Raw genomic sequence first — 72089 nt, forward strand, 5'->3', positions numbered from 1 at the left:
GTTGTTTATCAAACACTTCAGACAGTTAAATCTTGTCCTCCCAGTGAAACAGAACTTGTTTAATAATTCGAGCTAATAGTTACTGTTTTTTATTTTGATAATAATTGTTTCTAAAAATATAAATATTTTTGCAAACCTTGCCCCTATGTTATTTTTGTCGACTTTTAACCTTTTCCCATTAAATACCGGTCTAGTATATTTTCTAGAGAAGTAAAAGTTCTCCTTTTGATACAATGCTTTTTAAAATTTTTTCTGATGCCCTTTTAACTTTATAATTTATCTGTGGCCGTTTGGTCTTTGTTTATAAGTATTTGTAGAGAAAAATGATTTTGATTTTTGGTCGTAACTAACGTTTATTTTTGTTGATAATAGTTTGTTATATTTGTTGATCTAATTGTTGAATTAATTTATTTAATGATCTCTGTGCCCATTTCGGTTCCCTATTCTCATAGTCAGCAGGTCAAAACGGCTCTCAAGTGCGGCATTAACTATTTAATCGTCTGAATAATGACGGGTCTCATTGTTTCCCAAGGAGTCATATAAGAACCTATTTAAAATTTTGTTCCTTTTTGTTGATTTTTAACCAAGTCTCCTTAAAGAGACGTTCAATCTGCTTTGAAAAAGAGTACAAGCTAATTAATTTAGTTTAGGCATTATCTCGATCTTTTTAAGTTCGTCAGCGTTCTTTTTGAGTTTGACTGTATTCAATGTTTTTGTTGTTATGTTTTGGTGTTTGTCTTGTTTTGTTGTCTTATTAATGGCGGTTATCATTGGTTTTCCACTGCGGCCCTATTTAGTTCATTTAAGTATTTGCGCCAAAAATTATTTTTTAGTCATTTACAATTTTTTTCAAACAGTATGTTTTTTTTTATGTTTTCTCTCTTTCCCTCATTTCGTAGACATAAAAGGCTAAAATGTGGATGAGCGGAACGGAACATTTTTTTTGCAAACGCATATAACCGAGCCTCATTATCACAAGAAATAACCAACATTACTCAATTCTCAACGAATTTTTTGAAGCAGTTTTCAGCAGATTTTTGAAGAACGCAAAGCAAAGTGGAGCAGAGTTGACGACATTGAAAAACGGATTTTTTCACAAAAAAGTAATTATTTTCACAAATAAAAATTTTCAGAGATAATTATCCGGTTGTGTCTGCACAATTGTTAGATCCGACGAGCTAAAATTTTAAAAGTTGATTTTGATCGTTTTCTGATAAGCAAAATTTAAAAAAAGTTTATCAATAATCTTTATTTTTCTCAATCGCTTTCTTAAACTAATTATTAAGTATTTTTAATCTTGTGTATCTACCTGTGAGTACTGCTCAGTAATTTGTTATCACCGTTTATAGTAAGAAAATTGAAAAAAAATGCAATGATTGGGTTTATATTGCCGAGTTATTTTTTTTCTGTTTCGTCAGAAAAGTTGTTGACCAGTCAATCTGATGGTTAACAGTGTAAAACTGGCAGTTTGGCTTTCATTATTATTATATCATAATATTGTTCACTGCTCGTTTAGAACAATAATATCCAAAAAAAATCAACTGCTGTCAAATCTTTTACCGAGGCTAGGGTTCATCCAGCTATGTTCTCTTAGCTCAACATTATAACAAGCGATGTAAGATGGTATACGTTTTCTATGATGTAAACTTCTTTCTCTTGGTGAAATTATCCCCGTAAAAAACTAGATCCGCAGTCGTAACTGAAAAACTCAGCGATTCAAAAATGGCTTTACTTTAAAAACGCTGCACAATACAAAGAGAAGAGGAGAAGAGAATAATGAGAAAACTAAGATATGTGATAACAAAAGTCTTTAAATGCGATAGAAAAAAAACAGACAAAAGAAAATGGTCAGATAATATTGGGAAGTAAGTCCAATGCAAGTCAACTAGCGGGAAACTTTTGCCTTGAAAAAAAATTACGTTTTTGTACTTTATTAAACTAAATGTTTATTAAATATAAACTGAACCAAACTTGCAAAAATCATCTAATTTATGACTTCTCAGATGTGTTATGTACATTTTCTTTCTTTCTGTGAACAGTTTTTCCGAAATGTCGTATTTAAAAAGCGTTAAAGTCACTGATTGAAAAACTACTATCTCCCCTATGCTCAAGTTATTTCCTCAATCTTTCAATTAAAAAACTAGAAAATCGAAATCGAAAAATTCATCTTTTATATTGAAACAAAAATCCGGCGTATTTAAACTCAAGGAGATCTTGCGGTTGGGTTCTTCTATGATAAATAGGGAAACTTTTTCTTTTTTTTTACAAAAAGAGCAATTTTTACTTGTATCTAGTCTATTGGCGACAAAATTTTTCGAAAAAACCAAAAATTTAGATATTAAATAGAATTTAAAAAAAATGATTAAAACATAAATTTTTCTCTAAACTTAATTTTCTCTAATTTAAGTGACTGTCAAATTTTTTAGAATTAAATGTTAACAGGTGAAATTGTTTTAAAGCCGTTCACTGATTGCTTTAACGAACTCCAACGGTTCTGTTACAAGACGCTAAAATCGCCAAAAATGTAAGAATTGCGATGAATGTGGTGAAAATATGTAAGAATTGCAATCTTTAGCGTTGAATGCTGTGAAAAAAATTCACCGCTGAAAATTGCAAATTTTTCAAAAATTCACCGCAAAAAACGGCAACGAATCTTACAAAAAATCACCGCTTTCACTACTCTCATCGCTAAAAGTTGCTAGCTCTTTGCGGTGAAAAATAATATTTTTCACCACAATTCTTACATTTTTTTCGACAAAACTTCGACCGGGAAATAATCATCCGTTTATGACTGCCCCGCTCCCCTCCCCTTCCCGGAGACCAGACCTCTAAAGTCTTTTCAAAATTCGAAGTTTAGAAAAGAGTTTGTATAATAATGCTAGTAATTAGTAAATTGGTTTTCAATCGTAACGGACACATCTGTCAACCCAAATACAAACACATCATCGCCTTGTCGAGTGATGTCTAGTTTTTATTTGCTGAGAGGCTTTAAAGAAACCTCTATCTATTTAAAATTTTAGTTTAAATTTGGCTGAATAGAAAAAGTAATACTTACTACTGAGTGAGACTTTGGCAATGTGTGATTTCTTGCTGCCATGTTTATTGTTTGCGATACAGAAGAAAGAGCCCCAGCTGTCTCTATTGGAGCGGGTCACTTTGGGTATTAGCAGGGTCTCCTGTGCCTCTGTCGCTCCCCCTGACCCCCCAGAGGACCCTCCCCCGGAAGAGGGATCGAGGCCTCCATTAGTGGTACTGCTCACTCGGTAGAAGTCATTCGGGAACGTAACTATAAACAGCCAGGGTATAATTTTGAACTCAATGCAGTCGAACGAAATTCGGTACACCTCCCCAGTTCGAGGAACGAGACCAAAACGCCATCTGATCAGACCAATGTCCAGCGTACATACGCGTTTTGTGCGCTAGATTTCCAACCTCTGATCAGAGGTCAGTTAGGCTTAAGATGCAATCTTAAGCTCTCGAACTTGGGCATCTTTTCTAACCCATTTTCTTTTTCTTTCTTGCTCCTCGGGGCTTCTTTTCTCTAGCTAATTATAAGTTGAACAAGTAGAGCTTCTTGTCGAGCTAGTTCTAGGGAACGTTATGCAAAATTTACATTAGTTTGTTCTGTCTCAACCTTCTCGCATCAGTTTCGCACTTTTTATTAATATCAATACATATATATATATATATATATATATATATATATATATATATATATATATATATATAGATGTCAGAAATAATATAGATTATAACTTACTTCTCTGTTCGTTTCTGAACCAGATGAGGGTTGGAGTCGGTGACCCTTTGGCCTCACAATCCAACGACACCTGACTTCCCTCAAAGGCACTGATGTTTTGAGGCTCTCGCAGAAACTGCGGTTCAATTCCCAAAGAAGACTCTAAACAAAATATTTCTGATCAACAACTGGTTACGTATGAGTATCGACTGGTTACATATGAGTTGGATGGAAATAATAATGTTTGATCTTTTGACTTGGGAAGGACTGCTGTACGGGAAAAATAGAGGTGTTTATAGACCATAACATCAAAACTATAAATCTGATTTCAGTTGCAAATTTCCGTCCAATAGTATAAAAAAAATGTTATAACAATTTAAATTGATATAAAACCGTCATCTTTTTTTTCTTTGTAGAGAAAGAAAGAATATGTTTTGAAAGCGAAACCATGCTTTTGCAATTTTTCTACTTTCACAAAAATTTGTTGACACCTAGATCTTTTTGTCATTTTGTGACTTTATTTTTGTATATCCAGTGACCGCTTTTACCTCCTTTCAATTGTATTCATGATCATGCATTGGTATTCCAGAGGTTATAACGGATGAATGTTACTAACTGCATATAATCCTATCAAAAGTCATAGCTTCATTAGAAAATTGTGAGGTGAGCAATGAAAATTTAGAAGGCTTAGGAAAACTAATGTGACTTATTTACACACAAAAATATCTTGACAAAAAGAAATCAACATGTGAGTTTTGTCTGAATAAAAGAATTCATTTCGTCATTAAAATTAAGATTTTGAAACATGTTGAGTTGCAATTGCGTTTTCACGAGCAATTTATTCAATTTGATTCTATTTAGCTTCGCTAAAGCACAACAGTGCACGTAAAATTTTAATTGACAGAATTTGTTGAATCAATTAAAAAAACTGATTTAATTATAGAACTGTATCATGGGCCCTCATTGTATCATAAGCGATCGATTACAATTGAGTTGATGAAGTTCATGTACATAAAAATTCACAAATGTGATTTCTGTTCTTCCTTGCTTCCCTTGTTAAAAAAACAAACACTAGTTTCTTTTTATTTTTGTTTTTATTTTAATTTTATCTTTTCGCCTTTTTTGGAACATTTTGATATCATTTCCTCGAAAAAAATATGATACTTATCTCACAAGGATTTTTTAAGCCAATTAATTCATGTGGCTATTAAAAGTGAACCTTCTATAAAGCAATAAGCTTGTGCGGCGTCTATAAGAATGCGTTACTTAAAGCAATTGATATTTTTAAAAATTTAATTGCTAAATTTTCTATGTGTATTTTGTTAAGCAATGCTATGATACCGAAGTCACAAACTCTTGATTAGCTCTTCTTCTATTATTTCATTTAAGTCTAAGATTAGTGTTGTAGTTTAATAATGACCTAATATTTAAAATGCCACAATCATTTTTAAGTTGACTTCCTTATTTGAGTTTTTTAAAATTTGATTTTTCTTTTTTCGCACTGTTTTCACATATCATGCTCTACAAAAACTTTCGCGTTCTACTTCAATCATTGAAATTGATTGCATTGCATGTCTTTTTGTTCAAAGCTTGTTCAGAGATTGTTCAAAGATGGAGTCAAAAGAAACATGATAGATTGCTCAAACACGAGTTGTTTAATTTCCAGTGTAGTTGATAAGCTGGTAAAGCTGATTGCATGCAGTTTTACTTTCAAACTTTTTTGATATGAATTACCTGATTTTTATTTGAAGAGAAAGCAATTTTTCACACTCAAAAATTCTATTGACTTTGTCATTTTTTAAAACTTCGTATAATGGTTTTTGTAGGTTTTCAATTTCAAGAACAAGAGAATTTTTTTAAGCTTGCAGATCTGGTATTACATAGCCTTAGTCTACAGAACGTTGGCTTTGTAATAAAAAAGAACGTTTCTGTTAATATTTGGTACTTTTTTCGAAATTTGTAGCGATTTTCCACTGTTTGCTTTTCAGGAGTTTACCAATTTATTTTTACAATTGCTCACAGGTTTGCAAAACTTAAATTTTGCCATACAAATTTTGGCCTCAAACTCATTAACATTTATTTTGGCAGCCCGTCATAAACTTCATCAGACTATTTGTTAATGATTGCTGCAGATCAAAATGAACAGTTTGTTATTATTGTTGTTGTTGTAAAGTTTTAGTTTAAGAAATTTTAATCTCCTAGAAATTTACGTATTGAAAATTCAACAAATGAAAAGTTAGCTTTATTGTTCCGACCCCTCTTGAGGGGGAAGGAACTATATACACAAATGGGTTTTTTTTTGTTCAGTCAATTTTGGTCGATCGATATATTCACCGTAGAGAGCTGAGACTGGTATCATTAGAAAGCTTTTCCAGCGCAGAATATGGAATTAAAAAGATTTTTTTAACTTTCGTTTTTTACAGGGAGTTATCGAGGTTTAAATTTTGAGAAAATAGAGTGAATTCCGAAGAGATTTTATTCACATTTTCCAAAATTTTTGAATAAAACTTCGCCAATTTTGCTAAAATTTGTTAATTGTTTTTAGAAAGTGTTGCTGATTTTTATTTGTAAACACAAAAAACTTTACTGTAGGCTATTTTTTTAAAATTTTTTTGTCAAAAATTCTGGCTAAATATTTCAAAATTAAGATTTTTCATCAAAATCAGCACGAAATAAGTTTCTTTAGTCCAGTTTGATTAAATTTAAAGGAAGCACAGACCCAAACAACAATAACACAATCTTTTTAGACTCAAAATGGGGCTTTTTCTACTTCAAATTCCGTTGAGAGTGCTCTGTAATTAAAACTTTGCCCTTTTTTGCTAAATTTATTCGTTGATTATCAAAAACCCAGCATCTATTTTTGAGTTTTTAAAAGAGAAAATACCAATATCTAGAACATTCAAATAATTAAGTGTTCCTAGTAGACAAACAGCAATCGCAGGGCTAGTTTTGGACAAGTATTGGACTGGTATAATTCAAAAATGATTCGGATTGTAATCAGTCGGTCTTTTTTATAAAAAAAGTATATCTTTTCTACATTAATTAAATAACAGAACATTTCAAACCAAAGCTCACTAATGATAGGTCCAATCGGATTCCAAATAGCTCTACATTGTTGTATCTAGTTGATTACTTGAAAGCTTATGGTTGTTTTGACTTTTAAAATTATTTGATTATTAAATAAAAACTGACTTATTGAACTTTGCCTCTATTTTTCTCTTAATTTGGTCAATTTGTAGCTTATTGTCAGCAATTAAAGAATGCTTCTTCTTTCCTTTGAAATAAAATTCAATCTTTATTGCGGTTTTCAGCCTTAATTTATGTTTTTCTGGCTTTGATATTACTAGATTTCACATTTTTTGAAATTTTTTATGTATTAGCCCATTTTCACGTTTTCTAGTTTTGTCACTTTATCACGTTATTGACAGTTCGTATGTCACATTATTGGCTTTCAAAATAATGCATACTTGATAATATTAAAATCTTTGAAGATATAGTTTATGATTTAAACGGCTTCGACACTACTTTCTCGAAGAATTTATTTGAATTTTTTAAATTTTGTCTTTAACTGTTCTTTTCACTTTGTCTTTTTAGTCGTATGGAAACTCCAGTACAATGAACCGGTTTCATTGGCTTTTCATGAATCAAGCGATGATCCGGTATTTTGATATTAGTGGCTGGCTGAAGGCTTTCATGACTTGAAAACAAATGTTTTATAAACTAAAAAGAGACACTTCGCAATTTTGCTAATTTTGTTGACTGTTTGTTATCTAATCTCGTTAATTACAAGCCAAATATGACATTATTGTTGTCAAAAGAAAGTTTCAAGAGGGATTGGTGTCACACAATCTAACGTTTTTAAAGAATTCGTTGCATATACTGGCTTCGACACCGAAAAAAAAATAATTAATTTTTAATTTTTGCCATGTTTGACGTTCCTTTTGTAGACGTAAGACATAATCTCGATAATTTCAATTCTCAAAAGCTTGCTTTAGAACAACAAACGTACCTTATAAATTATTTCATTCTGTAATTAATGGCGTTAATGTCTTTGGAAATATTTTTTTCGAAAAAAAATTAAAGTGTGAACTAATTTTGCATTTTTTTCATTTTTTTCTACTTGTTATTCAGCTTCATTAATGAGAGATTTTATAATACATTATTGGTGCTCGCAGAAAGTGCAATCGAACATATTTTGATGGCCATAGTACGCTTTACGGTTTCGAAAGCGTTTCCTGCCAAGTTTTAATTGATTTTTTGTTGTCTATTTGTTGTTCTTTTTGTAACCGCATGAAAAATTGAGTACCTGCAGTTTTTAATTCCTCCTATAGAAGAATTGGTAATCGTACAATTTTGAGATATTTTAGTTGACTTCGAATTGTTTTCATTACTTTGAATTTATTTGTTTTAAAAAAGTAAGCGAAATATACAACTTCACTGTTTTTGTTCTTTATTGTCTAATATTTCCCAAGCCTTTTTATTGAGTAGTCCCATATTTGTTCCGGGGAATTAAAAGTTTTTTCGTTTAATATCAGTTTTCTCTGAAGCTATTTTGATTTTTTTAATGAGTTTTGTTCTTTAAAACGGACTTGAAGTTTTTGATGTAATTAGTTTTTGTTGTTGTTGTTTGATTTTGGCGTTCGTTTTGACTCGCTTTCTTAATATTTGCATATCTAATCAATCTAATGCACCATTATTCGCTCCACCAATGAGTTGTTTGCTTTAGAGGCTATCTTTTCGTTCATACACTAATTTTTTTAAAAAAAAATACTTGAATTTTTGGGTTTTTCTATGTTCCTCATTTGGTAGACAATCATGCCAAAATTGTGGATGAGCGGGGTCGGAACCTTATGTGCAATTGCACAATACTGGGTAGCCTTGTTGTTTATCAACTTCTTTCGAAAATTGTGATATTGATTTTTGTTTCATTTCAAAACAGGTCACGGAAAGTTACAATAATCATTAGGGTTTGTTATTGTACATTTTTGTTTTGTAACTGTTATCATTGTTTGCCTAAAAAGAGAAGAACCTATTTTTTGGAAATTTTCAATACGGTTCTTTCTGTTCGGTTTTTGTCTGTCTTCATTCCTTCTCTTTTCGTTCTGATATTAATTGGTTCGAATAGAGATATTGCTTCGTTTCTGTTCTCGGATTTTTCCAAGCCCACCCCACACTACCAAGCCCTCTTGTCTTCAGTGCTCAATTTTGAAACCCCAATTTATCAGAACTTGTTGAAATAGATTTTTTTCTCGAGTTTTTAAGACATTTCTTTCGCAGTTCTCTTAGTAGTAGTAGCTGAAACAAAATTTTTGCCGCTAATTTTGGCACAACTGCACATTAAATAAAACATATAACTAACTTCTACTGAGCTGTAGAAAAAATGAATTTCATATTTTTCTCGGTATAAGAAAAAAAAAACCTCACAATTTGGTGCATGATATAAACTTAAGACCACTAATATCAAAATTGAAAAATGGCTGGTTTCATATAGAACACAAAGATAGCAGCTAAAAACGAAATAGTAAAATATAATGTAGTAAATTTGTTGTAATTGGTGTGTGTTGTTCAATCCCGACCATATAACACCGACTTTTACACAGACGGGGAAATGTTTCAAACTTGTTTGCTGCAAAGAGGACCATTAGTGTCCAAATTAGAGCTAGTCACTTTAACATTACATTACCACAGGTAAAATTTGCACAAAAATGGGCTGCCATTCAGTTTTTATTCCCGTATGGAACCGTTTAACTTTGTTAATTTCCCAATTCAAATTGTCGAGACAGTGTCTATTAGTGAATGTTGTTAAGACAGCTTGCCCAGGTGGTAATAAACAAATGGTGCACGCTCTATCGCGTCAAGGAATCTACCCCCTGCCTTAAATTATTACACCACCACTGGGGGGACTGTAAGAGAGAGTGAGAATATTAGGGTCAAAATATGACCCTATTAATTGGCAGGCTAGCTTGTCTCGTAATCCTTAGTGTAAACAAGGGATACGGTTTAAGTAATTCTGACGCCTCGCTAACGAAGTCATAAACCCAAGTTAGCATTAAGAGTGTCTGGTTTCAGTGAACCGTGCTTTCTGGGTGCGGGGGGGGGGGGGGGGGTGAGGGACATTAAAGGGGATTGAAAAGAACAGGTACAAAAGAGAGCAGACAGATGGCTATTAACATTAGCTTAGAAAACCTCACTCTTCTCATAGAGTAAGTTTGCTTAATATGGGACGGCCCATTGGGTAGAGCATAAACAGTTATGGTAATGAAACTGCGCGGGCGCACTGGACCATGAAATTTATTAGTGTGAAACTGCCCCAACGCCCCAGGCCTACATCCAGTCATTTCTACAAATACTACCAACACGACACAAGCCACCTCCGCCGGAGCTGCCAGAGACCAAATCCCCGGAATCCATAATGGAACGCCTTTGAGCCCATTCTGCCGAAAGTCCACTTAACATCACTTCAGATCAAAATTAGGGAAAATTAAGAACAACCATTATTTCTATTTTTATAAACCAGATCGGTTTGTTAGGTTATCAAGCTACCAAAATTTTATTCATGAATCATTGAGAAATTTGAACCCAATCTTCCGAAAGCTGGCTTAACATCAGTTTTGTCTAAAATTAGGGAAATTTAGGGTAAGCCAAATTTCTATTTCGATTCTAGTTTTTCAACCTAACAAAATTTTATGCATGAATCATTTAGAAAATTGGTATCATTATGTCGAAAGCTCACTTAGCATCACTTACGCCTAAAATTGGGGAAAATGAAAAAGGGATATTTACATTTCGATTCTTGTTTCTCAAACTAGCATATTTTCCTCCATGAATCATATTAATCGATCATTACTGGCCGTGAAAAGCTTCAATAACTACTTTTGGTTTTGTTTCTAACTTTTAGACCCTTGGGCCGTTTGTTTCCTTGACAAGGAAAATGTGACATAAATTATACTTATTTTCCACTTGAAAATGTTGTCAATCGGTGACTTAGTGAGCGGATTGATTTTGCTGATTTAATTTTCCGACCAATTGGTCACCAACATTTACTAACTTAGTTATAATAACATTGCTAAATGCGCAAAATGCTTGACCACTACTTACAGCGTTTAGCACCAATCGAGCGAAACAGCTGCAGACATGACGTCATTCAGGACTTCAAATGATAAAAAAAAGTTCACTTCGGGAATCCAAAATACAATTTTTGCTTAACTATTTTTAAATCTCATCGGATTTATACAGTTTTTGTTCCAAATCCACTTGTAATGATTTAATAATTTGTAAACTTGTAATAATTTGTTCCGAATCGAAACATTCATCGCAGAGAAATGTGAGTGGTATCATGAAAATGCTGGTCCAGCTTAGAATTCAAAATAAAAAAAGATTTTTTTATTTTCGTTTTTTTCGAGGAGTTATCGAGGATTGAAGTTTTGTGTGAACACGGGATATTTGTTCACGTTTAGTGTAACTTTTCTTCCAATTAAGATATCTTCTATACAAAATAGTATTTCAAAATTAAATTTCAAGCCAAAAAAATGAATTAAAAAAACGAATTCTATTAGAGAGCTTTTTTTATAAAAAAAAGTCTTTTGCTTTTTTAAGTCACCTAGAGACAAGTCACTTTTCATATTGAGGTTCAGTTAATGCCAAACCTCCTTTGAATCAAATGAAGCCTAATGAACAAAAAAATCGTTTTCAAGGAATTGCTCATAATTTTTTTGGCTTTGACTCTGAGTTTTCGTAATTTTAATCGCATATTATAACTCAGTGGCTAACAGTACAATTTGTTCCGTAATGAGCATTAAGTGAACATATCTAGTGCTTTGAGTGGACAGGTAATGGCTGTTAAGACTTTAAAAATCATTTTTCAAAAACTTTTTCGAACATTCACCAATCATAAACTTAGTATCGCGAACTGTAAGTCAGTCTCTGCGTTGACAGCACCCTCTTGCGTCCTAATGTAACCAAATTTGATTTAACTGGCGGTTTTATCTTCTAATTTTTAGTAATATGACTTCAATGACACAAGATTTCAAAAAGATTTAATTTTTTTTTGGATATTTCCGTATTATTGGTTACTTTTGAAATCTTATCACATTATCCTAAAATTGATAGCTCCTATTGAATTAAAAAAGCGCTCAGTCGATCAGCAATAAAATTTTCAGAGAAAAACTTACGGTTCAAATTGCTTCGACACTTTCTTCTCGCACTTTTCTGCTCATCTTTTTTTTGGTTGAATTTGTTGTTGTTTTCATAGTCAATGACTTGTTGTAATGTCTTATTGATGACCTATGAATGATATACATCCTTGTTGCTTCATCGAGGCATAATTTAGCGTATTTTTTGGCTTCCGTTGAAAACTATTGAATTTAATGGCGTTGATGCTACGGGTTTTCTCAAAAATTTCGTGGTTTTTTTGCATTTGTTCATATTTGTTGAATTTTTTTGAAATCATGTTGTTAAAAAAACAAAAACCCCATTGCTTTTAAACAATAACTGTACATAGAAAAGTTTTTACTGAAAAGTTCACTTTCTAATGGCTTTGACACTTTTCTAGCTCAGTTATTTTTTTGAATTTGCTGTTTTTGCCTCTTTTTGTTTTTAAGGTAGCCGTAAATTGCTGACAAGTCTCTTAAACTTGTAATTGAGAATTGAATGAAGAATGTTACCCGAATCAGTCAGTTTAAAGCGAAATGTCTTAAGATTTATGATAAACATTTTCAAATATTTCTCAAACTTTTCAGTTTTTGTTGTTCTTTTCGTCAAATTGTAACTTGTTTTCATCAATGAGAGGTCCCATTAAATTTTTTAGATTTCAAAGATTAACGTATCTACTCAGTATAGTGAAAATTATGCAACTGTATGCACAATTGAAACAAAATTCGATTGATGAATCTTACCACACGGTTTTCACTGTCATCGAGAACTTCTCAAACCACGAAGCAAAGCCGAGATGTTGAAAAACTTTGCGAAGGCAAAAAACTGTGCAAGGTTTAAAATTAACTCTCATTGGGATTACAACAGTTGCATAACTTCAAAATATACACCACACTGCGATAGATTAGACTGATTTTTCCTGTCAATCTCTCCTCGCCACTCTTCATATATCAAAAGTGGAAAAAAAAGAGAGAATCTAATATCAAAGCAGAGCTTCGATATTGTCCCACAATTTTGTAGTAATGATCGTGCGCTAACAAATTAATTCATCGGTAATTTATGCAATTTTTTCTATCGCAACGAGAGTAGATTGTAGACATTACCACACGATTATTTTTACCAAATTCAGCTTTCTTTGTTGGAAACTTCCTGATGGCCATAACAACTGTGTGATAATATATTCTTTAAACAATTATAAGTCGAAAACTAAAGCCACGCCTATTTCGTACCTCTAAACCGCTGGATTTGTTGAACTCTGAACATCGCAAGCTGAGTTTTTTGCAATTTGTTTAGAATTTTCAATAACTGTTCCGACAAAGGCAATTTATTGAGTTGTCTTTTGTAGCCTAAGTTTTTGGTAAAATCATTTCTTTAATTATCTTCTTTGAGTAACTTGGTTGATTATTGTTTTCAAGTTTTTACTCAACTTTCGAAAGCACTTTTAAATCAAATTTAAGTGTCAACTTAACTATTAACTCTTGTTGGCAATTGATTTGGTAGAGATTTATAGCAATAGAAACAAAACAAAACCAATAGAAAAAATAGCAATTGGAAAATTGAAATGTTCCTGCTGTTATAAACTCCTAGATTGTGATCCTCCGACAACTAAAATTTTGATTTTTAGAGCAAAAAACTTTATGTCTATGTTAATATTTAAAAATTTTCTTTTTTTTCTTTTTATTTTTGTCGGAGAAGACTTTAATCCTCGGACTGCACAATAATGGCGAAATAAGTCACATTTTTGTTTTTTCGACAACGAAGCACTGTGATATTACAAAAACAAAATCCCGCTTAAATTTATTTCTGCTATCCAAGCATTTTTTAATTTTATATTACAACCAGTCATTAATGAGGTTAAGTGATAAGACAGCAATAAATTCAGTACATACTTTCAAAACCCAGAAATTCACCAATAGTTTTTTAAAAACGGGCAGCTTATAAGTCAAAGAAAGTAATAGCTATGAATTGAAAACGTTTTAAACAAAAAGAAAAGCTTTTAGAAACCAATGAAAACGATCAATAATGAGACAATTAATTTGATAATATAGTGACCAACAAAAACTCACAAAACTCAAAAACTCTATAAATTTTCCTGAAAACTATTAATGTCAAGGTCATAGAAGGCATCAGTTTTGAACAAAAAAGATTTAATCGAAGAAAAATAACCACTATTAGCAACCTATGAGTCCTGTTATTAATGAGAATAAATGATAAGATAAAAAAATTACAAAAGTACAACAATAACTCAAAAAAACAACTCATAATTTTTGAGAAAAATTAGTGTCAAAGTCATTAAAACTAATACGCTATTAACTCCGACCATTAATTAGGTTCTTTTGCGCCTCATTATTAATCAACGAAAACTGTCCTTGACGGTACTAAGTGATAAGACAATAGAAATAGTTTCTGAAAGAGGCCGAAATCAAATATTCTTTAATGGTTTTTGACAAAAAAGTGTTCATGTAATATAAAGTTTCAGCAGCCTCTTGATGAATTCTGGCAATTTCAATTAGGCGCAATTAGAACAAATATGTATCATGCTGAAAGCACTCAAGGAAAAGAAACTCTGAAAACAGAAGTCAAAATGGACGCACGTGAAGAAAAACTCCTCAAAAACCGAAAATTTTTTCAAACACCAATTTCTGACTCCACTTTAAAGGTAGTTTGAAAACAATCACGCCTTAAACCTAATCTAATTTTCACTTCCTTTAGTACGTTAGCGTGACTAAAACCATCACTCTAATTTGACTTCTCAATGACGTGAAAAAGTCCAAAAAAGCGTGAACAGATCATAAAAAAGACAGCACACCAATGCAATCCAAATCCTTTGAATTGTAAAAACAATCTGTTGGAATCGTGAAAAATTTAATAAGTCAACTCTTGGATCTATGGTTTTTTTTTAAAAATGTTGAGACAGCATGCGGACCGTAACTGAATTATATAGTAACTGGTCTTTTAGACTCGTTTATTCAACAGGCGGAAATCTATTTGCAGATTAACATCGGCAGCTATGCATCTAACTCAAACAGATATTTTATTTTATTGGTTTTATAAGCATTAGGGTACATGACCGTTTGGAATATTATGTGCAAACACGAATTAGCAATTCTGCTTGTTCTTTCCTCAAATTGTTTCCCGCAAGTTCAAATTCATTCTTGTTCAACAGTAAGCTTCGACTGCTGTTTAGTTCACAATTTTGAAAGACAAAAAATTCTGTGATTTAGGGTTCTCAATTTGAAAAGCCATGTTTTGGTCTATTGTACTGTTAAATCCGGCGATAAGAAATTTGAAACACATACCACAGATCTAAAACAAAATAATCTTGGCAAATAAATTTGCTTTTAAGAAAACTGGATGGAACTGGAAAACTGTTCTGAAAAGAAACTCAAACTCTCGAAGGCTCTTTAAACATGCCAAATGTGTTAGTTTAGTTCGAAGTTGTCTTTCAATTTCTTAAACAACAATCTTATCAGTTTCAAATAGTTACAGTTAGTTTGCTAGCTTATGAAATTCAACATTTGAACAAAATGATGTTTGTGAGACATTTCAGTTTTGTGTGTCAGAGTTAAATCGCCGTTGTTTTCCACGTCTTGTCAAAAGTATATGTCAAATTCTTGTTGCTCGTCAAACTGTTTTTCAGTATTTTTATTTCTTTGTTGAATGTTGTTTTTTTTTAACCGTCAAGTTATAGCCCTTTTTTGAGTCTGATAACTTTTATAATTTTCAAGTCAATTGTTCATCGCAATTTTAATGCATATTTTAGTTCGCATGATTATTACCTGTGTTAACAATACTGTTTTAAAAATAAATATCAGCGTTATCAGCGCTACATGAATATATCACGATGGTAGAACTTTCTGTAACTCAAAGACTTATTTTTAAGAAAAGATTTTGGATTGGCTTATGAAGAGAAATTGGCTCTACATTTATTTAAGGTCGTTTTAAAAAATATTTCCACTATTAAAAAAAACATTATTCACCCCCAGTTCTGGAATTAAGTCTTTTCATAAAGCCAAGCTCCAGAATAGGAGGGATATATTCATGCAACGCTGATAATGTCGATTTATACAAGAAAAACTATGCATGGTTATCATCCTGTACTAATGTTATGAAATAAAATATGCAAAGTTATGATAAGATGCGATGTACATTTGGAAGTAGATTGAAAGTTAATAATCTTATTAGATTCAAAAAACATTATCACTTGGCGGTCAAAAATCTTAAACATTAGACCTTAAATCTTAGACCTGAAATTTCAGACATTAAACTTTAAGCCAAAGAAACCAAAATACTGAGGCAGAGGAAAAATAATAAAAAATAGCACCTCATTTGTAAAACGCATACATAAGCACATTAGTCAGAAGTGAATCATTTTTAAATTTGAATTAACATTAACATGAGAAGTTTTATTTCTAAACTTTATGGACAGAAAACCGAAGTTTTGAAAGAAGTAATTCGTTTTAGATATAAATAAAAATATTGTAAATGTACGATAAATAAAAGCCAGAAAATGTAAATCTAAATTTGCTGAAACTCGTAGGGTTATAAGTTTTAAATCAATTTTTTTAAAACTTTTACAAAAATCAATTAAAGCCATTATCTTGAAAATCAAAAAGCTCAACAGAACAAATTTTGTGGATCAATATCTGGTATACTTGCTTAGGTACTTTAAGACCAACAATTGCGTGCGAATTATGTAATTCCAAGTCATTTATTTTTTAATTTATTGTTTACTTATTTATGACAATTATCTATTATTCAGCCAAAAATGAGTGAAAAAATATATTATTCAGCCAAAATAAAAATTTTAATATGATACTTTAAAATGTGAATAAGAGTTAATTTCGCACAGACATTTTTTTAGTGAGATTTCGATACGAAAATGGTCAAGCAATCATTTACAAAGAGCTTTTCTTTGTTTTTATTGACTGGTCAATAAGATTGCGGAGTTTTGCCTATAATTTAATATAAGTTCGTGCAGTAAAACATTACCGGCTAAATCCAGGGAGGGGCGCTGACAATTTTTGTCTACATTATAACTTTTTTATATTCCTAGACACAATAGCCCTGATGAAGCATTGTTAACTAAATAATCTAATAATTGAAAAAAATGACATTTTTGCATCTCTGCTATTAATTAGATAAATCGGCTGAAATTTTTGTTGTAAAAAATTTTTATGAAGTGATGATTTCAATTACAGGTTTTAAAAATCAAAATTCTTGGGATTTATACAACGGGAAATTTGATAACCCATTGTTGAGCTGTAAGTTTAACAATAACTTTAGCAATACATACGAAATTAGAAAAATGCTGACTTTGGGGGGAAAAATCATCCCAATATTTTGTTGCATCTCATCATATTTTGTTGCGAGGACACAAATGATCACAACGGAAATTATCACTACAAATTTAAAAAAAAATTTGTAGTGATACATTCGGCAAAAGTCTTAATTTCCTCTAGACTTCGATTCCTTTGGCAAGTTGTAGCAGCCTTGATCAGTGACAATTGAAAGACGTTTTTAATGAGGAAGAAAACATTTGGCTTCCCGTGCAATTGGTATGCGGAAAAATTAAGAATTCTTTTAATAGTATATTTGTAATTCTAATTCTAATATTTTCGAAAAATGATTTTTCGCACAACACATTATTCGAATTGGATTTCATAGTTGTTAGCTATGGCTCAGTTTTTCCAAAAATTCCAAAATTCTAACCTTTTTTGGGAGGGGATGATTTTGCAAAACTTTTGTAAATTTCATAAATTTTTTACGTTTCTTTACTTGACGAGATTGTTGAACCCTTTATTTGTTTGCTTCAAGAAACGAGCTTTCAAAATATCTTTCCTGTGAGAAAAAATAGATCTTTAACATTTGGGTTTTAAAATATTTGTTAAAAAATTAACCAATAAACAACTTAGCGGAAAATTGCAAAAAGCAGGAAATTTTGGGTTATTCTGACAGCCGCTATTTCGTTTTTTATCAACCACCTTACGAAATCATCACAAAGAAGTCCTCTTGGTTGTAAAAACAATTAAGTTTGGTAAGAATTTTGAAGTACGCTTAAAGTACGCCCCAATTACTGTTTTGTGTGTACAACAAATTGCTTTGAATAGACCAAAATTGACAATTTTGAACAGGTAGAAAAGCCTTTACTTTAATTGACCAGTGTTGTCAAACATTTTCGATTGAGATTTCAGCCTCAAAATTATGATATTAATTTATACACCAAAACTGAAACGCAAATAAATCGGTGCTAAACTATTATAAAAACAATTTCAAATCACTACTGGATCATAGGCTGATTCACGTCAAATTCTAACTTTTCAGACTTGGCTCAACTCTGATTTTTGACAAAAAATTAGTCAGCAACGGGGCTCGAACCTGCGCGATGTTTAGACTACAAATTATGGTGTGTTAGAGTTATTGGGCAGCGTAAATGTTTAATGAAGTATCCGGGGTCTATTTCATTGATTCCTTAATTCTTCCCAAGCATTTTCTGCCAAATGGGACTATAAGTAGCACATGTGGTTAGTGGAGTTATTGTATTTGAGACAATTTTACAACCTTGTATGTGTACACGAGTGTGTGAGCAAATGTGCGTGTGTATGTAAGATACACAGACTGTTTGTGTTTGATCATAATTCTATCACAAACATCCCCCGGGACACCAAGGGAGCCTTTGACTGCAGTTTATGATTGCCTAATTGTTATATTGTCACCCCAACATATACACGCACACCGTATTCACCTCACATATCCACCCCACTCTCCACACGCTCTCCCCGTTATAACTGTTCACCCCTTTTAATTCAAGTGACACTTTGTTTGTCTGTCAAAGGGAGCAGGGGTGCAGGCCCACTCGTAAGGAAAGATCGAGGCACAGGATAGAGCAGGCCCCAATTGACCACAGATCGGCCTTGCTTCGTCACTTTGAAACCGAGCTCTTGATCTTAATCTCCCACCCTCAAGACACCCTTTGAATCCTTTTAACTTCTTAGTCAGTTAATATTAATATTAATACTAGAATCCATGAAGAACATAATTGTGTTTACACTTTGTCGGCCCATTGAAATTCCGACTTCACTTTTTCTTCAAAAAGAAATCTTCTTTTGGGAACCATAAAACTTGAAAACTTTACAAGTAAACAGTGCACACAAATAACCCAACAAAACCCGTAAGGACCTTGGAAAACCCTTCAGAAGGCGCTTCAGTTTTCATCCATAAATAATTCATCAACGACTGATACGATATCATAACTCAACAAAATTTTTTGATGAGGGTAGTTATTATAATAACTGGTCATTTATCGTGAAATATTCGTTCCTATTCTGTCAAGCAATTTTTTTGTCTCTTAAATACTTTAGCGTAAAATCTTTTAAAAAAATCAATAATGTCACCTTATCTTAGTGGATGTAAAACTAACGGTTAAAGTTTTTATCGTCTAAGGAAACTTACTCAAATAAGGATTGTAGAAAATAAAACACAGCTTAAAGTTATGTTAGAATAAATTTCAGGTGCTTGTTAATGTGCGGAGGTCTCAACTGTTAAGATAAAGTAGAGATTAAGTGAGAAAAAATTAAGTGATGGAACTCACCAGACGCACGCAAATTGTTTTTTCAATATGAACGCCTAAACTTCATTAAAACGGTTATTTTTTTGTATTTGAAAATTATGTTTTTCACATTTTCTTGAGGAGTGGCAGATGCAAGCCGTAAGTTCGATAGATAAATTTGATTAAGGTGCAGTTTTCAATTTAACTACAGTTTCTTCTTCATTGTTTTACATAAAATTAGCAGAGACATCAATTTTTCTCTTCACCCGAGTCGAGAACCAAAGGCTATCTTGCAAGATCTTGTGTGACTCTTGTAGAAAAGAATTATTTTGAAAGATCTTTTGATAAACAAAAATTAATCTTGTAAGAATAGAGGATTTTGCGAGATGAACGATTATGTTGAAAGACTTTGCAAGATGGAAGATTATCTTGCAAGAGTCTTGCACGGTCGTTCTGGTTGAGTTGCGTCCCAATTGGTTCAATATTGCCATTTTTTCAATCTTTTTGTGCAGAAAGCATTCAGAAAGGAGTTGCACAGGAGGGAGTAGCCCTACTTTGCAAAGTAATAAAATTCCAAAAGTGTTTGAATTCAGCATCTTTATAAAAATAGGCCAGTGAAGTCGAAAAATTATTCTGCTTCTTTATCTACTATTCGGGTTGAAAAAGTATGCCCTATTGCAAACTTTCTGGAGCATTGAAACTTATGTTGCTATAAATTTCTAAGAAAAATCGCATAGCCTTAAAACAATTTTTACTCATTTTTAACCAAAATTATTAGAATTTCGATTCGATACACTTCAGTATCTTATACGTTTGTGTTTCTTGTTTCATAGTATTATTTGATATAATATTCCCAGTTTTAGCAGAAAATTTACTCAAACTCCTTATAGACGGTATGCTGATTATGTTCAGGGTACTCAATCGGCACCATAATTTGATTATTCAAAGGAAAAAATTCATCTTTAATGATTTTTTTCCTACTAATGATGATACCACACCACAAACTTCAAACTATTAGAGATTAAAAGAATTTGAAGTATAAAAGTTTTTTCAAAGAAAACTCCGACATTAATCCGATATACTGTAAAATGCAACCATTGTAAGTCATTTATTTTTACAATTTCACAAAACATCGTTTTTGTAACTTTTTCTATTTCTGGAGATAATTTAAGTACAAATTTCAAGCAATTTTCAGATTTTAAACAAATTTCTCAAAATTGGCCAGAACAACTCAAAAAAATTACTTTGCCCCGATTTCTGCATGGCAATGAAAACCAAAAAGAAACTTAATTGTTCGATATTATGTAACAAATCTGCAGCTATTAGATAACATTTAAGATCGAATGATATAGTTCTCCATAAACGTGATCCTATTTTGGACTTATTTGCAGACAATCAACAAATAAACGACTACTTGATCAAACTCTCTTGCTTTGAAGTTAAACTCAATCAGGGTAATATGAGTGTGTGGGTCAACAATTTAAAGAGGTGTGTGAGAGCACATACAGTAATAAGTCATGACTTCAACATTATAACGAAATATAGTTTGAAAAGTGTTCAGTGGTGAACGAAATTGTCATTTTCATAGTCAGGGAAAGTCAGGGAAAGGTAGAATCCGACAAAATTCAACAATTTGTCATGGCAAGAATTTATTTGGAGAAATTAGCAAGTATTCATGAAAACTTTTAAATCCCACATTTTATAGTGTTCCGATATTGAAGAATTTTGAAATCTTGTATCGAATTTATTAGGCAAACGGAATATAATTTTTGCAAAACTTTTCAATTTTTCAATTAATCTACAAATTCAAGATAATTCCATGTTAATTTAAAGATTTTTTTCACAAAAACCAGACAATTTCTGCAATCAATCAAAACAACTCCATTAAAAAGAATTCCAAACAATTACTCAATTTTCAAGTTTTCATGGATAAACTTTCTGTGTATTTTTCTCTGAGTGCAACTTCACTCAGCAGATCTTAAAAAAGGCATCAATGAAAAGTTTGAATTTTTGGGTTTTATTTCGTTTTGATGTTGACGCTTTTTGTTTGCTTGCTTTGCAGAAAGTCTAGCAACGGAAAATGAACAAAACTTAGTATTCAGCTGGCGTTCTGTTTAAAAATGTGAATAGAGCATTCCCAATCAAAAAATTCCTTCAACTCAGTATTGTGGAAAAATCACTGTCGCTGGACATATCACTGTTTCTTTTTTCACTGATTCGGTTAGCCTATTTTTTGGAAAACCTGCGTTTCCCTAAGTCTCAATGAGATCAATTCACAGACAACTATTTACTCGAAACGTTTCACGAAATTGATTAGCTAGAATGCCTACTGAAAAACATTTTGTTATGTGTATTATATTTGTTTCAAAATTATAAAATACCTCAAAAAGTTCTGAAAACAAATTTGTGGTCTAAAAAGACATTTTTTCAGTGGTAAAAAGTTAACACATAAAAATTTGACCGAAAGATTTCTTCATGTAGTCAACGTAGGTGTATCAATTTCATTTACTTTATTTATTTAAAAAATGCATCAATTGAGTTGTTGACTGCATATTCGGTAGAAGTGAAATATGTACAGTTAATTTTCTGATAATTTGACTGCTTTCTGCTAAATAGTTTAATAAATTGTACAGCAATTTAATTCAAGTTAGATAAGAGACATTATTTCGTTGCATTTTGGGTGTTTTATTTTTTGAATTTTTCTGGATAACTCCAAAATATGACATTTTGTGCTTTCCATAAAAAATTATATTTTTGCTTAAAGTAGACAGCAGTAAAAGATTACTTTGCAATTGAAAAAAAACTCAATACCTCATTGTCCTCTGCTTATTACTGTTAATTTTAAGTAACACTCCAGAGCAAAAAAAAATCAGTGTTCAAGTGAAAAAAAAAGAAATATAAATATTCGAGTTTTCAAGTTTTTTTAATTAAATTATTTGCCATTTCCGAATTTAAAAAATGTTTCATTTTTAATGCAATTAAATGTTAAACCAAACTCATTTTTTAAAATTTGATATTTACAATTAAAACTATGATTAGAAAGATTATTGCAACAAACATAACATAAATATTTCATGAAAGATATTTTCGCTTATTGAATGTTCTCTGACTTGATAGAGCTTCCTATTTTTCATTTTAGCGATCCAAATCATTTTTTGGTTTTAATCATAGGGTAAATTTCATGGCACTGTGTTTTGCACTCTTTAATAGTGAAGATAATTTTCAAAACATTTGCTAATATTGAGATCCTAAAAAAATTTTGCGTTGTTTTACTTATTAAGTGTTGCCAAAAATTACTCGACCGCATGTCGTGTTGTTTCTTAAAAATTTTTCATCCTCTGCATCACAAAGACTTTTCGAAAGAATTTCAATGAGATGACTGGAAGTTTGATGTGCGCTACCGACACTATAAACTCTGTTTTTGTATACAAAACGAGATTTTTGTTCTGTGTTCTGCTCTAAATTGCGATGAGAAAAATATCTGTATATCTTCAAATTTCAAATTATGAATCAAAAATTTACATTTTTTCTGCGCATTTTGGAGCTTCACAAGATTTTTACAGCGCTTCAAATTACATTCATGGAAGGCAAAATTGAAGTCTACTCGAATACAAAAAACAGCGTTTCTGTTAGCTCTTTGCTAAAATTTACATTAATTTTACCTTAACAGCCGTTTACCTTAGCATTACGGTTAGCAATACGGTTTGAAGCACACCGAACGTTTTCGAACTTTTTATCACTTGTTATGATATAATGAAATTCCACAGTGAACTGAGCAATATAATTAATACGAAAATAAATTAGCGAGAGTTTTTTTCACTTTTTCAACTTTTGAACTTTTTGCAACTCTTTTGAACTATTTTAAATATATGACCATTTTTCTTGCAAATCTTGCAAGATAACCATTTTTCTGGCAGAATCTTGCAAGATAACCATTCGGTCTCGCCTGGGGTTTGTGGACGGTATTCTAATTTATCACCAACATCAAATTTGTGGGCCTTCCAGAATTCGTCAAACTTTTATTTAATCAATCAAATTTTTGCTAAAGTTTCAAAAACTATGCTCACAACATACGCGCAATCATGTGCAATATAAATTGTTGCAAAAATATATAAACTGACCTGATGAAACAAAGCGAAGAATTGTGGCCGCTGTTTGAATAAACACAAACACCACACAAAGTGACCTTGATGTCATTTTCACTCTAGAATAGTCTGTCTCTTCAGGGTTCAATTTGAAGTCAATTCTTTTCAGCCTAATTGTCGGTTATACTCTGTTATTGTCATTATCAGTTTGTGTCAAAATACTACCAATCTATAATCATCTCGAATTCTGTTATTTTGTCGCAATTTTCAGTTGCTGTCCTTTGAGTAAAGCATTGAAGAATTGTTTGTATCGGTATAATGTACCACAAGGTCAAAATGTAACTGATAAAATGACCCTAAATTGCAATTCAAAAGACAGAATTGAGCGATTCACATTAACAAATAAAGTAACTAAAAACTATAAATCAATGAAAGCTCGAACAAGTTGTTAACTATCGTAGTTGTTAAGCCCGGGCAATAGTCACGGCGTGGAAACTGAGTCACTGAGTGAAAAAAAATGTCTGGATCTTAAAACATGGTCATGGAAAATAGTGACAAACTTGAGTAAATTTACTCACGAAAATGGACTTTTGCCTCGTAATGATTGAAATTAAAAGCAGAAATAAAGTAATAAAACTGAGGCTGAGAGATCGTTGTAATAGCTCAAGGTCAATCGAAGTTGTTGTTGAAAACTGATGGAATGAATGATCAAAAAAGAGTGAATGATTAGTCTGCGAAAAGCGAAATTCACTTCAAAACAAGGAAACGGGTAAAAACTATCAATCAAATAGGTAATTAAGGCAAAAATAAAGAATCGGGACGAACTTTTGATGTTGGAAAAAAGATGAATTAACAAAGTAAACGCGGCGCTTTCTTATAAACGGCCGAAATAGAACCCGAGAATAATAATCAAAGTCAATAATGATTGCCGGAGGGTAGTGTTCGTGTGGGTGAAAACTGGCAAAAGGTGTTCACGCGCAAGGATGAATTGTTGCCCGACAGCAAAAGTTGTAAAGGTGACATTTTAGCCCCCGGGTGAAGTGTACGGGCTAATGGGTCCAATCATAAAGAGGTGCTTGTTTTGTCGCTCCTGGAAAAGAATGGAAAAGTTGTTAATTAATAGCAGAAGTGTGGCAATATTGGAAAAGCTATAAAGTACAGCGAACTGTGTTTGTTTTAAAAAGTGACATTAAAGTGGTAGTTTTTGTTGTAAACTAAAAACAGATCAGCTAGTTTATAGAACGGTCTGAACAAATAAGTAAACAATATATTGCAAAAAGTTGTTTTATTACTATTATTATTATTTGTGCTGTTTTGTTCACACGCGCGGAGAGGCGAGGAAGAAAAGAGGGAAGGAAAAGAGGATATATTTGGAGTATTTTTGTGAAAATAAGAGAAATGTTAAATGAATTTTGCCACTTTTTCAAGTTCGTCGGGGCTGGGGGCTTTTGGTGAATTTAGATAAGTTAAGTTGTCGGTGGAGTTGAAGGTGTTTTATTGGTACATAAATTAAAAGAAGGTACAATGGGCGAAATTGGGCCAGCTATATTTGTGGAGAGAAATTTGTATATGATTTGTTCAATTGGACAGATACAAATTTATATATTAAAGCAGTGGAGTTAGTCGAGTAAAAATGGGTGCTTTAGCCCTGAATCTTAAATAAGCCCGGTCGAACTTGGGTAAATTTAACGTCACTTGATTCTCTCTCTTTCGCTCTATTCTACTCTTTCTTTAGCTCCTCCTGTATAAAACGTCAGCCCCCCCCCCCCCCCCCCCCCACCGCTCACAGTGTTTGATCCCTCCCCTCGGCCCAGCTGAAACTAGTGTAAGTAGTTAGTTATTTGGTTAGTAGTAGTTATGGACTAGTGTTAACTATAATAGACAGACATAACCAACCAAGTAAGCCCCGCTTGAGGGTAACAAGTTGTGGACACAAGTGTAAAAATGATTACTAGTTAGTTTAGCAAAACTGTTATTACTACAGAAATACTTCACATGTTTGTGTTATAATCCTACACCATTTCGATCTCTTCTCTCAAGCTAACTTACTAACAAACTATTACTAAATTCTACTCACCCCCCCCCCCCCCCCCTCCCCCCCGCCATCCCCTCTCTCCTCTTAGCCAGCATAACTACCAAAAGTTGAAGTTTGAAGTCAGAATAGGATATTCCTTTTTGAATCCTCCAAAATCTGTGAACTCAACCCCCCCCCCCTCTCCCGCAACTATCCGCCATTTTGCACAGTTGGTGCTTTTGTGAAATGTGGCAGGACCTCTTTGAAATATTGGAGAGTGAGAGAGTTAGAGTGAGAAATAGATAGATAAAGGGAGATAGTTGGTACATTAGTTGAAGTGCTGGTGCTGGGGGTACTGACTAGCCGACCTAGAAGTTAGAAGAACCTTCTATTTACCAATAAAAACTACCAGGATGAAGTTAAAATAGAAACAACAGATTTCTTTGTATTGGGTAACTCGAAAACAGTTATGACAGCCTCCCCTCAACAACAAATTTAAATAAACGTGATTATAACCGATAATTGCTCTAAAAATAAACAGACGGGACGCTTTTTTACCCGATTGTTGCGGGGGTAATTATAGTGAAACGAGCTTTTAAAGCGCTCCAATTGTCCAATTATAGACGTTCACCATTTTCTGCTAATTGATATGTCGGCCAATGGACTGGACCCGATAGTACCAACTAACCAAGCAACTATATAACCTTCGGCAGATATGGTAATAGTTGTAGTTGAAAAAGTATTGTAAAATGGAATACAGTAATTGTAGTTATAATAATAATAATAATAATAATACTAACTGATATTGCACAGTATTTAACAAGTACAATACAGGTTTATTTATTAAACTTGTTTGTAAGCTGTAGTATCCCGCTGCTAGCCCCCAGATCTCAATCCCACTTTTGCAACACCTTGGCTCAAATCAGCCCACAAGGCCCAGAGATTGGGAAGAATGATTGTGAGTGAACAAGTGTGTGCGCAAGTGTGTGTGTGTGTGTGTGTGTGTGTGCGTGTGTGCGCGTGTGTGTGCGCAAGTGTGTGTGTGTGTGTGTGTGTGTGTGTGTGTGTGTGTGTGTGTGTGTGTGTGTGTGTGCGTGAGAGAGAGATAAAGAGTATGTACGTATGTATGTATGTATGTTTGAGACTTACTAACTAAACTAAAACTAAGCATAGTTAGTTTGTAGGATCTAGGGGGACTTAAGCATGAAAAGATTTTAATCAGGAGCAATCGGTAGCCAAACTATGGCCAGCCAATCACCACTCGCCTTTCCCTCTCTCCCAAGTCAGGCCAGATCTATTTAATAATAGTGTCCGTGTTAGCGAGAGAGAGAGGGAGGCTTGATTAAAGCAACGCTACCCTTTCCCCGACAATAATTGGGATTTATTCGAGTTGTGTTGTTTCTACTTAGCTGATCAGATGGTTGGGATAAGTTGACAAAATACGAAACAAAGATACATTTCACATGGCTTCAAAACACACCTGTAACTCTTTGAACAGACCAGGCGGCCACCACACTCTCAATTAGCTAACTAACAAGCTATCTGTCCACATTTACACCTCACTACCTCGCCTGCCAACCAACCAAAAAATAACCCTATATTATTCTTCCATTCCTTTATTCCCACCCCAACCCCCCCCCTCTCCCCACATGGGTACAAGCAATCGAGTTGCATTGCTACCTATGTACTTTAATTGTGAGAATTGACCAACTGATAAATAGTGACAAGAAGAATTAATCTCTGTAGGCAATAAAAAGCCGAGAGTTGAATCACACAACACAAGAACCCCACAAAGTACACGCTCACTCTCTTTAAATCCCCATGAAAGATCTCTTTGAGAAGATAGATCTCTCTGTTTCATAAACTCTCATTTAACAAATCGATGAACAGTCTGACAAGAAGTTAAAGAAAGAATCCTACACCCAATTTCACACACTGTGTACGGGTGAAAGAACCCAGTTGCTATTAAAGAGCCCAATGCCGTTCTAGAGCTCTCAAAACAGGGTAATTTATGACACAAACATAAAAGGATCTGACATTGATCCGAAGAGAAACAATAAAACCAGCCTGTGAATAAACTCTACCCAACACACACACGCGCACATGTTTTCTCTATTCGCCCACTGCTGTGACCAACGATGGCCAGACAGCCCTTAAAACAACTTACAAATTATCAGCTTTCAAACCCACCCTTGAAAAGTGGGAACAAAAAACTGCAGACCAGAGAACAAAAGACAATTCCGCTATAATTTTACATTCTCACACTAATTTGTATAAACTGTTCACGTGTTTGTGTGAAAGGACGTTTTTGTGATCTATACCTGAGACGTAATAACCTTATGTTATTATTCCAGCTCAACTCCACCCCTTCGCAGAGCTAATTGGAAACTTATCGCGCTTTGAATTCTAAGAAATCCCTGTGTAAATACAAAAGCGCAAAGTCAGACTAAATAAGAAAGTAGCCTTCTCTCAAGAGCATTTTTGTTCATGCGTAAAGCACTAAAATTATGGGCTCTAGCTGAGAAAAATTAAATTAAATTAGGGAAAAATAACACAATAACGGAAAAGGAGTATTTGCGCTTACTCAGCCAGTTATGCTCATCTTATCCAAAAATTCAAATATCTTTTTCCAGGTAGATTCACCACTCCTAAACTAACTAACCTAACTTAGATCACTACCGTAAAATGTTCACATCTAGATCAAACGCATATATGTTGCAAAAAAAACAAAGTCTATAAATGAAGGAATATTAACAACGAATAATAGATCAGATTCGGAAAAAGCCCCCTCGGAAGTTGATAGTAAAAAAAACTCCACGGAAATAAACCTCCACTTGACTGTAAAAGAGATATTTCCTATTATAAATAGACGGATTTTTTTCCGTGGGGGTTTTTATTTCCTAGACTCATAACAGAAAAATCAAGAGAGAGAAAATATTCATGTTAAATCTCTGATCTTATAATAGATTAAAATACTCAAACAATAAAATGACTTTATCAAAGTAACAAAAATAATGAAAGAAAAAAATTTACGGAAAAATGTACGGCAACTGTAAATCCGGATTTTAAAAAAAGCAAACCAACTGAAAACCATTAAACTCAGCAATACGATTGATCCGTCAAAGTTTCGCTGCTACAAATTTCCCATAAATTCTCCTCTGAAGAAAGAAAGTATGTACAAATAGAACAGTGAATTATTCCGCCTAATGCATAGTCATGCCTTTAAAAATGAAAATTTCTGAATTGAGAAAAAACAATACTTGAAAGTTATATCTCTTTTTTTTTAAATAAAACTGTGAAATCTTAAATAAAATAAAGTGAAAACGCAATAATGGGTGCTTCTATTGACATTCAAAATAAATTGACAATATTTTGAATAGGAACAAAATCACTTTATGTCAGTATCGGCTCAATTTCATTTTTGCCGTTCTAAAAACTCATTATAAATGATTTTTTTTCAATAAATGCACGAAAACTAAAAAAGATAGAGTTAATAGACAAATAATCAGATTAGAAAAGTAGCATAAAAAGGCAAACAGAAGTCGTTGTACGCACAAGTTGATACTCATCAGAAATAAAGAATAATAAGTCATTAATTTTCTGTCCAATTAATTTGCCGAAATCGTTGAAACGATATTACCGCCAATACTGTTCGATATTAGCCAACCGGCCAATTTAATTAATTCTTGAGAAAGCATTGATCATTTAATTTGCGGGAAAACGAGTGGCGAGTGGCCGAAAAAGTTGACATAAATTTCAATTTTGTACGATTTTGTTGCAATCACAAAACAATAAACAAAATCTCTGAGAAGCAAATTGATAGCTCTTGTACCTAAAATTTTGTTTTCCACTGCCAAAATATCATTTTTTTCTTCATATTAGTTCACAACCAAACTGATATTACCGCAATTAAATTTTTCAGGTTAACTCATGTAACTTTGAAGCCCCTATTTGAAGTTCGGCGAAATTTTCATTTTGTGAATGACTTTAAAGAATGTTTTGTTGAAATTTTTTGAAGCCTGACTTTATAAGACTGACTTTATAAAATGTTTTTTTTTGAAGCCATGTTAGCCCAAGTTTTAGGCGACAAGACAAGAGAGCGCAAATTGACGAAGAATGTAACGGCTTTCCAGGCTTTCCTGCATTTTAAAATCTCTAAGAATCCAACAGTCAACAAACAAAGAAATTTCTCAAAAACAGTCATTTCTATTAGAGAAGACTTTCATATTTCATATGGAGACTCTCATAAAGAGACATCCATAAAAATAATTTTGGTTTTGCCTAAAAAGCAAAAAGAAGAAAATGAGACGAAAAGGTTAAAAAATCTTTAATAGGCCTAGTTTATCAAAATCAAATTTAGAACTTATTGTTGGCTGCGACTTCAAAAAATTACTTTTAAAATAGAAAAATTTAGCTTAACAAAATAAAATTTCGAAAACCTATTACATTGTTAAAACTTATTGCTGAAACATTGGGGGGTTATGAATATACAAAGATCTGGTTATCTTAATGGTAATTGGGCAAGCGCTAATTGATCAATGTAGACTTGTTTTTCTTAGATTATTTCACAGAAAAAGTTTTTTTTACCGGGGCTTGAAGGGGATTTTGAGCAGCTGTAAAAATTATTTCAATAAATCTCTTTCATTGCTTTTTTTCACGTGCTCTGAAAAAACAAGAATTTAATTTTGAGTAAAATCTTTATATTAAGAGATTCTTGAGCAATTTGTTTGAAAAGTTGCTGTAGTTCAGAAAAAAGTGACAAAATACTTTTCATATAATTGAAAAATACAATGTCCTACCATTCATTTTTTGCTTATAATTTTTTTGAGTTTCTTTGCAATTCTAATTTAGCCTGTCAGGAAACAAATTTGATTTTAAAAAAAATCATAGTTCTAAAGCTTTTGCTTGCAGCATTAGATCAAAATCACAACCATTTACAGCTTAAACTTGATGCTTTACTGCTCAGTAAAAGTTTGTCTGACAAATTGAAAACTGTAAAACTGCTACTTAATTGCTACTTTTAGCTTATGGTCAGCAAAGGTCGCAACCTTTTTTATGGGATAAAAATGAATGTTTGTTCGGCTGTGACACTACGAGTTTTCAAATTTTTTCTATATTTGGATATTTTCTATCTTTGAGGTTCTGTTTCCTGTCTTGTCACAATCTTGATAGGTCAGATACTACAATATTGGCGTTTTAAAAGATGGTAGTTTTAAATAGAGCAGTATTTTTAGTGAATAGCTTATGGTCTTAACGGCTTCGTCACCGTCTTCTAGCAGTTTTTTTTTGTATTATTATAACAAACTCTGGATGAATAAGGGTCTTAGCGGCTTCCTATGGATTCAAAATAAAACTATTAAGTGCTTTAAACCAATAGCTAAAGTTTTTCATGACTTGAAAATCAAAAAATTTTTAAAAAAAATTGAAGAGGTATTTTCTAACTTTGCTTTTTGCTTAAATTTTTCTTTATTTTTTACTCAGTCTTATTAAAAAGAGGTCGCATGTGACATTATTGGCCTTGAGAAAAAAATAACGTTTGAATTGAATTTATCTAACGATTTTAGTACATTGCTTGTTTTTCAACAGTTTTGACATCAGTTTCTGGCAAAAATCTAATTTAATTTTTGATCTATCTTTATCTGTTGTTCTTTTCTTAAACCTATGACATACTCTGGACAATGACAGATCTCAAGGACTGTCTACAGAATAGTAAATGAACGTATTGAATGATTATAGTTGATAGGTAATATTTTTAAGACATTGAAGTTAATTGGTATCGAAAGTGACAAATTACATTCACATTACTGGCATTCAACGAAAGTGCAATTAATTATATATTATTTTTTATGTAATACATTTTGTCAGAGGGCTTTCACACAATTTCTTTGTCAAATTAAAAAAAAATGCTTTTTGTTTATATCTGTCGTTTGTTTTTGTGACGTACGACATATACTTGATAATGACAGGTCTCAATGTCCTCATACGAAGGTAATAGGGAACATAAACTAGTTCATGGTTTTCAGTTGCCTGTTTTTGTTCTTTTTTGTCTGCTTGTTAATGAGTCTCATTAATAACCGATCCCATGTTTTTAAGTACGCGTTAATTTGTTTAGTTAAGGTTTTACTTGACGCTATTTTGACTTGTATTCTCAATTTTAGTCTTGATAATGGCAGGTCTCATAGGCCTTCTAATGTGTTGAAAGCAATTTTTTAATTCATGCACCAATTATTTTTGGACAATAATTGAGTTTCTGAAAATTTTCTATTTCTTCCTTATTTGGTAGCCTTATAGGCCCAAAATGTGTGGATGAATGTGGTTGCAAAATTATGTGCGCACGCACATTACCTATCCTCATTCTTTGAATTATTTTGCACATTAAATTTTTGATGAATGTTTAATGTTAACAAGTAAATTTTGAGCAGGTAACAAGTTTTCAAATATTTGCAAATGCATGGATAAACTTTCAAATTGTCTTTAATTGACTCTCAGCTACAAAAAAGGTGTTAGCAACGCAAGCTTGAATTAATGCGAAAACAACAAATATGCCAAAAGTGACATTGAAAATATCACGCAAAAATAAGCAAGATGTAGTTATGTTGTGACGTCTAGTTAGTGATCAATCAGACCGTAAACAACCATTATGTCTCCAAAAATTCTCAACAATATGTTGCTCAATTTTCACCCGTAGTTTAAAAATAGCAGGAATAGACTTTGTTCACATCAATCATAAAGTCTACTACCAAATTCTGAGAGATAAAATATAAGAAAATCCTTCAGTAAATTTTCTGTCGAGCTTTTCGTTGAGCTTTATAACCTTTTTTAAACATTTTTTGAAGTTCAGATATCAGACAATATATTATCGGAATGAAAAGGTCAACAATTGCAGACAAGTATTTTCCCGTGCTGGTGCAAAAATAGAAGAGAAGTAATTAACTTTGTTCACATCAATTACAAAGTCTGATTACAATTTCTGAGAAAATAAATGAGATGAAAGCAAGTGCACGTTATTTTTCCGTTTATGCTAGTCGTTCTACGCCGACATTTATTTGACCAATTTGTTCCGATCCCACATTTAGTGAGGGGGGGGGGGGGGTATGCTCAAGTTGGCTTTTTTGTTCAATCAATTTTGACCTATCGATGCATTTATCCTAGAGTCGTGAGTGGTATCAGTAGAATCATTAGAAAACCTGTAACGCATAGATTATCTTTGATGGAGAATTTTTTGAATATTCGTTGTTTTTCGAGGAGTCAATGGTATTTGAAGTTTTTATGAGCATCTAACATTATAAAGTAATTTTGTTCACATTTATCGCCATTTATCGCCATTTTAGATGTTTCTGCCTAATTTAATTGATATTTTGAACAAATTAACATTTTGAACAAATTTGTACTTTGAATAATTTCAAGGGCCCTTGAGCGATAGCAAGACTTTCTGAGCGATTTTCAGTTAATCATTGTTGTTTTTGAGAATCATAAGGAATTGGATTGCATTGAAGCGCTATCCTTTTTAAAAATGTGCTCACACTTTTTTTCAATTTTATCATGTCAATGGATTAGTGATTTTTTTCACGTTGAAATAGTAAAAGAAGCAACATAGCCAGTAGTTTTAATAAGTGAAATGACAGAACAGTGAAGTTACATATTGGTAATTGCACAATTATTCAATTTTATGGTAACTTGCTGTTGTTTTTGTGTGATTTATTGGCGTTCAGCTAATAGGTATAGTAAAATTCTCTGTGTGATGTATAGATGCAATTGTGTGAATTGACCATCGGAGAGCTATCAGTTTTTTCGACACAGTGTTTGGATTTTGTAAACTTTGATCTTTGCCCGAATTTGATGTTCTTTATGTTTTGCTACTGAGTTCCAATACTGAGAGGTGCCAATAAGATTCTAGAAAACCTAAGTGAACCTTTATAATGTCTTCATTGCTTAGTTTGACATTCATTCCTTTTTTCAAGATTTGCCATTTGGATTTCAATTTTCACATGATGAAGCAAAAGTGAATATCAGTGAAAACTTCCGTTGATTTAGGTGTTTTGACTTTTGAATTCTTTTCTCTTTTTCTATAGTCTCAAATCATATTCTAACTATTGTTAAATTGGCTTTTTAAGGAGGCCTAGGAAGGTTTCATGAACATTTTCAGCTAATTGCTAAAACTATTGATTCGAGGCTGATATGTTTTTTATTGAAAAACAGTAACGGATTTTTGAATAAATTTTGGTCTTCTTCGTTGTTTTTGTTCACTTCTAAACCAATGTAATGCATGAATACAAGATACATCGAACCTTCTTTCCATTGCAACACAATTTATTGATTTTAAAGATTTTAATTTTCGGCTGATGGTTATTTGAATTTGATTCCATCTTTCATTGATTCAGAATGGTGCTGTGTTTCAATTTCGCCCGTTGTTTTTTTTTCTGTTAAGTAGCTTCTTACTCCCACCTATAGTCTCCGACAAATCAATGAACCCTCCGATGACGAAAACTTCCATTCATTTAGCTTGTACAGTTTTTGAATTCTCTTAATAAATTTTTTGTTATTCACTCACTCTTATTACAAAGGAAACCCTATTTAAGTTTTTTTTAATCAGTTTTAATTGGTTTTGATAATATGACCATACAGAAAATTCAGCAGAACGGTAGTTTCCGTTTAAGGCATATTTTGCTTTGTTTTTTCCCATCAAATGTAAGTTTGTGACTTTTACTCACAATCAAAGGTTGTTGTTAACAGCAACATGAAGTTCAACAAGTAATTTATTTAGTCATTTCTCTGGACTGTATTTTATGAATGTTTTTTGTCTATCTTATCGATTTTTCTCCTTTGCGTCAACAAGTCAAAGAAACCACTCAACATATTTTGTCAGTATGTTGTTTTCCAACGGTAATCGGTAAGCGTGGTTAGAGCAATCCACTAATAAGTTTGTTCAGCATACATGAATTAACCCATTCATGACTTGCGTTATAATTATCTAATTTGGGTGACCTCTGTTTGTTTTTGATAAGTTTTTGCGTTTTATATGATGTTTATAAAAATGTGCACTAGTCATTTAGCCATTTTATTGACTTCCGCGCTAAATTATTAAATTATATTAAGTATACGGACCCTAAAAAATAATCAGAATTATTTTGAGGTCACTCCAGTTAGATAATTAAGAAGCTTTTATTGAAAAAAAAAACTACTTGAGAAATGCTACGAAAACAGGATAGAAGCCGTATTCCGAATTTCAAATTTGGCTGTTTGATAAAATTAAGTTTTTAAATGATATTTTTGCTTGAGAAATTGTATTGGAGCTGATTTCATGGTTTGCAACCAAATATTTGGTTCAGTTCATTTTTCGCTCGATCTAAATTTTTTCAAAAAGTTGATCTCACGGTTCTTAAGCCAAGTTATGTGCTTGCCTGTCACTATATAAGAATCTATCAAAATTTTAATTTATAAAACTTCATTTTTAAAAACAATTTCCTATTTCGGCTTTGAATAGTTGATAATTAAGTGTGGTGATACATTATGTACCAACGCACACGAGTTTCCTTGTTTACATTTATTTTGACATTTTTTGATGTTCCAGTGGCCATCGCAAACACAGGAACGTGATTCATTTGTTTCCAAATAACACAAGTCACAATAGCCGGTAACAAAAAAAATGAGAGAAAACTCATCTTAACAATTGAAATTCCAGGTGTTACACTTTGTTTCGCTTCAATTTTATGGTAACAAAGCTGCCTATTATTCACTTTTTAGCTCAGCCTAAGTTTCGAGTACCGGATGTTTTTACTGAAAAACATTGGAAACAATTTTACAATGAGCTTCAGCAAAAATTCCTGGGAACTTTTAGCTTACTAGTATTATTTTTGCTACAATTTTTTCAACTCTCGGAAAATTCCTGGAAACAATATACAATTTGTTCATGAGAATTCTTCGAATCGTGTTGTGGCTGAGCTCACTAACTCAATAACCAAATTGAAGAGTGCTTCAAGGCCATTTCAAGCCTTAAAGCTAGAATAGCTTGAAAAGCCAAATTTAATGTTACATTCTACTGAAACCATAGACTTGTTCACTTGGTTCAACATTTACATTTAGCAACTATTATTAGTACGCATTTGTCATAAATGAAGTGAAACTCAAACTCGAACTACCTCAACCACCAGCAAAAAAATACTACGACTTAACAGTATCAGATTCTTTGCGAATCAACCTGTTATTGATACAGAATATTCGACAAAACTTCTACATGGTTAACAAACTTCCCATGGCATCAAATTTACACTGAAAAAGTGGCGTTATGGAAAAGTGTTCACTTTCTTTCGATATATTTATCTACAACCAATCAGAGATGCTAATTTGACATGTACGGCAGTATAAATAGAGCTTGAAAAACTACCAAAAACCAGTTGAAACTTCTTAATTTTGTCTTACTAAAATGATATACAGTGCGCATTGAGTCACTTTCTTGAGCTGTAAATTACTTTTTATTGTGTTTTGTTTCTGTAGATCATATTAGTTATTGTACAGTTTCAACTTTACTTTGACCTGTGAAATAAGAATTAACTTTGATATTCTCAAAACTTTCTTTCTGAGGAACAAAGTTCCTAAGAAAGAAAAACTCTGAGCAAAGCACATGGTCAGTTGCTCTTACTGGCTTTAACGAAGCCTAGTATAGCTCACAAATTACGTTATTGAGCAAACTGAAAAGTACAAAGTGCAAAAATTCTTACATTTGTTAACTTTGATTATCGGGAAAAACTCTCCAAAAATATTAAGAAATCGGAGACGGAAATTATTTGCCCTAACCAGTAGCTAGGACAGTTACCTAGAGCTAAATATAGGGGTTTTGCAATTTCGAATTATAACCTGAGTTATTAACCAAAAAATGAGCAAAAATTGATTGTTTCAACTTGAATTATTTGTTATTCTGAGAGAAACAAGTTTGTTATACAGCAAAGTTGAGCAATTATTTATCAAGATTAATTGAGCAACAAGTAATGCAATGGTAATCTACAGTATAGCGGATAATACAGTTCACGAAAGTTAACTGCAAAAACACAATATCCGGACAGACTCGAAACCGCTGAAACGAACTGGGCGGTGTAAAGTTTTCCTTGACTTTGATAGGAGAGCAGCCGTTACAACTCGGGAAGAGTTTCTCTTTTTTCGAATTTTGTTATGAATACTTTGTATAACATCGATTATGTCCAGTGATTTTTAGCAATTTCTTTGTAAGTATTTTTTCAGAGATTTTATTGAACCGGTTTTATTGCAAATTAAAGCAAATATGGCAATCGATTTTAGGCAAATTTTATTGTAAATAATTTACTTTTCTGTGATTTTCAAGTTAGTATATGCAATATCTTACCTTTAGATGGTAGTGGTGGAGTTGAACAGGTCTAAGCTGTACGTGAGTTGGCAATCGATAGATTGAGAGATAAGTTAATAAGGTCAAGTGATGTGTGAAGAAGATTATTAAATCAGAGTAATCCTAGTTAATAATAATAAGAATAACACAACTGCAGGCAATCACACCAAACGGGGCGAGGGTAGTAAGGGGGGGGGGGGGTTATATCTACAATGCTGGCAAGCATATATATTATATATATTGTTCTACTAAGGTAAGGCTATATACTATGTATATATGTGTGAGTAGATTAGCCAGAGGGGTTAATAACAGAGCTGGGGTTTATAATTCAGTCAGAACGAAGCATAAAAATCAATCAGAGTTTATGACAAGCTTTCTTTTACTTTTCCTCCCCCAATGGTAAAGGGGTAAAGGGGAAAAAGTGTGAAATGGTTGCAATTGTATTGATGGTATGTAGATTTTGGACGCTATAAGGGTCAGTGGTCGTTTATTAGCCATAGTTATGGTAACAGAGCAGCCATAGCTATGGTTAAATTTAGTTCATCCAAGCTCTTGTTCAAATCCTTTTCTAAATCGAATCGTGAATTAAAGTTGAAAAGTTTTTTGAAGCGATATAACGCTTGGTTGCTTCATTTGGTAATCAACCAATATAATTGGCAAAGTTTGTGCTCGACTAATTTGCTTCAAAAAAGTTACATTGCAGGGAATGATATATTATAAAAACTGTATTTCCTAGTTAAACGATCGAATAGTAATATTATTATAATTGTTATGCTAGCTATACGAACACCCGTTTCTATACGTCAATATTCATAAAAATCCGGAACTTTTAAAGTAAAATATGCAAAATTGCAGTTATTTGTGTAATTCCAGAATGAAAAAAAAGTTATTAAGTGGAGTCGCGATATTAAATTTACAACTCGTAATATAAATAAAGGTATCAATTATCGACAATATTAAGGACAATATTAAGGTATTAAGGACAATATGTTTTGCAAGCAAAATAAAATTTAAAATTAAATTAAACGTCTTTAATTTAATTAATAATTTCTAGTTTATTTATGACCAATCACACCGTTGTTGCAAATTTGTCATTTGAAGGCTGTAATACCCGGGCACTCGTCTAAACAAGACTGTGTGGGAGGAATCAGTAATATTTTTTATAGGAATAAATAAGTTGTTTTTGATGGTATCTGAAACGGGAATGAAAAATAGAATTAAAAAAGAAGATAGTATAATCCTGTCGAAAAATAGATTGTAAGAGAATAATTAGAAAAATTATCAGTCTGAGTATGGATAGTATTGGATAAATGAGAAGTATGAGTAGTTCTAAAAGTGGTAAAAATTGAAGTAAAATTTGGTAAAAAAATTTTCAAAAAGGTGAAATTAGTCTACGATATTCAGTTTTTCGTCTGATGAGATAAAGAAACTGTAAACACTGATGCTGTCGCAGTTGTTGTTGTTATTGTTGTTATTGTTGCTTAGTTTTCGTCTATGTTGGAGGTAGAGTTAGATGCTTCAGTTCAGTCTAGTTTAGGCGGGGGAGAGGAAGAGAGAAGGAGAGTGGGAAAAGATAGATATGGATGGATATATTGTTTATATTGTTTATAAAAAGAGGGAACAAGTAGAGGCTCGGCTGGCTTTGGCAGTTATGTTGTTATTGTTGTTTGTGGAGCAGGAATATATATGGTGTGTGGTTGTGAGTTTGGTTAGTTCTTTGGTAATGGTTATAGAGGATGAATTAAACAAACACTGTTTTGAGAATTCTACTTTTTTCAACTACTACCTCGCCTACCACTACCACTAATACCAGAACCGTTTCTGAATCAACTCCTGCTGCTGTGTGAATACTTAAATTTGTTTGCTAGCTTGAATAGGACATTGTGAATAATTAAACACGGTCAAAAGCGAAAGAAGAGGTTGGCAGAGAATCGAGAGAAAAAGAGGGGCGGTTTGAGCGGGGGGGGGGGGGGGATGTGTTGGGGTGGAGAGATTTAGAGGGAGGAAGAGGGAGGAACAGCTCCTCTACTTATTAATAAGACACTCTATATAAGCAGCTATACCTGTGATTGAGAGAGGGGAAAAGGATAAGGAAAAGTGAGTAGTTAAATATGAAAAATAAATTAGAATTGGCTATTATGTCCTCTGATTATAATGCCTCTTTCTCATTACTATTCCACTTATTTTTCCTTCTCTTTCTCTCTCTTTCAGTCCTCTCTTTTCCCAACTGGACATTCCCAATTAATGGGTGGAATTAAGAATTAACTACTATAAATCGCGGACTTGGAAAAGTAATAATGGTAATAGTTATAATAGTAATAACATATTCTGTTACGTGGATATGAATTCCACTTACAATGGGAACAATAAACAGAGTACAATGGCACTACGAAAACATGTGCATATCACACCATCTATACTGAAGAAAAAAGAAAGAGAAATAAATAAATTCTCAATGGGAATAGAAGGAGTGATATCATAAAAATATAGATCAATCTCTATCTATTCAACAATCTAGATGTCTGTTATATTCCTTAAAATTGACGCCCATACTATGAATTCGCTAGCCCCCTCGCCATGTAACTCCCCTCATCACATACCCCCCCACCTTTAACTCATCTCAGACCTCTCCACTCAACCATAACCCCCCTCCCCCTACCCCGCCCTCTTTCTCATTTCATGTTTACGCGTCCATCTTTTCGACCGTGACCCCTCCCCCGGGAAGAATATTCTCGCTTACGATCTTTTCATGTTTGCTAAGGTTTCATGTATTATCTTAGTATGTTCACTAAGATTTCTTGAAAATATTTATGACATTTGATTACTAGGAATCAGGCATGACTTTTTTTATTGCTGCAAAGATCCGCTTAGGATATTCATCCCGTGCTCTCACGGTTTAGTTCTTTCTTAAAAACCGATCTTGACCTCAGTTGTTGTTCTCGCCTAATTGAGAGTAATCGCTAGAGAGCATCGCATAGCTGGCTAATGATAAAGAAAAGGGGGCTAAAACGTAACAACACATAGCACAGTTCAGCTTAGCAAAAATAGTCGAGTAAATTATCCACTGTCACACGGCAGGTATGTTCTAAGCCTCCCTTACTAGCTTACTCACGCACATCGACTGGTTATAGGGAGAAAGAGAGATCGCGGTTGGGGGAAACGATTGTTTGTCTTATTTAGAATGATTGTTTACTTATTTATCCCCTCCGTTTCAGGCTCAAAAACACCGCCTTTCCTTGGGACTAAGAGGGAGCTATAAGAGGGGATATTTTATTTAGAACAGAGAGAGAATAAATAATCTTGGTCAGGTGAAATTGCATGGTTAGTTGGCAGGTTTCCGTGGATTTAATGGGAAGTCAACTAAGGAGATAATGACAGGCATGGAGACGGGGCCGCGTGTGAAATCTTTCCCCAAATATCAGATGCCACCGCCACTGCATCAAACAAACAAGAAAACAAGAAATTATTCAAGCCGACCAGCTAACAAATGCATAAAGCAACAACACTAGACAAGATAAGAAAAAACAAATAAAAAGATGGAAACAAATAAAAACGCTAATAACACACACACTAAACAACAACAACAACAGCAGTACAAAAAGTGTAGGAATGAAGAATCTTAGTTATTTGTGTTTATTATTGTGCTTATTTGTTTTTATTTGTTTCTATTTATTGTAATAAAAAAGAGATGAAAGGCGGAGAGCTATTAAGAGCGAGAGAAATAGGAAAAAGAATTAAAACGTGCGGTGGTCTTGTTCCGACTCAACATACTAGAAAGGTGTAGCTAATACTCAATTCTTATCATGTTTTTGAAGTTGCCGACTGGAAAAAAGAAACATCTGATTGAATGACTCTACTTATATTTGATATGGTTGAATATGAGCAGAGATAAGCTGTTATAGGTAGGTAGTTGCTTATTACCCCACATATAGGCTTCAACCTACTGAAACCACCCCCCCCCCCCCCAGCCCTCAACCCAACCATCCCTCCTTAACCGACCTGCCAGACTAGTAAACACCACTAGCAACACGCGCACAACATATTTGATATATTTGACAAGATAGATTACTTATCATTGAGACAGATTATCAATGCATCTTGCTAGCTTGATATATATATATATATATATATATATATATATATATATATGTGTATATATATATATATATATATATATATATATATATATATATATGGTATATATATATATATATATATATATATATATATATATATATATATACCCTCTAACAGTTATTGGCCAGGCTACAGGTTTCAGCCCCAAGACGCGCGGGGAGGGGGCTACGACGCAACAGACGGGCAAACTGCACTATAACACGAACACTAACTTTGTCGCACAGTCACAAAAATTACTGTAACGTGCTCCTACGCAGCGACACACAGATTGGGAACAAATTGCACGCACATAACATGAAACGGGGAGTAATTAAGATATAACAAGAGCAGTCATAAGAGCAGCAGTATATTCAGAAGCAATGAACAATTGATCGAGAGAGGTCCTTTTATCTTTCTTTCATCTTAAATCATTAACCACGTCTAGTGATTTCTTTTGATTTTGTCAAATTAGCGAATTATTTATTCTATGGCTTTGATTAAATTTCGATAAGTTCTTTTTGAACAGCGCTATTCCCTCAAAACAAACAGAAAAAACAGGAAATACAACATCAACGCAAGCAGTCTACATACCTCTACTTAGCTCTACTACTGTAACATATATATACATGTAAAACATCATCTGAAGGCTTGTTATATAGATGATTATATCTCCAGTTTTTCATATTTTCCACTTTTGGAAACACAAAAGTTAAAAATTAATTAATTTGTCATTACCGTTTTAGCAGAATGTAAGAAATAATGCCAAGTCTAAGACATGAAAGCTTTAAAATGAGTATTAGCGGCAGCAGAAATCTCAAATAAACCCAAGGCAATTTGCTATTTTATATTACTCGCAATTAGAAATTTGAAGCATCGAAAAATGAAAACAAAAATGCTGCAAGTTTTTCATGAAATCGGAAAATGAAGAAAAATGCAGCAAAATAGCAGTATAAATTTTATATAATAACATAACCAATTTTAGCGATTTAAACAGGCTGAAATGGGAAAAGCAGATCAGGTTCAAATAGGTTGTTGTAAGCCTTGTTTTTACCGTGTTTTTGTATCTATATCTAAATAGCCTAGAACAATTTGCAGCGCTATTAGCGTTCAATAAGGATGCATCAATTTTAGATAGACTGAAGGATGGTTTCATTGTGACAACTCTTTTTAGTATTAGTGTTCTTGCTCATAATATTTGCACAATGTTCCGAGCACTCTCATCCACTAACTCGTGAAGCAATATGAGAAGGTTATTCAAAGTTTTAACTGCAAATTTTGAAAGTTTTAATTATTAGCATTTCTGAGCATCTGTAAAAGTATTTCAATTGTTTCACAACAGATGAAAGCACAGATGTAACAAATTTTCAAATATATTTTTTCGGAAAATTATGGAATAGTTTTATTTTAAAGAAATACGTAAAAAAATTAATTTTTTCATCGCATGAACAAAAGTTTTGCTGATTTTTTTTTGCTCCTGAGTTTTTGCTCCTGATTCCACCGTCTCTGAATCAAAAATGATTCGAAAAGTTTTACAAACAAAGTTTTTAGAACGACCACTGGAACAATAGATATTCAATCTTTCAAAATCTTGACCTTTTAATATTGATTTGTAAAGGTTTTCTTTGAAATTATTCATCATTTCAGTTCAAAGTTCAGATTTTCAGTCTTTTAAATAATATCAGTTCCGAAATTTTGATTCTTTTTGTTGCTTCCATTTCCTTAAAAAGATAGAACGAAACCTCACACATCCTTTTCACACATCTGGTTTTTGTGTTTCCTATGGCTTTAACAAGGCTATTTAGTTCGATGCGTCAAATATATTGTTTTTCGCATTAGTGGTCCTTATATGAAAGGTCACATTATCAAATGCAAATTCAAGAGAACTGCTGATTGTTGAACACATTTTTAACTGCAAAATATTGCATCTTCTTTTCTTGTCCACTGAACAAAAGACTTCTGGGCATAAAATAGGGGTGGCATAGGAGGAATATAATCAATACATAATTATCAGACACAAAGTAAGATTTCAAAAACACACTCTTGAAATCAAATCTAGTGTATCTGATTGACGGTAAGTTAATTTGAAAAATAGTTTTTATAAAGTTGTTTGTTCTACTTTTTTCTTAAAATTATTAACTCCTAAATTTTACGATAGCTGAGTTCTTGTTTCAACTGAAATGTTAAAATACTGAAAAAAATCAATTGGTTTATTTTTTGATTTCAGTTTTTGTTCAAAAGATTTCAAATTGAGATGCAAATTATCCAAAACGTGTCGATAACGTTCAACTGTTTTTTGCCTGTTCTGCAAAGATTTTCAGAATTTTTCTCGTCTGTTACAAAAAAAACCAACAGAAGATTTTGAACATAAACGATAGATTGCAGGAGAAACTTTTCTCTGAACTAGAGATTAAACCAGGCTTCTCAGAGACCAGACTATACACTATTTATGAAAGTCTGTATTTAGTTTGTCATAGGAACAATCTAATGGATAACCAATTGTCAGTTACAAAGTAATAATTCAAAATAAGTTCTGAATAAACTTTTTGAAAAAGTGTTGTAATTTTTTTCGTTCTTTTTTTTCTAATAAAAACAAGCGCAAAACAATCCAAGTCAAGATGATTTTTTGCTTCAACCTGGGTGGGAAACCATTGACAAAGTCAATAAACAGCATTCTGAATTTACACAGTAAAAACCGTATTTTTCATTGCCTTCCGATTTTTCAAATTCAATAATTTTTTTTTCAATTTAATCATCGCTCACAAACACTGTCCTTTGCTTTTGTTTTATATTGTCTGCAACAGCAAATGAAATGTTTTCATTAATCCAAAGTTTTGTTTTTGAAAACTTTTCGGATAGGACCCCCCGCCCTATATAGCCGTTGGTTTAGAACCCCCCAAAATCTAACTCTCGAAATGTAGGAGCGTTATTGACATTTCATTGAAACTAGAGCGTCTAGGCAAATGGAGGGAGCTTTTAGAAATGTGTCCTTTGAAAAATTAAAAAATCGAGACATTATTGTAGCCGATAACACCAAAAATCACATAATACAGAGATTTTTCTAATGCTTACATTATATGCAACAAATTTTCTTTGAAATATGTAAACTTTCAATACCATAGCTGTGCTAGCTTTTAATAAATGCATTTAGTTCAAATATGTTCATGTATAAACATACTTAACGTAAACAGTGTTTAAACAGCTATAAATGGGGGCGCAAAACTAAGTGGGGAAAGGAGCGCTAGCAGAAAAAAACCCGAATTTTTTTGAGCAAAAAGAATGTTAAAAGAAGTAAGATAAATTTAAATGTCGGTTTTATAAAGTTTTCTAAAGGTAGTTTTTTCGCAAAAACTATGAAATCACAATATTTTAAAAAATATTTCACAGTTTAGTGTGGCAAAAAATATTTGACAAATTTTTGAAAATTTGCATTTGAAAACACATCGCGACAAAATTAATTCGTTAAATTCATGTCCTGTTTTTACAGCTCCTTTAGTGAGCCCAAACGTGTGCCCTTTTGCGCAAATGTTCGAAAATTACGCGATCACATATCGGCTATTATGTTGCTTATAAATATTGGATTCATTTTTGAATAAAAAGATGTCAAGTTTCGTCAAAATGCCTGTTCGAAAATTATGATAATTAAATTTTTGATTATTATGCCGTTTATAGATATTGGATATAATTTTGAGGCCAATATGTCAAATTTCTCCAATAAATAACAGAAAATGCGTTACCTGTCATCTTATATTGATGTAGACAAACAGCTAATTGCGAAACGTAAGACGTCTGTAGCATCAGTTGAAAATGATTAAAGTGGAGCCATGAATATTGATGTTATAAGTGACGGCCACAGCTAATGAACATAATTTATCAGTTAGCTCTCAGCTATTAGGCGACCGTAGAGCTGTAAATACGCGTATTTTATAATTGTTAGATTGAGTATAGTACCAGTACTATAAGCGTGGCATTGCTCGTTTATAATTGTAGAAGATTAGAAGCATAAAAAGTATGAAAAAAGTATGAAAAATAGACAGAAAGTATAAATATTGGCGATTTCTGAATAGGCCGACAGGGGTTTTAGCCGACAACGGAAAAATGACCACTTAAGCTGACAACCCGACCGCAGCCCACTGGTGATGGCTGCACGATGTACTGATATTTTGACAAATCAGCATTGTTCAATAATCAGAACCGCCCCCCCCCCCCCGTCGACCTCTAACGTTTTTTTAGTGTAAGATCTTCCAAGACTATTTAATTTAATGGTTATCTTGCAAGATCTTGCAAGATTCTTGCGAATAAGTTATCTAGAAAGATGCAAAAATCCGGATGCCTATTTTGCAAGAACTTTGCAGGACCTCAGATATCCCTAAAGAGATTGATTTAAAAAACGTAAATACTCACAATTTTGATTTAAAACATGCTAATTTTCACTAAAACAAACTTCTTAATGAGTTGAGCGGGATAGCCCATTATGACTAGGAATCAACCGGTTGGCCAAGGGCACATTTTTCCTTTTCGGCTAAGTCTCCTGTCGGCCAAATGTTAATAGCTCCAGTTCAAAGTGAGCGGGAGAGACAGCGAGAGTATAAATATTGTTAGATTAGATTGAATAAAAAATAAAGAGAAAGGTATATAGTAGTCAATTTGAAGTCTGTTGAAGTGGATGACACGAGATTGCAATTAACCAATTAAGCCATTAGCCATATTAACTCACAGAACATTCTCTGTCTATTTCCAAACTGAAGAACTTTTCGCTCGGTCACACAACTACCCTCTCGATGCTCAATGATGAAAACAATCACAACCATAATAATAGTAATCATCTCTTAATTCTCTTTCTCTCTTTTTCTCTTTATATAAATGCTTATACATACCTGCATCACATACATAACTTTTAATGTGTACGTACATATGAAAATACATAAATATACGCAGGTATTCCGGTACTATTAGTTGAGTAGTCACAGTGCTTTTGTTCGTTTTGTTTGTTGACGCGCCACAATCTTGTACCTGATGATAAAAATTCGATAAACAGCACATAAATAGTCCGTGGTCTGTCGTAAATGTACGAAAACTGCCAGCCAGATCTACTGGTTGACTCTCAAATCTCAATTCAATAAACAACAGCTATCATGTTCAGTGTACTCCCTCACCCCCCCCCCCCCCCCCAGCCTTTTCCTGATGCTTTCGTGATCTCCAGCGTAGCAACCCTGTACTCCAATTCAATTTCACAATTTCAGTACTGGCAAGTCTGATTACAATTTTAGCATGAGTATGAACTATGATCGTCTCACGTTCTGAACTTAGTACTTTTGTGCACGTCTCGGCAAAGACAACGCAACTCTTCACTCAAGCTTCGTTAGTTCTTGTTCCGAAGCACTTTAGTTGGGGGGGGGGGGTTCATTAGAAAACCAGTCCAGCGTAGAATACAGTTCACATTTTCCGTATTTTTGAACAAATTTTCGTCAATTTTGCTAAAATTTGGTTAATTGTTAAAGGTAGTATTATCTATCTTATCTTCAAAGATAGAGGAGGGTTGTCGCATTGTTCGATCCGAGTTTCTTGGCTAGATTTTATGCTAAATTTTTCAAAATTCACTTTTTTTGTTAAAAATGGGACAAATATGATTTTAGCCCACTCTCTTTGAATTTGCTGGAAGTAGACACCTTAAATTTGCAGGTATATTCTTTTTGAGTCCAAAAAGAGAGCTAATGGTGCTCCCGCTGACTTTAAGAGGCTTCTGAAACTATAATTTTGCCGTTTTTCCTCAAATTTAAACTCGATAAATATTTAATGGCTTTAGACTTTAATATATATTTTTTTAAAGAAAATTTTGGTGAATTTTTAAATTTTGGTTTTTAAACTTTGGTGAATTTTTAAATTTTTAAATTTTGGTGCCACTATTTTGTCTTAGTTCTGTCATCTTCTGGCGTAGTTTTAGTAAAAACAGAGCAAAAGGCATTTCATATGAGGTATGAATTAATGTCTGTAACGGTTTTATATTTAACGGTTGGTTTTTTGATACTACGAGTTTTCAATTTTTTTTAAAAAATTTTTGAGCATAATTCCATATTTTATAAGTTCATTTGTTTGTTTTTAGAACTATCGCAGGTCCAATATTAAAAAAAAACATTGTTAAAATTGCGCAGAATTGAAAAAAGCGTATATCAATAAGTTAACTATTTTTGTTGAATAGTTTACGCTTTTAAGAATAGTCTCCTCAAAAACTTAAAGTGGATTTTTTAAAATTTTTGCCTATGTTTGTAATTCTTTTTGCTGTTGTAGCTATACTTGATAAAGATAGGCTGCAATTTATTCCCCAAGACTTATAACTGAACATATTTAAAAATTTCAGTTCATAACTATGTGTTTTAAAATTAACATTTTAGAAAAACCTTTTTCTACTGTCTCTTTTTTGCTCTCATTTTTGTTACCATGTGACTCAATCTCACTAACAAGAAATCTAAAGTTCTTTTGTGGATTCAAACATCAGTTTCCGGCTTGGTTATATATTTTGTGCTTTATCTATTTTGACTGACGGTTTCGACCGCTTAGTTCCATAAAATTTGTGAGATTTCTTTGCTGTCTAATTTTTACTTCAAATTTCAAAACTGTAGTTGTTATTTTGCATTATCGTAACTTTGTGTCCTTAATAAGTGGCCCAATTAGTTTCCTGAGTTGTTCCAGCTTGATTTATTTCTTTGTGGAAATTTCATGTCTGTTATGGATATTGAAAATATTGGTTTTCAGAAACATATTTGGATTTTTGAGCTTCTCCATTTGTTAGAATCATTTTTCGGTCAATTTGTGGCTCTTTCTCTGTAAAGAAGTGACAACCCGCTTCCAATGAGCTATAATTTAATTTTTTTTACTGTCTGACGGTTTTTGTTTAAACCAATTGTTTTCCGGCTTTTTTACTGCGAAAAATGTTTGAGACTTTTATATGTTTGTACCTTTAAAGGATTTTGTTCCATTTAGTTATAACATTCCAATTGAAATTGAGATATTGCGCATCTGAACTTTCTTGAGGCTCTTATTGACCTGTTTATGGTTTGAACGGCTTCACTGCCATTTTCGTGCAAAGTTTAGTCGAACTTTATAATATTGCCGCTATTTGTCCTGCTTTTTGTAGTTTTATGACTAACACTAGAAAAGAGTAGTCTGAGTTGTTTCTTATAGAGATATAGATGAACATTCTTTGATTTCAGTTAATACCTAATGATATTAATAACTGTGAAATTAATTGTTTTAAAAAAAACGTATTTTTCAAATTCGTGCAAATTTGCTCTTTTCTGCCTTTTCTGTTACCCAGTCACATTGAGGACATGTCCTATGTCTTTTCTAAGTAATTATAGGTTAATTTGTTTTTTTTTGTTTCCATCGAATGCTTGTTTAGTAGTTTTATGATTTTTCTAATATATACATCGATTTTTTGTCGTAATTAATGTTTATTTGATTTTTATTCTTGTCTTTTCTAGTAGTTGTATTAATAATTTTCTAGCAGTCTATTACGTTTCATCGGCACTCTAGTGTTGCTTTTTTGCATTTCTTTATTGGTTTATTGAACAATATTTATGTTCATAAAGGTTTTCCATCTCTTCATCGTTTGGTAGCCAATTAAGACAAGAATGTGGATGAGCGGGGTCAGAACCTTATGTGCGTACGCACATTTCCGAACCTCCTTGTTGCTTTCTAGTTTTAGGCGCGTTGATCTAGAGTAGCACAACGTTGGTTGAAGCTGTTATAAACAAAAAAGTATTTAGATTGCATTAAGCAATCTATTAAGGTTAAATCTGTTGCCCAAGGGTAGATAAGGTTTCGGTGCATTTGAAGAATGTTAAATCAACGGGCGAGTGTGTTTTGTTTTAGAAGTCCGATATCACTCTCATTGCTTCATTGTGTTGATGTGATTTCACTCACAGCGCTGAAAAAAGAGAGGATTATTTGCCCAATGGCAGTGAGGGAGGTATTGTGCCACTTTGCCCAGAAAAGCATTTCACAACGGACTACTTGGTCGAGTTTATATTCCTGAGTATATTGAAACAAAAGACGTAGCAACAAACAGGAGTGCTAAAAACATATAGCCCATCACTATTTGCGAAACGACAGAGGACTTGACGCCTTTCAGGTTCTTGATATCGTTTTCCTTAAAAGGTTTTACTTTGATAAAACAAGCATTTTTGGACCATCAGTAGCTTATAATTGGGCCTACTTTTAATTGAGATTTGCTGGCCTAATGGCTCATGGTCAAGAAAATGGCTCAAGTTGATTAATATCACGCAATATTTACTAATTTCTTGATCATGTTGTCATCCCCGCAACTGACAGGAGTTTGCGAGGTATTGCAGATATTTCACTTTTTGGCAGGAGGTGGTTGCGAACTTTGAAAATAAAAGTGTGAGCTTCGTGCTGTCTTCAGTTTTGGTCAGTTGATCATCAACTATTGCAATTTCTGGTCTGCAAATGCTATCATTGCCTCAATTGCATCGTCATCTCTGCAGTTATCATTCTCCAAACTTTAACTTGCACCCAACACAAGCCCGAGTTCAGATCAGCTGGAGAAAACCAATGAGTCATTCTGTTGTTTTAAAACTTCTCTTCACACCAATTTCTGACAAAAGTCGGGATTTGTGGTGTCTCATGAGACAACTATAGTAACATGATATTGCAACAAAGTCGTTTCAGAGATTATTTAATATCCGCCTGTACCTCCTTAAGCCACTCTCTTCTTTGCGAAAAGAGAAATCGTTTGGCTGACAGCAATTAACGACAGAGAGACATTTGGTTGCTTAATTATTCTTCACTTCAACTGTGGACTCGAAATTTTATCATGATATGCCCATTGTAACCAATTGTTGTTAAAAAAGTGTACAGACTTTCTGTTTTCTCTGCAACAATTGCTGAGGGCAAATAGAAGCAATTGTTAACCAAAAAAACACTCGCTTTGGAAATAGTTGGTGCTCTGCCAGAAGTACCTCAAAATAATTAAAGTCATATGCTCCAAGATGAACAACAAGAGCTTTCAGCTGTCATTACTTCCAATTTCTGTTCATCTGCAGGCTCTATTTTTTTCCTTGAGTGCTTTCTGTTGAAAAGCATCAAAGACGCTAGCATGGGATGAAACGATGTCGGCCACATATAATCTGCCACGCCTCTTTTTTGTTCCGGTCCACTTTAGTCGGGGAAAAACTATGCTCAAATGGTTTTTTATTGTTCGATCAATTTTGGCCGATCGATACAATCATCATAGAGTTGTGAGTGGTATCGTTAGAAAGCCCGTCCAGCGTAGAATATTAAAATTTGTTTGATTTTCGCTCTTGACAGGGAGTTATCGTAATATAAAATTTTGCAAATAGGAGACGATATTCCGTTGTTTTTATTCACATTTTCCGTATTTTGAACAAAATTTGACGTCAAATATGCTTAAATAGGCTAAAATTGGTAACGGTAAAGGGATTGATATTATCTTTAAAAACGGAGGGTTGCTGAATTGTTCGATCCGAGTTTTTGGCTAAAATTTGTGCTAATTTTTCAAAGTTCAGATTTTTTTCGCCAAAAATGGGAACAAATATGTTTTTTCCTACTTTCTTCAATTTGCCATACGTAGACTTTTTAAAACTGCAGACAGATTCCTCGTAAGCAGATAAAAGCAGCTGGCTTTAATGATCGTCCTTAGTATTTCCGCTGGCTTTAAGAGTCATCTAGAATCATTATTTTGGCACTTTTGCGAAAACTTAAGCTCGATAATTATACAAAATGCATTTTTTAATTTTGAAGTACTGAAATTTTTTTTTCAAAAACTGATCTGTTTTGCAACCATTTGAACACTGGAGTGTCTTTCAGACGCGCAGAAATATCAAGGTTGATCTTGATCCTACCGTGGACCCTCACGCTAAAAAAATTTTAAAAATGGATGGATCGCGGTTTCCTTTTTTTCAAAATATCTCCTCGTTTAAACATTTTATGTATATTACTGAAAAAAAAAACAGAATTTCAAATCAGGGCTCAATTTTTGATGGATAATATATACAAAAAATGGGGCCCAATGAACAAATATAATGGTTTCAGAGTTAAACTCATGGTTTTTGTGGCTCTGCCCAATTGCTTTCAGATTTTTTTTGGCTTTCTTTTGTTTTGATTTCGTTTGTAATAATTTTATAGTCCAATGAAATAATTTTCCCAATCGAAGATCCAATTGGCGTTTCCATGAGATATAAGTGAGCCCAGTCAATACGTCAATTGTTATTTATTGTTCTTTTTTGACTTTGATCTCACCAGGGGATCCTTGCGCTATTTACATTTACATATTTAGAACATTTTGATAGTTCAAGCTTCATTTTGTTTTATTATTGAGCGAAGTAGCACTTTTTGTTAGTTCATAATGTTTGCTTGTCAAGTTATCAAATTACCAAAAAAATGTTAAAAAAGAACTGATGTGGCGCAGCTTTTATTCAAAATATTTCGGCATATAAACATTTGAAGTAAATTACTAAAGAGAATATCAAATCAGGGCTAAATTATAGACAGATGCTGTTTACCAACATTGAGTTCCAGCAAAAAATTGGGTTTCAGAGTTAAGTTGATGGATTTCTGGCTCTGACCGATTGTTTTCGTAGTTTCACGGATTTCTTATGTTCTGCTGTTACTCTTAACTTTCTTTATAGTTCAATGACTGAATCTCCCCAATGAAGAATCCAATTGTCTCTTCAAAGAGGTACAAGTGAACCTAAACAAATCCCTCTGTTGTTATCTAATGTCTCTTTTGACTTTGAATATACCTGATATATGCAAATATTGGTGAAATTGTGTTGTGAACTCTGCCACTATTTCATATCATTTCTGTCAACTTCTGGAGTAGTGTTGGTAAAAACAGTCACTAGCCCATTTCCTGTGAGGTAACTTTTAATAACTGTTTTAATATGTTTTTAACTAGTGTTTTCTTGGTTTTGATACTTCGAGTTTCCATTTTTCTAGCGTAGTTGACCATATTATAAATTCATTTTGAAATGAAAATTAGGGCTCAACAAATTCAAATCAGGGCTCAATTTTTGAAAAAAAATTACTGAAAATGAGGCCGAACAAATATATTCTATGATTTCAGAGTGGAACTCATGGCTTTTATAGCTCTGGCCAATTGTTCTTGTAAAATTTATTGGAGTTCTTATCTTTTGCTTCGTTTGTAACTTTTTTCGTAGTCCAATGACTTACTCTCCCCAATCAAACATACAATTGACGACTTCAAGAAGAGGTGCAAGTGAACCTACACAAGACTTCAATGGTTATCTAATGTCTCTTCTGACTTTAATCTCAACGTGGATCTTTGCGCTAACTTTTTTTAATTTTCGGTGGCATACGGGCTTTTTTCAAAAAGTTTCCTCAAGAGAACATCTTGATTCTTCGAGCATCCATTTTGCTTTAATTTTTGAGCATATTGGCACATTTTATAATTTTATTTTGTTCCCATGTCCAATTACTATCTTATTGACAAGTGCAATTGAAGGAAAGCGTATTTCAAGTGAAAGTTCACTGCGCTGGAAAGTGAAAATTCACTGCTTTGAAAAAAATTATGAACATTTTTTATCAAATTGTTCATGCTTTTAGGCTTAGTCACAGTTTTCTTCCGAAATTCCTTGGATTTTTCGCCTATATTTGTCTTTCGTTTTGTTGCTGTAAATTATATACCTTATAAATATGTATCTCAATGGCATCCCCAGGACATAAAACCAAACGTATTTAAAATCTTCAGTTTTAGATAGTTTTTAATGACTTTCAGACAAATGTTAAAATTTAACTATTCAACTGTCTCATTTGCTCTCATTTTTGTCTCCATGTAAGTCAAGCTCACTAATGAAGAATCTCAAATAGTTTTGTTATTTCAAACATTTTTTTTCTTTGTTGGTTATATATTTAGTGGTATCGACCATTTAATTACATAAAATATTTTTGAGAGTTTTATACTGTTCAATTTTGGGGCTTCTTTAGTTCTCAATTCTCCGTAGTCCTTTTGAAGGAAAACCCGCTGATTTAGAGATGAGAAGCATGTGATTTTTTTAAGTTCTTGCATATAATATCTTATGAATAGAGGGCCTTGAACACTGCGGTCTTGTAAAAAATATTTGTGAAATTTTGGTTTCTGCCTGTTTTTATTGTCAATTTGTAGTGCCGTGATTTAGTCTCATTAATAATAGGTCCAATTGGTTTCCTGAGGTGTTGTAAGTTATTCGATCTCTTTTTGTTAAAATTTTTTGTCTGTTATGACCTTTGAAGATATTTGTTTTCTAAAACTTACTTGGATTTTGAGATTTGCCACTTTTAAATTTTTTCGGTATTTTTGTAGCTTAGTTTTCCTAGAGGCAATTGACAACCCGTTTCCAGAGAGCTGGAAATTTATGTTTATGCCAATTTTAGTTTCTCGGCTTTGCTATTACTGCTAATATGAGAATTCAAAACACTTTACAATTTTACTATACTTTAATTTTTTGAATTCTTTTCAAATTTTAATGTTAATGCAAGGTCCCAATAGCTTTGAAATTTTGCGCAATTGAACGTTTTCATTGCACTTAGTGACAAGTTATGGTTTTTGCGGCTTTAATGCATTTTTCGCGCAAAATCTGAACTGAACTTTTTAATTTTGCCTGTATTTGACATTAATTTTGTAGTCGTATGACGTACACTGAAAAATGACAGGTTTCAGTTGCTTCCTATGTAGATAAAAAGGACTTTTGGTGATTTCCATTATTATCTAATGAGCATTTTCACTTCGAAATTAACTGTTTTCAAAAATAGAAACGTAATTTCGAACATCGCTCGTTTTTGCTGTTTTCTGTCGACCTGTTACCCAATCGATTGAGAACAGTTCCCATATTTTTTTTCTAATGAAGTCAAAGTTAATTTGTTTTGTATAGATTTTTTCTGATGCGAGTGTAATTTTGTGAAGATTTTTCAAATATATCGAGTTTTGGTCGTAATTAAGGTTTGTATTTCGATTTTTATTATTGTCTTAACTAGTAATCCTATTAACATCAAGTTTCATTGCCCGCTATCTTAGCATTTTTTAAAAAAATCCATCAGTGGTTTATCGAACGATATATATTTTTATGAAAGTTTTCTATCTCCTCTTCATTTTGTAGCCAATTAATTCAAGATTTTGGAAGAGCGGGGTCGGGACATTATGTGCGTACGCACACTACAGAGACTCCTTGCTGCTTTCTAGTTCCGGCGCTTTGATCTTGAGTAGCACAACGTTGGTTGAAGCTGTTATCAACAAAAAAGTATTTAGATTGTATTAATCAATCTATTAAGGTTAAATCTGTTGTCCAAGAGTAGATAGGGTTTCGGTGCATTTGAAGAAGGTTAAATCAACGGTCGAGTGTGTTTTGTTTTAGAAGTCCGATATCACTCTCAATGCTTCATTGTTTTGATTTGATTCACTCACAGCTCTGAAAAAAAGAGAGGATTGTTTGCCCAATGGCAGTGAGGGAGGCATTGTGCCACTTTGCCGAGAAAAGCATTGCACAACGAACGACTTCGTCGAGTTTATCTTCCAGAGTATATTTAAACAATTAGTGTAGGAGTGCAAGAAGCAAGAAACATATAGCCCTCCACCATTTGCGAAACGACAGGGGACTCAAATATATTTTATCTGTCTTATAATTAAATTTGAAGAAGCAACCTTTAGATTGGAAGCACCTAATAAAATGGGAAACTATTTTAACTCTAAATGGGTTATTTTGCTCGTAATGGAACTCTAAGTTTTTGTCGGATGGTTTAGGTTTGTTGCTATCGTTTGTAATTCCGGTCATTTTTTGGTATCATAGTTTGGCTATCTTTATTAGGTTCACAGTGTTTTCGAATTCAAGTGTCAGAATTTTTTTGTCTAATTGTTGAAGTAGAACAGAGCATTGGTATGATTAAGCTTTCGTCGCTTTTTGGATCTCTTTTCTTCATTGCGTAGGAAACAATGAAGAAACAAATTTCTCAACAGCTATATTAGATTAAAGCTATTTTGAAATTGTATTCTTAATCCGCAATTAGTAATGAGAAGGCTTTTTATTCTATGAATTACAGATTAGGCTTTCTTTCTCATCTGTTTAATTGACAGCTATTTCCGCAGCTATCACATTGTCCAATTTGAGTAAAAAAAACTAGTAGAGCAAATGCACTTTCTGCAACGTAATGAGTTAATTTTTTCAAGTATTTGCGGCAGTTGGTTGATTGGATGCTGAACATCACATTAGCTCCCTCTCCGAGAATTTAGTTCTTTACTGATTTTTTTAAATGCACGAAAGACTCTTGACGTACTTGATTTTGAACGCACTAATAACGCGCAAACATTTTTAAACGCACGAAAGACTGGTGAACGCACGAAAATCTGGACAAACTCTTTTTACGAAAAACGCAGAAAATACGAAAAACGCTTGAAAGTTTTGACTGCGACAGTCTAGATATAAGCATGTTCCGTCTGGAAAAGTCTGGACAAGCGGACTTTCAATCTGGCACCTCAGTCACGGATCGGAACTTGTTCCAGACCCGGGTCGAGAAAAAATTAGAAAAATATGTAAGATAAGCGGTGAAAAGTTAGTTTTTTCACCGCAAATTTCACCTTACATAAATTTGCGGTGAAATGCGGTAAAATTATGCAAGTTCACCGATAGAGTAAACGGTGATCTTACAAATGTTCACCACAATTCACCACTAAAATATTTAATTTCAACGCTATAGTAAGCGGTGAACTTAAAAAGGTACACCTCTTTTCACCGCCCGTAGAAGGGTTCAAACCTATCACCTCCTGTAAGTCATCCACTTCTTCTTCCACTGCGCCATCCCTCACGAACTTCTAGTATTTTTGTTTTCAATATAATTCAAATTCAATCTACTTTCTGTAAAACATGCACGGTAAATTTTTGTAAGATTTGCGATTTTTAGCGGTGAAATTACATTTTTTAGCGGTGAAATGTGGTGATTTTTCATAAGTTCACCGCTTACTCTAGTGGTGAAATTACATAAATTCAGCGCTTATAAAAAAATTGTCAAAAAGATTAAGCGGTAGTTTCAGTGGGAGGGTAAATCTAACAATTCCTCCCTTACTCCCCATTAATTTCACCGCATTCTTTGCAGATCTCACACATTTTTAACAATTTATTAGGCGGTGAAATTATGTCGTTTCACCGCTACCAGGCGATAAAGGATTTTTCACCGCATTCACCGCCTGATTTATGCAATTTCACCGCATTCACCGCTTATCTTATAAAAATTTCTGCATTCACCGCTTTTCTTACATAATTTTGCGTTGAATGGCGGTGACACCTCGAAACGGGGAGGTATCCAAAGCTCCCGATTTAGTGGGTGTTTTAGTGATTCGTGTGCCTTTCTTTTCTAGTGCCTTTCTGTGTCTGACTGACACTTCTTTTGTTTAGTACAGTTGTCTTTCTTGTAGCGCTTCCATTTCTAAGGCTCGTGAACCTGCCTTAATGTATGATTCAGAACACGCCTCATCCTGCTTCTCTAAGTTTAGTATGTTGACTTTACTCATAATGTTTGTTTTGACCTGCTTCCCAAAATCTCATGACCCCCGTCGAACTAAATTTTGTTGGTGGGTTCTCCTTTTGATATCCTCAGTTGAATCCATTACAGTCCATTGTCATCTGATTTAATGATCTGGTATTTCGAGAATATTAATACTTGTCTAAAGTTGTAAAAGTTTTTGTCACTTGGACAAAAACATTTGGACACTTTTTGAATTGCTATTTCTGGTTCTCTAGGAGGCTAGCACAACTTGTTTGCTGCCTGGGTCTTAATCCAATTTTGGGTTTCTCTGTCATGACTTCAGTGAAATTTGATATCGTGTTTTGTAAAATTTCATAGATGTTCGAAAATCAATAATACTAATAGAAGTACTTCTAGTTATTGAAAAAAGTTTAAAGTTGAATAAAATTTTTTTTGCAACTTCACTCTAAAAAACTAAATAGTAGTAAATTTACCTAAAAATTCAGATAAATTTACCTAAACTGTTCATGTCTTTCGGCGTTCCTTCGAACTGCCTGCACGGTGCCTGCACTTACTTGCAAATGTAGGTAATTTTACCTGAAATGTACATGTAGTCCCCCTGAACAATTTGCTTACAATTTACTTGAACAATCCAATTTTCAGATAACTTTACCTGCACAAATTACCTTAAATTTTCAGGTAATTTAATTTTACCGTGCACTCACTGTAGAAGTAAATTACCTGAAAAGTTAAGATAAATTGTGCAGGTAAATTCACCTGAAATTTGGACTGTTCAGGTACATTGCAGGTAAATTGTGCAGGAGACTACATGTACATTTCAGGTAAAATTAACTGCATTTACAGGTACGTGCAAGTACCGTGCAGGCAGTCCGCAGGAACGTCAAAACAAATGAATAGTTCAGGTAAATTTATCTAAATTTTTAGGCAAATTTGTCTTCACTTTTTGTCAGGGGTGGAACCGGTTTTGAAAAAAGAACCACTGTTTCGATCATTTTTGAAAAAATAAGACTTTATGCCGGAAAAATTTTGTTTCTGACTTTTTCACTGTTTTAAGGGCATTCCAGAATAATATATGGGGTATGAAGTTTTTTCCCCATTTAACAAAACAAACGGTTGTGTACCAATGCATCTAGAACATCGCCACCGAAATATGTTTCAAATCATTTAATGTTAAAAAAAATGGCATTTTTTTGGTCATTAAATTTGGTTTGGTTGGATTTGTAAGAAAATTTTGCTAAAGTTAAATATTATCTGCTCACTTCAAAAATCAGAAGTATCTGAGAAAAACAATAATTTTCTTTTTCTGCCATTGTCAATATAATTGTCACGACAAACTCAAAATTCAGCCCCTTTTGGTCAATTTTATCAGCATTTTGGTCATTTAACAAATTTTAACAAATTAGTATCAAAACTTTATTATTGAGATTTAAAATTTTCTTAGGTTTATGAAAAAGTGGAGAAAAACATGCTCAAAAATTTATGTAGAACCCACCTTTGCTAAACTGAGTCTTGAATTGTAAGCCGGCCTCGTTCTTTACTCTAATTCCAATTGACTAATGATCTTGTTCAAAATTAAGAGTCTCTCAGTCGTTTAAACTGACCTAAAGTTAGTTGAATTAAAAATAACTTTAGTGATAAATTAGGTTCAACCTCCTCTTATTGAGTAATGGAATGTTTCAGTCAATGACAGTGTCTTTGTTCACTTCCTGAGAGAAAGCTCAACAAACTTAGAAAATTTATCAGTTTTAAGATCTAGCAAATATTCAGCACAAACTTAAGTTAGTTTAGAAGAAGATTTTAGACAAAATGAGAGCCAATTTCTCTTTGAAAAAAAAATCTAATGGTTTTGAATGCAATACTTGTAAACCATTCAAACAAATCGACTGAATTAAAAAAACATTAAAAATTACAGCTCTGAAACAATATTTACTCAACACTGATTGGTTGATGAAGTTGGTGATTAAACTCAATATTTACATTTTAAATGTCAAGTAATTGCACGAAATATGTAAAGCTCGATTTACGTTAAATACGGAAATTGATTATAGATCCGTACTATTAGGTTCCACATGTATATGGCATTTAACCATTCATAAGCAACTAAGAGATCAAAACTAGAAAGAGATGAAAAATGAGAAAAGCACTCTTGCACCTTATAACAATTATTAGCAAATTTTGTGGAAGTGATGCATTTATTTTTGTTAGGTCCCTAGATAGCTTAGAAGTAACAATAACAATATGCTAAAATCTTTATTTGCAGGGTTTTCGTTCAACATGCTAAGACGCTCCGTTTTTTAAATCAAGGGAGCGTTCTTTTATTGCTACCAATTTTGCTGCTAAAGCAAACTTGCAAGTTTAGTTTTTGAGATCTTAGTCTAAAAACGTAGGACTGGTTTTAGAACCCGTTTCCACCACCCTATTAATTGGGAATGTTTGCAGTTTTTGTCTTTCTTGTTAGTGTTCATTTGCTGGTTTAGTTTTATTGATTGCACTCAGTAAAGTGTTTATCAGTTGACGAGCGGACGCGGTTCAAAATAATCTTGCATCTCAAATGAATATCCACTAGATATTGCCTTGAAGATTCCATAGAAACAATAAATTATTCGTTTTTCAGATCCAACATCTAACAATTGATCCCTTTTTTGCTTTTCTTTGAACTGTTTCAACTTTTATAATGTCTAATTTTTGTTTCTCGGAGAAAAAATTGGCTTTTTAAAATAATATAATAGAACCCCAACTTAATTTGGGAATAACAGAGCCACAATCAAATATAATAAAAAAGCAACGAAAACCAAAGTTTTTGTAACAAACTTGCAAAAATATGTAGCGTTTATTTCTTTTATTGCTTCTACATTTTGTTTGCTATATCGGTTTGTGAGTGCTATAGGTTAAATAAGAAACTCATACTTTTTCGTTGTAAAATACGCAGCAATACAAACTTCAACACACAAATGGCAAGCTACCCTCTCCGCTGTTTTCTCACTATTGAAAGCTCTCACTGTTGAAAGCTTAGCATTCAGGCAGTGAATCCCCGAGTCGGATTCTGATGTTAATCTTGCAAGAATAACATCGTCTTGCAAGATCTCGCAAGATTAAAATCGTCTTGCAAGATCTTGCAAGATTAACATCCGGTCTCGACCAGGGTCCAATTTTTGCTCCCGTTGCACCAATTTCTGTTACAGATGGAGTCAATGACTGCTCTTCACTTTTGTCACAATTGGCTAGAAAAAAGATCAGTTAGAGTTTTATGGGTCGGTGCAGTAATTTTTTTACAGTAATTTGAACTCAACAAATTTCTTAACGAGGAAAACATTTTATGAGAGTAGATTGTTTTGTTAAAGTTGATATGAAGTGCAATTAGTGAGTAGTTGAGGTTTGTTTTACTTTTCCTGCCTAAGTATTGGAAAACTTCTCCATTCACGTAAATCTTTCTTGGGAGAATCTTGATGATTTTCATAGGTCACTATTATTCATTCTCTCTGTCACTGCAGGTTTAAATTTTGTTGAAATTTAGTGCTGACTCAGCAATCTCAACGTTTTTACTATCGTTCAGCTATTAAAAAATTTAAAGCAATTTTCGCCTGGGCTCTCCTCCCCCAATTACTACACAAGAACTAATGATCTTCCTCGTCTACAACCTTGCATCACCTTGTATATCAAAACCTAGGATTTTATATTTAAATAGTTTAATTTGCGGTTTTAAAAAAAGTTGTGAACATGAATCAACTTTATTCTCTGATTATTGCCGCTAAAGTCTTTGAAGAAAACAAGAACTTTATGGCAGTTGTACTTTGCATTTTAGTGGAGGCGTATATCGTAATGCAAAGACCATTACTACATGGGTTGAATAATGTCCATTATTGATAATCAAATTAGACCAAGGAGAAATGGAAATAGTTCACGTATTTCACTTTCAATTGTTGAAAAAAATTGTTATCATCACTAGGAGATTATTAATTTAAAGTTATGTTAATTAAACGCACTACACTCTTAAACTCACTCGTGTGAGATCACATGAAAAATTGTGTGTCGGCACGCGATTTTTTGGGAAAAAAGTGACACACGATAAATCTGGCTTTTACATGATTTCTCATGTAAATTTACATAGATTTCTCGGGTTGGGCATCACGATTTGTCGTGTGATTTACATGATTTTTCATGTGAATTTTCATTAAAAATCACACGAATTTTTGTTTGTTTGCACACGAATTTTGTGCCCTTTCACATGAGTTTTCATGTGATTAACACATAAGATGCTGTGTTTCTACAAGAGAAATCACATGAATTTTCATGTAAATCACACGAAATCTCATGTGGTAATCTTATGTGAGTGCGCTACATCTAATTTGAACACATTATCCATAAAACTTTTAAACCGTTTTGAATTGGGTCTTTTTTGGGTGCTTAGCAACCACGGCATGAATTTTCAATCCAGACAACTAACGTATAGTCCCTTGAGCTCACCACACTCTCTATTTAAATGACAAAAACGAAGAAAAAATGTACAAACCTCACAAAACAGTATCCATGGTAACTTGTTAGATTCTCTTATATTCTCCAGCTATGAAATATTTTTGCGCAAACAAATACTCAAGTTGCTAAAACATGAGATTTCCTACGAACTAGAGTTGCCAGCCACTCAAAATCAGCGTTGGAAACAAATATTTGGCGAGATAAATTCACCCAACTTTACCCCATTTTTTTCAATTTAATGTTTTATCTTTGGTTTTAATCACTAATAAGAGCCCAATGTAGCATGAATTTATCATTGATAGATCAGCCTTCTGTTCTAAAGGAAATTGGGACGCAGAAAAAAATCTGTATTTTCTATAAAAATTGCTTCATTTCCTCCTGCATTCACTGACATGAAAACTCGTGTAATTTTTCATCACACGAAGAAAATTTTCTCGTGTGAAATCACACGAGATGCATTTGTTGACCAACTTGCTTATAAGATCGATTTGACAATAGTAAATTCACAAACTTTGGTTTCAGCGGTAAATTAGCACGGAAACATATGGGCTAAAGTTAGAAATCAAATCATGCAAAAGTCAAATTAAGAAACTTTTGAAATATTGAAGCTTGAGCTTCAACACTCCGCGAGGAGAGGAGGGCGCGCTTTAAAATTAGGGCTAGACCTGAATACTCTGGTACTAATTTAAAACTAATATAAAACATATTGAGTTTGTGACTTGTAATCTCTTTCGAAGTTGTTGATCTTCTCTTTGCATTGTAGGCTGCATTGTATGATAGGCAATCTTGTGAGCTGCTGGTTACTTGATTTGGAATGGACCGGTTTGATCTATTTGGCTTCTGATGTTGTTCTGAGTTGCAATTCGCTATCTCGTGGTGGCTTGACATCTGAAAGCTAATTGGAATTTTTGACAAAATTCACAATCTTCCCACACAACCAGAGAAAAGGGTTAATAATATTATTGAATGTTGAATGACTGGTTTCCAGGAGATGAGTAAGTAAAAAATTTGGTGAGAATTCTAATATAGTTTTAATTCAAGTTGGATTTGTTGCTGCGCTCCTTGTGATGTCCGCATCTTCTTCATCTATGACTCGTGACAATTTTACTGCAGGGCGCGTTAGTGTACCTGTTGCTGTGTGAATGTCAAATGATCTTGGTATTTCGTCGGCTCCATAATGACATTTGGTTATCCGTCCAAGGGGCCAGATACCTCTCGGGGTAAATTCGTTCAGAATCCAGACTAAATCGCCCACTTTGAGTTGTTTTGACTGCTCTCTCCATTTTGCTCTGCTTATTAGGTCTGAAGTATACTCTCTTTGAAGTCTTTTCCAGAAGTGGTCCAAAAGTGTTTGTGTATAGTTGAAATCTTTCTTCCTGAAAGTTTTCAGTTTTGATGTTAGAGGGGCTAGGGCTAGATATGGTCGTCGAAGAATGAAGTGGTTGGGTATTAGGGCTTCTTCGTCGTTGTTATCAGAAGAAACGTAAGTTATGGGGCGGGAGTTTAGGATGCCTTCCGTTTCTGTCACAATTGTTTGGAAAGTCTCTGCTTTCAGTTGCTGACTTCCTAAGATTATGAGAAGAGTTCTCTTCGCTGTTTGAATTATTCTTTCCCATATACCTCCGAAGTGTGGAGCAAGTGGTGGATTCATTTTCCAAACTATGTTCTGCTGCGATAATTGTTGAGCAATATAGGAGTTGTCGATGCTGATATTATCCAAATTCATAACCTTTTTCGATGCTGTAAAATTTTTTCCGTTGTCGGAGATTATTATCTCTGGATATCCTCTCCTTGAAACAAAACGTCTAATTGCAAGTAAACAACTGTCGGTGTCTAGACTATGGCAAACTTCCAAGTGCACTGCACGGGTTACTAAACACGTGAAAATGCAGATGTACTGTTTTTCAAGCTTGCGAGTATTATCCTCAATGTAGAAAGGTCCAAAGTAATCTAATCCTACATTAATGAATGGGTATTGTTTCTCGGCATCAGCAAAGCGAAAGTGCGGAAGATCAGACATCATTGGTGTAATATTCTGAGCTCTCCATCGGCGGCATATGAAACATGTCCGCCTGAGTCTACTTAGGAACCTTCGAAGTCCAATGATTAAAAATGTCTGTTGTAGGTGCGCTCTGACAAACTCCGTTCCCATGTGTTGACAGCTGTTAGTGTGAGCGTCTTGAACAATTAACTGAGTGACCTGGTCTTTGATGTCTAGTATTATGGGGTGTTTTTGATTCCAAGGTATTGGCGCATGTCTCAGCCTTCCTTTGGCACGCAAAACTCCATTTCCATCCAAAAATGGATTGAATTGAAGAACTGCATCCCTTCGTTCCAGTTGCTGTCCAGTTTATATTCTAATAATTGCTTTTCTAAAAGTGTTTTGTTGTGAAATCTTTATCAGGTAATTTTGGGCTTCATTCTGACTGTTTAGTGTATCTCTTTTCCGCAAAATGTTTGTTGCTTTGTACACGGTTGTTGTCCTTCTGAGCAATCGTTTCCAAATTGAAAATTTTGATGGTTCTATGACAGGGTCCATACATTTAGGTAATACTAAATTTGTCGTTGTTAAAAAATTTGTTTGATCAAAGTTCCAGTTTTCAGGGTCTTGAAAAAGAAATTTTGGTCCTTGTAGCCACTTCTCTTCAAGCTCTGATGGTTTCAAACCTCTGGTACCATGGTCGGCAGGGTTGAGCTTTCCGGGTATATGTTTCCATTCCTCTGCTTTAGAATGTTCCAAAATTTTGTTGACACGGTTAGCTACGAAAACTTTTTGCCGTTTGTCTGAGTTTATCCATCCTAATGTTGCAGTACTATCCGTCCAGAAGTGAACTGAGGAAAAATTTAATGTCATTTCTGTGACTACAAAACTAGCTAGTTCGGCTCCCATTGTGGCTGCCTCTAATTCAAGTTTAGGTATACTTGTGTGCTTTATGGGGGCTACTCGGGATTTGCTAATGACATAGTTCACAATGACATTCCCTTCAGTAGTTGTAGATCTCATATAAATAACCGCTGAAGTTGCTATATTTGATGCATCTGTGAAGACATGAAGTTGTTGACTGGTCGTTGGTCCTGTTACAAGGCATCTTTTTGTTGTAATATCTGGCATGCTGTTGAATTCGTTAATCCATTTCTTAAAGTCAATATGAAATTCGGCTGGTACTTGTTCGTCCCATTTCTTGCCTTGCTTTATGCTTGAAGAAGGCTTCGAATTTGTATCGCAAATGGCGTTATCATCCCCAGGGGGTCGAAAAGCGAAGCTGCTGTTGACAAGAGTTCTCTTTGTTGTAAACGTTCAATATTGATGTCTAAATTGGGTTTCCTAAATATGAAGGTGTCGTTTTCGACATCCCACGTCTGTCCCAGAACTCGTTGCGTTAATGCTTTATCTCCTTCAGTGTCGTCAATTAAAGGAAAACTCGAATCGTTGCTGAAGAATTTTGTTAAGTTGAATCCTCCATTTTTAAGTGTTTCTTTGATGCATGTTGTCTGTTCAATTGCTTCGTCTGTTGTCTCGAAACTCTGTAAAAAGTCGTCCATGTAAAAATTATTCGTTATTGATTGACTGGCTTCAGGTGATAAGTGGTGATTATCGATAGCACATTTTCTAAGTACATAGATAGCACAAGAGAGCGAACAGGTTGCACCAAATATGAGTCGCTTGTATTTGTATATTGTTTCGGTGTTGTTTTTGTACCATAGAAACCTTAATGCGTCTTGATCTTCTTTCCTTACGGCTATCTGCATAAACATGGCTTCTATATCTCCGGTAACTGCTATGGCAAACTGTCGAAAGCGTAGTAGGAGTCCAACTAAACTGCAGAGAAGATCTGGTCCAGTTAGAAGCGCTTTATTCAGTGAATGTCCTTTATAAATAGATGCTGCGTTTGTTACACGACGAATCTTTTTCTTCTGTTTGTGCTCTACTGGATGATGAGGAAGATACCATAATTGGCTGCAAGTTGGGGAAGTTTCGCGGTCCGTCTCCTCAACGTAACCTTTTTCAATATCGTTCTGAATTAAGCTGCTGTAGGTGTCGGCTAACTGTTTGTCTTCATTGAGGCGCTTTTCCAGTGATCGTAATTGGGCTTTTGCTAGAAAGTAATTGTTAGGTAATTGTATGTTTTGTTTCCAGGGTAGTCCAATCTCATACCTCTCTCCGTTATGTTTTACTGTATCCTCGAAAATTTGTAGGGCTTTCTTGTCTTCTTGGTTTACTGTATTAGGTGAAACCTTTGTTGTTCTTGTTCCTTCACAGGTCCAAAATAATTGTAGCATGTCTTCGTCCAAAATTGTCTCTTCTGACTTAACCCTATTGAACAAGGTTATATTACGATTGCATTGGTTCTTCTCTGTAATTTGTCTATACTTGTTTGGGACTGGTCCTGTTATTGTCCATCCTAATTGTGTGAGAACTCCGTACGGTGTTCCCGGTGGTCCGATTGTGTACTTGAGTGGAACTGTTGCTGTAAAAGCATCGGCTCCTATCAGAATACCTATTTTGTTGTCTCTGATTTGAGGAAAATTGATATTGCTTAAATGACCGAAGTCCTTACAAACGCTGTTGAGCATCTGAATTGGCACCGTCGGCATTTGAAAGTCTGTGGTAGAAGTCGCAAAGACTGGTAAGTTAATGATAGGTCTACTGCTGTCGATGGCTCCAATCCCAAGAAAAATTTCTGTTTTTTCAATCGTGTGTTCTTGGTATAGTGATGCTACGGGTATTGTAACACATTTCCTATCACGAATTCCTAAAGCATCTCCTATTGTCTTGGTAATTTGCGTATTGTCACTTCCACTGTCAAGGAGAGCGTAAGTTTCAATTGAGACCGTCTCCGAAAACACTGTTACCGGTATTGCTTGGAGCTGAACATGTGGTCGGATCCAACTGCTCGGCTGGTTATTACTGCAAGTGTAGTTCTGTTGTCGGTTATTGCTGCCTGAGAAGCTTTGCAAAATTTGGTCTGTTGAGTGCTGATATTGTTGATTAAAGTTTCCTGATGTTGGCTGCTGTTGTTGAACATTGGACGTATTGGGCACTTGATGTGATTGCCCGTAATAGAAGTTCCGGTTATGTCTGTTGTAGCTGTTACTATTGTTGTAGTTACCATTTGTGCTATTGTTGCTGTTGCTGTTGATGCTGCTGTTGTTGTTGTTGTAGTTGTTGTTGTTGCTGCTGTTGTATCGGCTTCTACTGCGTTGCCTGTTGTAACCACTGTTACCATTTTGTCTAGTTTGGTGATTGCAGTTGGGGTTACTGCTGCTCAAATTTTTGTTCCACGAAGAACTGTTATTTGTGAAATTGAACTGGTTTCTGTTCAAGTTATCTCCGTTGTGTCGATATTCAGATATTGATTGGTTTTGTCCTTGATTACTAGGCTGTGTTGTGTTGAAATTGTTACGGTGTATTGTTGAGTGATGAAAACCGTTACAATTGTCTACCTGGCATCTGTATTTGCTGTTGCATTGTCCTTTTGGATGTTCGGTAAGACAATTTGGGCATAAGTGCAGTTGTCGCACTGTCTGCTGTCTGTCGTACACGTTTTCACTCAAAAATTTTTGACATTTTCCTAAATTGTGGCTTTGTGAACAAAGCGGGCAATTCTTTCTGGCGTTGATTCTTTGTTCAGATTTTCCACGTTGGTGTGTTCTCTCATAGAATGAATTTCTGTTGTGAGTGCGTGGCATATCTTCGCACGCTTCGGCATACTTGTCTATCCAATCTTTGAAATGAATCAAATTTGGGTTAACAAGTTCTTTGCGGATGACATTTTCGTTCCACTTTATTATCATTGCAGGAGATAGTTTTTCTTTGGCTACTCTGAGAACGGCGGATGATTGCAGGTCCGGCGTAAACTCGTGAAGAAGAAAAGTTTGTACTAATTGTCTGAGAAATGCTGCAAATGAAATGAAGCTGTCTGGGTTGTCTGTCGAAGGCTTGGGCCAGCGTTCCAGTTTGTCAAGATATGCTGCAATAACAGTTTGTGGTCTTCCAAATCTTCTCTTGAGTTCGGTTATTGCATCGTGGTAAAATTCTCCATTATATGAGTATCCAAAAACGCTTTCCTTTGCGCGATCTGTGAGAGCGTTTTGGAGATAGGTGATTTTCTGTGCGTCCGGAAGAGACACGTTATCATGTATTGTTGATTTGAAATAACAATACCACACGTGCCATTTGAGGGGGTCTCCGTTGTATGTCTTCAGTTGTGTCTTTGGCAAATTGATGCTTATGTGCGGGTTTCTCTGATTTGGTGTAAATTGCAGATTGCGAAAATGTTCGTTGGTTGAATTGGTTGTGTGATTTTCATGTAGTTGTGTAGCAGATTCGAAGTGAACTGTGGGTTGTCTGACATTGGAGCTGTCTTCGTATTTCTCCATACTGTTCTCTCTGATTTCGTGTATTGCATGAGACTGGTTGCGGCAAGACCTTGTCTGTATTTCCGTGTCAGATGTGTCTGCTGATACTGTTGGACGGCTGTAGGTTGTCTGTGTTAACATGGTATTCTCATTGCAACGAGGTTGATTCCGATTTTCGGGCGAGAAGATGTTTCTATCCCTTGTTTGTTTTTGTTTATTCGAAGCATGAGTTCGTGAATTTGTTAGGCAACTTTCCTGTTGTGTTGATTGTTGGTGAGTTGTGCTTCCCCCAATAATTTGTAGTTCGGATGCTTGGTTCTTTGAGGAAACTTTTGCACGCGAATCGTTTCGTTGGTTTGTCTCTTCATCGCTGTCACTGTCACTGTCGTCATAGCTGTCCTCTGAGGGACAATTGCTAATACCTTTTTGTGCTATGAGCAGTTTTGAATTTCTGAGTTGTTTATCTGGAAGCTGATGGCTTTTAAATATTGCTGAGTGATTTACTATTGATGTTGTTTGGGGGTCCTGATTCTTTTTGCTGGATTTCACAAACTGAAATGGTTCGGCAAATTGATTATGCCAATTTGTTCCAATGCACTCGTTATGTTGATTGCTCTGGGTTCCCTTGGAAAGTTCAGGTTGTCGTTCGTTTCCTTCGTTTGAATCTTTAGGTTCACTATTGGAGGTCTGTTCAACAAATGTTCGAGAAGACCCCGGTTGTAAACTGTTCCGGTCCCAATCTATTCGTTGATTACTAATTCCTATGCTGTTGTTTACTGTGTTTTCTACAGTTTCTCCAATGATACGTTTGCAGGATTTATTCGACACAACTGTATCTCTGCCGTTTTGTCGATGACTGTCAGGTGAAGAATTGTCGGTGTCATTTCGAAAATTCAGTGATTGATATCTATCAATGCTGAGTCCGATTTCATTTGAGACAGAACAACTGGTATTGTTTCTTTCGGTCAGTGTCGGGCATGAATCTTGTGGCTGTGATATAGAGATTGCGTTGCGCAGACTTCTATCTGATGATGATTCTCTCGAGTTGTTAGATGAATTTTGTCTGTTGCGTAAGTTGTACCTCCGTGTGATTTTGGGCTGCATTTTCTTTGTGCCTGGTGTATCTGTTTGATATAATTTCGATGAAGGCGCATAAATTGTTGTTTTTGTAATAGGATTGTCTCCTGAAGCACCAACTGTGTTCATCTTTAATTTAGACAAACCATTTATAATTTTCTTCCATTTCAGCAATGTTGTTGTGCGTTCACCTGAGCGTTCGGCAAGTGTGATGTTCTCGTTAGTTGTAAGGGTAAACTCGGAGATACTATCCAATAGCTTGTCCAAGCATGCCTTATGTTCCAGCAGTGTGTCATACGTGAGTTGAAGAACGTCAACGTCATCGGTCTGATACTGTTCCTCAAGAAAGTTAACTGCTGAGCCCCACTCAACTTCACGCCTCATGATTTGTTGGATCAACGTCTCTTTCCTTTTATTTGTTTTTGGTGCCATTTGTTTCGGTCTACTTGCTGTTTGGAATTGTTCGGGTTATTCTTGCTTAGTGCTTAATTAGTTTGCAGTTTTGAACAGTTTCAGTTTCTATGCGAATTTAAACAGCACTATCAATGAGAGCCCCTGTATTGTTGCGCGCAAGAGTATTCAGTGTTACTTGAGGTTGGTAAAGAAGCTGCTCTTTCTACTTCCGTTGTCTGTTTTTTGTTTAGTATTCTCCAATCTCTATGCAGCGTAATGGTTGTGAGTTCTTTTAATTGTCAGCCTATTTGCTGATAAACGATTATTTTTACTTTTTTCGAAAGAAAATTCTTTTGTTATGGTGATATGTTAAAAGAGCAAATTTTATCTCAGACCCGAGTGTGCTTTTATATTGTTGTGATATTAGTGAAGGTATGGTCTGAGTTTCTTTTATCCTAAACTTGGTTGGGTCTGTTGGACTTTGCAGATGGTCAGAGAACGTCAATTTTTTTTAAAGGGAAATTAATGTCAAAAGAAATTATTTTTTACCGACTTTTGATACGTCGCGTTACTACTTGACGTTTAAATCTTCTCTGCAACGAACAACCTAAATACGAAGCTTTGTCTACTGTTTAACGTGCCCTCTGAAGTAGAAAGTGTTTGACTGTAGTTGCCGTGTTCTTTCTTGCTTCACATTTTGAAGAGATTGAAAATTCCAAAACTTCGATATCTATCTACGATAAAAAACAAATTTTATTGTGTTGTTATTTTCTTTATGTGTGTGTATGTGATTGAACACTATCTACTTCAAAGCAAAGAACGATGTACACGCATCTACAGCTATTAAACTGCTTTCTAAAAAAGGCAGTGGTTTTTTTTGCAAAAAGTTGTGATGCTGTTTAGGCCTATTTGCACAATAAAATTTTTCAATGATAACAAAGACGCGTGGACAAAGTCTTTTTGTTTATAAATATGATATTAGGTATATAAATATATATAGGTAAAATAGGCTTATATAGATATAGGTTACTTCGGATTAAGACCCTTTTACTTTTGTTACTTAGTTCTTTGTTAGAAAGATAGAACTATAAAAATTAGTTGCTGGCAAACTATGCTTCACTTGTCATATTCCGAAACTCTTTTGGAATTTGTATATGATTATGCTATTTCTGCATTTTTTCTGTTCTCCTTCTTTTTTGTGAGTTTTGAATTTTTTCCTCTCTCTTTTTTCGTATTCGTTGACGGGCTGTAATTGCAGTTCTAAATTGTTCTAAAATAAAGAAAACATTGAGTTATGTGAATACAGAAATTCGGTATTGAAAAGAATTCAAAGGTACTCCCTGTCTTTACGTCAATTTTTTTTAATGTCTTTACAATTTTAATTTTATCTCAGAAGTTTTTTAGTTGCAGTTCGTTGTTTCGGGGTCACCAATGTTGACCAACTTGCTTATAAGATCGATTTGACAATAGTAAATTCACAAACTTTGGTTTCAGCGGTAAATTAGCACGGAAACATATGGGCTAAAGTTAGAAATCAAATCATGCAAAAGTCAAATTAAGAAACTTTCGAAATATTGAAGCTTGAGCTTCAACATTTTCTCGTGTGAAATCACACGAGATGCATTTGTTACACGAAAAATCGTGTGATTTTTCATCACACGAGAAAAAATCGTGTGATTTCACACGAGAGAGTTTTAGAGTATATATTTATTAGGCCTTTTCCGTCTGCTGCTCACATTAGGTTTCATCGGTCCACGCAAAACTTTTTTGTCTCTGTGTCAGTGTTTCGTATAAGATACGCAGCTCTGCTTGAAGTCACTATGCGAACGTTTCTAATTGATCGATACCCGCTAAGCTGTTCAAGATGCTGCCCAGAATGGTGACATGACATCTTCAGAGTTACATAATTTTGCTTGAAACACACACTTTGCAAATTTTAAAGTGCGAAATTCCTGCAGAACCGAAACACTCGACTCTGCATCGTATAAGTTACGCAAAGTGCGAAATTTCTGCAAAATCGAAGCACAAAATGCCATGAGCTTCCAATTTTTTAAAATTGTCAAATTGCAGTTTTTAAGCACGGTTACGTGGCATTGCAGAAGTCACTTTTTTGAAGTTCTGGCTTCCAGCTCGAACCTCTTCAAGTGACTTCAGGCAGGTTCGCGTGACCTATACTTGAAACAGACCTCTAAAATATCAAAATTTCTGCACCCTATCAGCGTACCCTATAGAAATTTTGGTCACTGTAGAATCTTTCAATAAAGACTTTCGGCATGAAAAAATTTATTTGCGTGAATTGTGTCGAAGAATTGTGTATTTTCTACCTAAGGCGAGCGCAAAAACGGAAAAAATCCTATTTTGTCAGTTTTCTGGTTATCAGATACTGTTTTTTGTTTTGGTTAATCTTAAGCGAAGTTGCTCCAGTTGCCATTGGGGTTAGCATTGATACTCCTCACAATTGCCCCTCCCCTTCTGCTGGGCTGTTCCACAACTGCGGGGGGTGGTGTCTCTTCACGAGGGGGCGTGGGTTCCGGATGCACGCGGTTCGATCCCCTCTTTGGTTTCATTGAGTCGAAGTCATGACTGGCCTCTCTACAGAAAAAAGAAATATCAAGTTCAACTGTTTGATAAACTGTAAAGAGTTTCAACGCCGCAGAGGTATACACAAATCGTCACGGGCAAATTTTCCCAATCTGTGTATCTTTTTTTTTCGTTTGTTTTTAAAGTCTGCAATTAATGCGCGTTAATTGATAGCAATTAAGCGATTAAAAGTGGTGCACAGCTTAATAATATACCATATATGGCTCAAATTTATCACAATGTTTTTATTTATGGTAAGTTATATGTCAAGACATGGAATTGACATCACCCAAAGTTTTTTTACGGGATTTTTCAGAAAATTAGACAATTGACATATTTTCTGAAAATTACCTCAGTTTTAATTTAGTATAATGGAAAACGGAAACCGCATCAACTGGTATTCTTCACCGTGGCCTCGCAATCTGAACATAGATTTTCAGGCTTTGAATTGTGTTCAAGAATCATTCTTTTGAGATAATTTTATGAAAATTTATCGAATGAATCAATTTACGAAAAATACCTCAGTTTCAATTCTTTTGGTCTCTGTGATTGAATTTCATCAATAAACCGAGCATTCTGGAACAATATTATATTATAAAACAAAGGTTTTTGCTGTAGCAACTTATCAACTCCTCTCGTTTGTTCATAACGAGATAAGATTGGAGAGAGGAAATTCTTGGCATAAAATC

General features: G+C 33.9%; 2 protein-coding genes across 9 annotated transcripts in view; both read right to left on the reverse strand.

Moving 5' to 3' along the window:
• Positions 1 to 2958: 2958 nt before the first annotated feature.
• On the reverse strand, positions 2959 to 45037 carry LOC142341838 (lachesin-like). 8 transcript variants are annotated; one of them, XM_075393097.1, is made up of 5 exons: positions 39820 to 40399; positions 36895 to 38223; positions 23561 to 24614; positions 3761 to 3901; positions 2959 to 3286 (listed from the first exon to the last, which is right to left on the reverse strand). In XM_075393097.1, the coding sequence occupies exons 3-5, from the start codon at positions 23634 to 23636 to the stop codon at positions 3009 to 3011; spliced, it is 495 nt and encodes a 164-aa protein (XP_075249212.1). In that variant the 5' UTR covers positions 23637 to 24614; positions 36895 to 38223; positions 39820 to 40399; the 3' UTR covers positions 2959 to 3008. The 8 variants fall into 8 exon arrangements, with proteins under 8 accessions (XP_075249212.1, XP_075249210.1, XP_075249209.1 ...); XM_075393095.1 differs by having other exon boundaries at positions 36895 to 38422; XM_075393094.1 differs by lacking the exon at positions 39820 to 40399 and adding an exon at positions 39635 to 39757 and having other exon boundaries at positions 36895 to 38422.
• Positions 45038 to 71086: 26049 nt separating this feature from the next.
• Positions 71087 to 72089, reverse strand: part of LOC142341120 (uncharacterized) — a 47403-nt gene continuing 46400 nt past the window's right edge. The window contains exon 7 of the mRNA XM_075392010.1: positions 71087 to 71412. Coding sequence (XP_075248125.1) covers positions 71226 to 71412 — 187 coding nt within the window. The 3' untranslated portion in view covers positions 71087 to 71225. The remainder of the gene's footprint in view (positions 71413 to 72089) is intronic.

This window comes from Convolutriloba macropyga, chromosome 6, assembly GCF_964194025.1.
Source record: "Convolutriloba macropyga chromosome 6, txConMacr16.3, whole genome shotgun sequence".
Classification (NCBI taxonomy): domain Eukaryota; kingdom Metazoa; phylum Xenacoelomorpha; order Acoela; family Convolutidae; genus Convolutriloba; species Convolutriloba macropyga.

Coding starts and splice junctions, on each gene's coding strand:
- LOC142341838 (XM_075393098.1), bottom strand. CDS start 23,636: ATGACATCAAGGTCACTTTGTGTGGTGTTTGTGTTTATTCAAACAGCG. Junction 3,902..23,560: donor TCTTCGCTTTGTTTCATCAG/GTCAGTTTATAT, acceptor TATTTTGTTTAG/AGTCTTCTTTGGGAATTGAA. Junction 3,287..3,760: donor GTTCAGAAACGAACAGAGAA/GTAAGTTATAAT, acceptor GGCTGTTTATAG/TTACGTTCCCGAATGACTTC.